At 42.7% G+C, this 71,738-nt stretch overlaps 4 protein-coding genes across 8 annotated transcripts in view; 2 read left to right on the top strand and 2 right to left on the bottom strand.

The window, feature by feature from the left end:
• Positions 1 to 25,550: 25,550 nt before the first annotated feature.
• On the bottom strand, positions 25,551 to 37,676 carry coq8b (coenzyme Q8B). 3 transcript variants are annotated; one of them, XM_053423515.1, is made up of 16 exons: positions 37,558 to 37,676; positions 36,795 to 36,976; positions 36,478 to 36,634; positions 35,892 to 36,091; positions 35,405 to 35,471; positions 33,419 to 33,493; positions 32,891 to 33,010; positions 32,705 to 32,790; positions 31,939 to 32,079; positions 31,762 to 31,843; positions 30,134 to 30,227; positions 29,582 to 29,723; positions 28,185 to 28,292; positions 27,990 to 28,055; positions 27,424 to 27,510; positions 25,551 to 26,183 (listed from the first exon to the last, which is right to left on the bottom strand). In XM_053423515.1, coding segments are annotated over exons 1-16 (1,914 nt in total). In that variant the 5' UTR covers positions 37,559 to 37,676; the 3' UTR covers positions 25,551 to 25,877. The 3 variants fall into 3 exon arrangements, with proteins under 3 accessions (XP_053279490.1, XP_053279491.1, XP_053279492.1); XM_053423516.1 differs by having other exon boundaries at positions 35,892 to 36,088; XM_053423517.1 differs by having other exon boundaries at positions 36,478 to 36,631.
• Positions 37,677 to 40,731: 3,055 nt separating this feature from the next.
• Positions 40,732 to 53,900, top strand: fbxo46 (F-box protein 46). The gene is made up of 3 exons (XM_053423074.1): positions 40,732 to 41,139; positions 49,570 to 50,190; positions 50,275 to 53,900. Exons 2-3 carry the CDS (start codon positions 49,717 to 49,719, stop codon positions 52,084 to 52,086), a joined length of 2,286 nt encoding a protein of 761 aa, XP_053279049.1. The 5' UTR covers positions 40,732 to 41,139; positions 49,570 to 49,716; the 3' UTR covers positions 52,087 to 53,900.
• Positions 53,901 to 58,896: 4,996 nt separating this feature from the next.
• si:dkey-260j18.2 (uncharacterized protein LOC325231 homolog) lies at positions 58,897 to 70,139 on the bottom strand. Of its 2 annotated transcripts, XM_053423069.1 has the most exons (5): positions 69,900 to 70,139; positions 69,338 to 69,491; positions 69,122 to 69,200; positions 66,248 to 66,475; positions 58,897 to 64,884 (listed from the first exon to the last, which is right to left on the bottom strand). In XM_053423069.1, exons 2-5 carry the CDS (start codon positions 69,489 to 69,491, stop codon positions 63,387 to 63,389), a joined length of 1,959 nt encoding a protein of 652 aa, XP_053279044.1. In that variant the 5' UTR covers positions 69,900 to 70,139; the 3' UTR covers positions 58,897 to 63,386. The 2 variants fall into 2 exon arrangements, with proteins under 2 accessions (XP_053279044.1, XP_053279045.1); XM_053423070.1 differs by lacking the exon at positions 66,248 to 66,475 and having other exon boundaries at positions 69,900 to 70,138.
• Positions 70,140 to 70,993: 854 nt separating this feature from the next.
• sars2 (seryl-tRNA synthetase 2, mitochondrial) overlaps positions 70,994 to 71,738 on the top strand; it is a 7,525-nt gene continuing 6,780 nt past the window's right edge. The window contains exon 1 of one of the 2 annotated variants that reach the window (XM_053423071.1): positions 70,994 to 71,269. In XM_053423071.1, the coding sequence (XP_053279046.1) occupies positions 70,994 to 71,269 (276 nt within the window). Of the gene's footprint in view, positions 71,270 to 71,291 lie in introns of those variants that run through there. The other variant, XM_053423073.1, reaches the window with a different exon arrangement.

The following is a 71,738-nucleotide window of genomic DNA, read 5'->3' as shown; positions in this document are numbered from 1 at the left end:
CCCAGCAAACACCCTCTTTTTATCCAGTCACATTCCGTAAGACTGCACACAGTCGGACACGCTGACCAATCGTGAGGCAGATCAGTCAAATCCTCCAGCCTCATCCTGACAGGCTGCTCATCGATTTCTGCCTCAGGTCAATACCACTTGTTTTTTCTTCTTTCTCTCCCTCCTGTCATCCCTTTCTCCTCTCTGTGACTCTCCATCATCATACGTCTCCATTATCCCCGACTTATCTTTCTCCACACGCACACAAAGCCTGTGGTTACAGACAAAGCCTCATTGACCAACTGTGAGATGATGGAGGAGTGTGTGACTGTCCCCTCAAGTGGCTTTGGACACAAACACACACAGACTGAGAGTGTGTGTGTACATGTATGAATGAGTCAGACATGCAGGGCCAAAGAGATGACAGCAGCTAGTTTTTTTTTTTTTTTTTTAAAGGCCTTGCATCCTCTCTCCCTCTTCCCATCAACTTGGCATCCAAACTCCGTCATACCACAGTACACACGCACACATGCCAGGGCAATGTGAAGACCTCACTGCTGCATGGCAACCGGATTCCATGGCAACCGATGGTATGGGGCCGAGAGAGAGAGATAGACAGAGAGAGAGGAGGGCAACGAAAAGGATAACTCTGGAAAAGAACAAAAATAGAAAGAAAGATAAAAAGAAAGAAAGAAGAAGGCAGAGGAAGTAGGGAACTGACACACACACACACACACACACACACACACACACACACACACACACACACACACACACACACACACACACACACACACACACACACACACACACACACACACACACACACACACACACACACACACACACACACACACACACACACACACACCCTTCAGATGGGGGTGAGGAGACAGAGACAGTGACAACATTGTGGGTGAAAGTAGACCTCCCTCTGGGCCGATTACAGTGAGGTCTTCCGGTTGAGGGCCAGGAAAACAAGATAGAGGAAAAGAAACAAACAGAGAAGGAGCTACATAGATGGAAACTTCCCCAAAATATTTTTGGAGAGGTTTTAGATTATAGCCGGCAAACAACAATGTAAATATGTTAGACATATGATGGTATAAGGAAAATACTTAGCAGGTGGTAAGACAGTCAGAAGCAATCAATAATTAAATTATAACAATACATTATATTATTATTATCATTATTATCACATTTAAAGTTTTGTGAACAATGGAACATTTATTATTACTGTCCACATTGCCAACACTTACACTGTAAAAAAGGGAAAGGTCAGAAGAAAACTGACATATATAGGTTTTAAGTAAATAACATGATGCCTAATATTATTTAATTTTTTTAAGGAAATTGTAATAAATGAATGAATCAAAGTTGTTGGTCTCTCATTCCTGTGGGTCTTCCTGTTTTGGATTTTACTGATGCTCCATATATGCTGTAATTACAGGATTACTGCTTTTACATGTATAAAGGGAACACACTGATAGGACAGGAGAGGAGAGGAGAGGAGAGGAGAGGAAAGGAGAGGAAAGGAGAGGAGAGGAGAGAAGAGGAGAGGAGAGGAGAGGAGGCAAGACAAAGTGCCTCGTTGCCTGTGTAACAGCGCCCCTACTGGATTGAGGGAGCACATCACACTGACAGCAGCCTGTGCTCATGCTGTGTATTTGTGTGTGTGAGTCATTATCCAGGTCATTTTGTGGCCTGTGACCTCTGACCTCATGTCAAATCTGTCCAGAAAGGCACAGTTTTTTCACTTCCTTTTGCTGACCCATGTCTGCATGCACTGAATGCAAATCCCACTGTATGAATGTAAAGGTCATGTCAAATAATGTTGCATTGTTTTAGCAGATTTCAAGTGTTGACAGACAACACAATGCATTCATGTCTAAGGCATGTTTATGCTAGTATAGCAACTAAATACAAGGCAAGAGCTTCAAAATCAATGAGGCTTTTAAAGCTTTTAACATCTGCTCCATCAATCAGTCTGACTGCTTGTCTGTCTCTCTCTACATTCCGGGACAGGAAACATTTGGAAGATGTCTTAATGTTAAAACAATGGCCTCCATACATGGATTATAAAATTAATGTATATATTTATTTTAACCTTTATTTAAGCAGCAAAAGTCCTTTTGAGAATAAAAATCTCCTTTACAAGGGCCAAAGCAGGCAGTAACACAAAGTTAAACAGGTAAAAACAAGAATTATGGTGCAAAACTGAACAAACATCCGAGAACACCAGTCAGAAACATTCACATCCCAGAGACTCCATTTCCTAGTCTTTTAAATTAGATTTAAAAGCATTTGCTAAAATCAAATTTTGTAACTTTTTGTCACATATTCCAGTCTGATGGGGCTAGGTACCTAGACGTCCTTATCCCAATCTCTGTGCACACCCTCGGTACAGACGTAAAAGTCTGTTTTACAGTCCATCACAAGGAATTACAGTACAGCTGTTTTCTGTCCCAGATATGAATCAATATTTTGCTATTCTTATCTTGAACTTGACCACCTCCTACACACAGCAGACAGTCTAATGCTGGCTCTATGAGTACTACGCATCTGTTATTTGTCAGTCTGTTTATCCATCTGTATGTCAATCTATCTCTTTGCATTTGTGTCATCCACCGTCTGTCTCCCTGCCCTGAAGTCTGTCCTCGGAGGGGGACTCTTGCAGCGTTTTCTGGGCCACAAGAAAGCGGCCCTGTCCTCCTCTATTTGCCCACATCAGCAATCCTCCTTACGGCCACATCTGGTGACACAGAAACTTACTAAACAAAATAACAATACCTCTGAGGCACAATTGTTTTCATGTACTGAGCGGCAGAGGGCCATGAGGAAGATTTTTTTTTAATTAAAGTCAGTCTGTATTATCATCGCCAACAAGAGCAGTGGCCGACTTTTTCAGTGGTTTGGGAGATTTTGTGGCTGCGAGGCGAGACTGAATGACCTTCATGGGATGGTCGTGCCTTATCGACCGGCACTAAAAGCCCAGGCTGGTCACGCAGAAACACACACACAGGGGAAGTAGCAGACATGCACCGTGGTGACGCTGAATCACTCTGCGTGTATTGGTATCTCTGTTAGCTGAAATCTTAAGTGAATATAGAAATAATAACCCATGTGTGGATATTCAGGACCTTTCTGAACGATATGTTTCCTCACTCTCTAGGATACATCGCACAGCAGAGGAAATTAATGTCTAGATTATCTCCAATAAATATGAATGAGGTGACTTCAGTGAGTTATTTTAGGAAAATTTACCAAATAGGACTTTAACACAAACCACTGGAGTGGTGTTTTGATGATCTTTTCTAAATGAATAACATTGAAAACATTTAAAAGTGCACAAGATGGCTATTCATCTTCATGATTGGACATGCCCTCGTTGCCCCTGTGGTATTCTACAAATGCATTGTATGGTGTGTGAAAGAATAAAAGAGAAAAGAAGAAAAGACGGACTCAGTGAATATTTAGAGGAAAGGAAAGGAGGGCAATCGTGGAAACAAATAGGGAGCAGAGAATGAAGAAAGACTACAAAGATGGAAGGAAACTAGAAGGAATTAGAGACATACAGATTGGAAGAGAACGGAGAATGAAGGGAAGGAGAACACAATAACGAGGAAGTAGAATGGTTGAAAAGGAATTGAACAAAGGAAAGAAAGAAGGGAGAAGGAAAGGAGACATCCCCAGGTCATATCGCATTTGAGCTCGGTTAAAACATCCAACTTTGAGTTCCAGAAAACACGGCCATGTTAGACTTCTCAGAACATCAGTGTGTCTCCAGGAGAGAGGAAGTGGAGTGGGACCGTGAAGAAGCAGAGTAAACACAGCAGAGGTGAAGACCTGCAACCTGATCCGAGGCCAGAGAAGGAGACCGGGTAAGTAAACCACAAGTGGACACGATGTTTAAAGGACTGTTGCTAGAAAACAGACACTCAGCTAAAGTCACTGTGACACGTAGACGAGAGGAGAGGATATACAACAGTCATGTGTCGGTTCACTTCAACCATATCGGCCTCTGTGACCCACACACACTCTCTCCCCCCCGTTCTCTTTCAGCACCGCACCAGAACAAACATCCATCAAAAGCGAAGGCAAGACACCTCAATAGGCATCATGCCACTAGAGAAGCGTGGCGAGACAAAAGAGAGGGATTCTTTTAGAAACCAAGAAGTGTGTGTATGTTTGCATGCATGTTTGTGTGTGTGTGCGTGTGCAGTCCCCCCCCCAGTCACTACAGATTACAGACACACATCACAGATGGCCAGCGCGTCTCGTCTTTTCACCACCACCACCACCACCGCCGCAGAGAATAATGGCCAGTGGTGGTGGCCCCTCCTTGCCCCCCCCCCCAACCCATTGCCTTTCTCTTTTGTCAGCACGTGTGTCCGTCAAATGGAAGCGTGTGACTGGGACAATGGCGGCCAGACAAAGAGCCCGCCTACCCCCTACCAGGATGCTGAATAGTGGGGCACGTGGGCCTTATCATCCAGGGAACAATAGCACGGGGGGGAGACAGGGTGTGGCACCCCCAGCACCCACTGCAACAGGGGATGGTGAGGTGCATTATGGGTGGCCCTGGGTTTAGTTGAACTTGGAAGATTTATTTATTTTATTGGAGGGCATATAACAACAAAAATTTAATATTCAGCACCAGTGTTTCCTCTGAGGTGTGTACATCTGGTGAGACTCATTATTTACTTTTTAATTCATCAAATCTTCAGTCACTTTTTCACTTCCTCTCCAGATGCAAATACTTGCCTTTTTATCTTTCTGCCCATCGGCTACACATTTGTTTAAGTAGCACGAGCTCTGACTGTTAATCAAAGCGTTCCATATGTCTGCAGACAGACTGCCTCCCTTCCAGACAGCTACAGGATTTCATTAATATCTAATCGGTTTGATGATGAACTTGAACGGACATAAAACCTCTGCTTCAAGTCACAAATCCATCATCATTAAATCCAGGGTTTTGTTGTTATGTGTCTCAGTGCAGTTAGAGTGAAGACTCTAACCTCGACCTGTTGGAATTTGAGAGTCACTTCATGAACAGCCACTAGGAGTCGCTTTGTGTAGGAGACCACTTCCTGCTCTTATTCTGCATTGTGTTGTGATGTTCGGCTACTTCCATACTACTCATAACATCCTGTCTATAAGAACACACCTGAAATATCTTGCACAGGAATTGTTTTGAATAGCTCGTATCCTGTAGGCTAAGCAGTGAATCATTATAAAGTGCAGAAGATAACTGCACAACCGCTGTTAGCAAAGATAACAGGGTCAGTGACACTTGTAATTGATTATTGTGTGCTACACTGGGAGCCTGTAGTCATGTAAAAAGGACCTGACGAATCAGCGAAGGCTACGCTGTGAGTGAGAAGATCCAATCAGCAAGCGGTTGAGAGTCTATGTCATCGTGTCCAAACATCTCTTTCTGCCGGTCCAGACTAAAACACAGGGCCGGAGTTTTCAAACGAGTCTAACAGCATTTCTAAACTTCTCTGTTTTCCGAGTAGTGTGGACTTTCATAGGAAAAGAAACACATGGACATGGAAGGGGAACACTGAAATAGAAACCCAAGGGAAACAACCAGGTTTGCTACAGGAAACTAGGGTAGGAACCTATTTAGAAACTTATTTTGAGGGAGGTTTATAAAAATAATACAAAAGAATTACCCTCATTGGAAAATATAAAATAAAGAAAACTGCCCAGCTACACAGAATAAGCTGAATGCACAGACTAAAATATGGACTTGCTTTTCATACAAGGACAATCTTGAATCTTGCTTCAAGTTGTGGCGAGTTGATTTTCAAACAGCAACAGGGTAAAAATTAAACTAATCACTTCCAGAGAAAAGGTCATCGGTGACGCACAGTATTCTGAATTTGCAGTTTTAAGGGCAAGACAAACAATTAGCATTGCTCTGGCATTTCATATCAAAGACAAGTGTTTGTCATTTGATGGCCACAACCAAACCCTCAGCTGAGACAAGTCCACTGAGGAGGGCGAGACCCGGCTGGTGGATTTACTCCAGCCTCAGGCCTCTACTTGCTCCAGAGGCTTTACACCATCTCTCCTGGGACATCTTTGATGTAACTAACTGGATACCTGCCTGAACAGGGCAAGGTTATGAGTGTTGGTGAGTATGTGCCCTCAAGAGCATGCATGCTTGTTTGTAAATGCAGGACGAGGTTTTTCTTTTTTGTCTGAGGAGGTCAGGGTGCAGAGTGTAAGGGGAGGAGAGTAGAAAGTTTAGAACAGCTGGGCTGAAGCTGCAGGGGCACAAGACAGAGGGCGGGGCAGTGACATGCAGGCAGGCCGGCTGCTGACAGGCTCTTTTCAGGCAGCAGCTGGTTGGAGTGGGGGTCTTACCAGCTGTGCCTCCGCTGACCTCTCCACCTCCTCTTCCTCCCCGAAACCCCTCTTACCCTCCCCCACGGGCAAAAAAACTCACCCAAATGTCAGCAGGAGCAGGCAGACACACCACACACAAAACCATCTGTCGGTAGGAGGAGAGTTGTCTCTCTGATTGCTCCATAACACAGTGATGGTGACAGTTGTGGTAAAAAACACAGCACCACGCCCCAAACAAAAGCCTTGGAGATATGGAAATATTCTTAACCAGACATCTACCAGCAAGCCTCCTCTGACATCTCCAACCCAGATACAGCTTCCCTGGGTAGGGGTATCAGTGTGGCTCAAAAGCTGTGACTCTCACACACACACACACACACACACACACACACACACACACACACACACACACACACACACACACACACACACACACACACACACACACACACACACACACACACACACACACACACACACACACACACACACACACACACACACACACACACACACACACACACACACACACACACACACACAAAAACACAAAAACTCTCACACACACAAGATTTTGAAGCAATACCGGGAAGCAAAATAATCCTCACAGGCGCTGGAAATGGATCAATAGTAAACTGTTTTGTAATATGCGTTTTGTAAATAGTTCTGTGAATTAACTTCTGCAAGCTTTTCATTATACAGCATGTTGATGATCGCTGAGTACAGGGGATGTTTCTGCTTTGTAATGTGTCTATTAGAAAAACTAAACCATTTACGCCAAATTAAACAGCACAAACATATCAATTTAGAAAAAGCATCATTAATTCTTGTGTGCTTCTATCATTCTGTAACACGGCATCTGATATTTCTTAATCCACGCATTTTGGAAAGAGAAGATGACTCACGGAGCTTCAACAGCTCCCTTCATTATGATCTGCATCCGTGCTGACAGCAGATCAGCATAGATCAGACATCATTTATATAAATTCAGAACACTTCAGAAGTGCTAATCCAGAGCATCACTAAATAAATGCATCCACAAAGTAATTGATTCAAGTTACATTCTTGTTTTTCACTTCGTTGGGTGTGCCTGGCGAGTGGAATTTGCTGTATCTAAGCAGAACTATATTTGAAAAAGAAAAGCCAAAGAGAAGGAGGGAGAAAAAGAGTGATTAAAGGCCAAAAGTCTGGGGGATTAAGAGAAAAAGAAAATATAATACTTACAATATCAAGTAAGTATAATTAGCCCAAGCTCAGGCAGTTGGGCATAAAGGAATTAAGAGGAGTCACTTGGGAGCTACAGTCGGTCTCTCCTGAATTTGATATTGCTGTTTTAATTAGAAAAACTCTACTTTACTTAAATATTGAATCAATTTTCCTTAACTCCATCGCCCATAGCCTACCTTACTGGCTTGTGATTTGTGCAGGGACAAACTGCCTCCTCAACAACACACACCAACCTTCCTTAGTTCCAAGTGAAATATGACGATGTTACAGCACAGTTCAAAACAGATAATATAGAGATATTCCTCTGTGCTTCACCACACTGCTATAATCAAATGTTAGAATGATCTGAAAACATTAGTGTTTCTCTGAATAAGGAGAACGTGTGTGTGTGTGTGTGTGTGTGTGTGTGTGTGTGTGTGTGTGTGTGTGTGTGTGTGTGTGTGTGTGTGACCTTTTAGTCACTGGCAGGCAGCAGGACTTGTAACTTGTGTACTAATCCACCCATGACTGAGGGGTCTGGATACTCACTAACTGAGCGGAATAGCATTTGCAACTCTGTGCGTGTGTTTATTAAATCTGTTCTGTGTTTGTTTCCTTCTAAAAGTCAAACAGGTTCCAGGATGATATGTATTGGTAATATAGGGTATTTGTGATATAGGGAAACCCTCCTCTTCCTCTCCTCTCCCCGGTCTCTTTACCCTCAAGGCTTAACAGTTTGAATATTACATATGGACAGATTGTATTAGATAACACAGACCTACATAGAGCCATGCAGACACACACGAGATGCTCTATGAATTGCAAATGCACTTATGGTATCAAGAGTATACTTAAAGGAACATTTTGCAAAGTCAATATTTTGTATCTCATCAAAGTTCAGTATTAAACATACGAAAAGTAATTTCTTTCAAGAAAAAGTGGGATTTTAAGGCTGAATATGAGACAAAGTGACTTGTACATACTTCATAGTACAACACTGTGTTGTTTCCTCATTTGAATTTTTTATTTAAAAATTATATTTCTCCTTCATATCTTGTGAGACACATATACAATGGTGTACAGATACAAAGGGGAGGGAGTAGCCTTCACAGCACATTGAGCCAAATCTCTCTAGCTTTGCTTTGTGAACCTGGGGCCTGAGGCAAACTAGATTAGATTAGATTATTCTCTTTGCATGTTAGGCAAGTTGTAAATACTGTAGATGTGCACTGGGGAATTGGTTAAGAAAGTCACGAGTGAAAGGAAAGTAGTGTAGAGCAACGCGGAATGCAGCCCAATGGGGAAATGAATGTGCATGCATGATGTGTGACCAGGATGGTTGTCTGTACAAGCCTCATCTGACCTCTGACTATTTTATCTCATTCACAAAATAAAATACAGAAGCACACACATTCTGTAAAAGAAGGAGCCACAATAATCCATCCATCATCCATACCACTTCTCCTTTGTGGATCATCTGGGGTGCTGAGGCCAATCCCCGCTCACACTGGGCGAGAGGTGGGGTAGACTCTGGACAGGTTGCCAGCAAATCGCAGGAGCAAAAATACGGAGACAAACAACCATTCACACTCACATTGAGACCAACAGTGAATTTATGAGTGCTCAGAGAAAACCCACACAGACACGGGAAGCGCATGCAAACTCCACATAGAGTGTGGTTGTGATGCAGCAGCCATCATCATACACCTACATAGAAATAGACAGCATGCATAAACAGTCCCTCCACTTCACAGGCAGCGAGGCCTCATGCAACTGCTCTGCAGGCTCAGGATCTGTCCATCACAACATGTCTCAAAAAGGAAAAGGAAAAGAAGGGATACGAAACCAGTAGCTGTCTTACCTCCCTGTGCTAACAACCAGCCAGTCTCAAAAATCTTTCAAAATGCGTTTGTGTCAAAAATAGGGCATTCACTTTATAGCCAAATCATCATCTGCTGCAAATACAGTTTGACTGTGTGCACTTCAGCAAGAAGTCTGTCTTCCATACAGCCTGTGTCACAGCCACGTACTGTGGGAGGTGGCTGCCAGGATGTAAACAAATCCATGTGAGGAAAGAAGCTGTGCTGAGTTCGTAAGTGTGTGTGTGTGTGTGTGTGTGTGTGTGTGTGTGTGTGTGTGTGTGTGTGTATGTGTGTGTGTGTGTGTGTGTGTGTGTGTGTGTGTGTGTATGTGTGTGTGTGTGTGTGTTTGTGTGTGTGTGTGTGTGTGTATGTGTGAGTAAGAGAGAGGAGGGAAGAGAGAAAAAAGCTTCAAAGATGGTCTACAGCTGAGAACGGGGTTATAAGAGGTTGAGAGTCTCCTCTGGTTCTCAAGAATGCAAAGCAAGAGCAATAACACATTCCCTATGTGGAGCACAGTGGGCAACACTGGACAGATAGGATGTAAACACACACACACACACACACACACAGACACAGAGAGTGTGGTGTGTCCCGGGCTTGTTCCCCTCACAAGTATATCAAGCAGCCATCTGGTGAATCAGACGATCCAGATACAGGATGTGAATGAGTGAGACTGGTGTCAAGCCATATCTTTTTATTCTTCTCTCACAAACCCGTTATCGCCTCTGTCATCCTTCTTTACTCCTCCACCTCTACCACCCCTCTTTAAAGACAGAGAGACGAGGGGTGATGTCAAAGGACGGGAGGCTTAAAGAGAATGGCTAATGCGTGCTCACCTCCCCGGACATATCGACTTCACAGAGACCGGAGTGGTAGTACGGGGCGAGAGATGAATGAGGAGCTGCTCCACTGTAATCAGACCATAGTGTTCCCATTACATCAAATCATTTCCACGCCGGTTGCGTCACCTTGGTGTCTGTCTCCCGAATATTCCTCTGGGATCCGAGCTGTGAGCTGACACAGCCTGTGTGAGGACAGTCTGTAAACTTTCTATCGATCTCCTTGTTAAGGCTTGTTTAGGCCTGAGGTGCCTAGAGCCCCATCCAATAAAGAAAAATAGAATAAGAACCCCAGCTGTAACTTAGATTTCATCATGCCTGTAGTCAAAGCAGTGGAAATTACATCAGAAGGATGGCGTTGAGTGGAATGATGTGAAGTAGTTTCAGCTATGAAATACAATAAAAAAATCAATGTTACTGGATGTTTTTTTGGTTTCCTATTCCAAAAGGGCGTAGGTGTGATGTGGTTCGGCAAAGAAGTTGGTGCAGACAGGAGTGTGGTTAAACGAGCTTGCACAGACCATGCAAACTGCTGCATCCAACCTTTTCTTGTGTTTTCATTACTTCTCTGTGCTTCTTTCTTGTAATGAGATCAGGGTCAATTTAGAGTGTGACCAGGAATCTTTACTGAAGCAGATACAGACTGCCTCATTATTTCAGTGAAACTAGGAGTAACCACAGAACACCTGAAGATACCGGACATTTTCCTGTTGCTGTGAACACGTCTGACCCCCAAAAATGTCCTCCGTCATTCTTCATATGAGAAAGGCAAACTGAAGTTTTCCATATCATCTGGACATTTGAGTTAATGTCTGAGAACAGCTAATGACAACTGCGATATGTACACTTGCCTCACCTCTCACCAGACAAAGAAGATGCAGAAGTCTGGTCTCTTCTATTAAGGATTTGCCGAAGGAGTCGAGTCTGTAATGTCACTGAATTGGCAACACTCTGCATTTGATGCAGTCCGCTCTGGCAGCTCTCATAGCGTTTATTGCAGAAAGTGATAAATTGGGCTTTAATAATTTCACATTTGGAAATGAGCGCAAGTGAGTGGGAGAGTTTATTTGCTGCTCGGGTTTCAAAGTCACTGTGCATTTTGGTTATGCTTGGAAAACGTTGAACCTAGGTCTGCGGCCCCTGTGCCCCATGCTTTCTCATCCATGCTTCCTCACAGTCACGAGAGCCTAACATAATACCTGACTGTCTGACTGCTAGCTGTACACAGTCCAGGAAGGCCCTGGCTTGATTGGCTATCTGATTTACAGGCATTCTGGTTGGTTAGCTTGCCACAGACAAATCCTGAATCCCTACTGGGCTTGCTGGGCTTGCTGGGCGGACGTGCTACTCATCTTCCGACAGTTCAAATAGACAAAGGCCGCTCTGTTCCTCTGGGAGCCTCCCGGCAGAGACTGCCACTTCCTCTGACCGACAGAGGCAGACACAGGGGGAAAGTGAGGTGGATGAAGAAATGGATCTTTTGAAGGAAAGGGAGATGACCTAGAAGGATAGAAAGCAGGAGGAGCTTTTAAGTAAGCAAGGACTGAAAGGAAATTGGAAAAAGGACCGGAAGGATTACATAAAAAATGTATGAGGGAAAAGAGAGGTATAGAAAAGGTGTGGAGGTCAGTCACTGACCATTAGCTACAGTCAGACATGGTTGTTGTGTAATGAGCTGCAATCAGTCAAAATGTTACTCTCCATTGCCCTTTTCACGAAGTATTTGCCTCACGGTCCCTGGGCAGTCACAACGGGAACAATCCACTCTAAATGCTAACACCATCAACAATTTCCATCTCCAGAATGCTTTTCTTTCTTTCACAGAGGCTGTGACATTTTACAGCAGAACCAGCCTGCAAAACAAGACATCTCCCCCTCCTCCATCTTGCCCTCATTTCATCTTTCTGTCCCTGTGCTCTGTCCATCTCCCCAGCACCTACGATGGCTCCTCAAGTCTTTCCTCTTGGCTCGGGGCCCCATCCATCTGCACCAGCAAATGCGGAGCTGTCGTGTGATAACCAGTCTGATTTGTATCCCAGATTTGTCCCCTGTTAAAAAGCTGTTCTTTCTTTCGTTCTCAGTCTCGCATTTCATTTGAAATTCTCTTTCCACGGCTGATTTTTCTTTCCCACAGAATTTGAAGCCAATACTATTTCACAAAATCAACAACCTGAGATGATCTTGTGGGCTGTGTAGGATTATGAGAGCCATAAAACAGGAAATCCTGTGTCGTAAACACATCTTACATAATGGGTAAATTGGCCAGCTACTTTCAGACAAAAATAAAATACACACAGCATGTCTTTACACTAATATTTGAGACCTATATATATCATGCTGCAACACATTTCTGAAGTATAACACGTGTAAGTATTCAATGTAAACAGAGGAGAAGAGACAGATGATTAGCTTAGCTCGTCACAAAGACTGGAGGAAGGAGAACAGCTAGCCTGGCTCAAAATCTGAATTTAAATTCGAACTGATACCAGCAGGAAAATTACTTTGTTACAATTTCTCAACACTCAGTTTGGGAAGACTAAGTAAATAAACTAGAATGGTACTCAGAGAGTGTATATCTCCTCCAAGGTCCAAAGGTGATGAATTTTTCTTTTAGAAATCAATGAAATTGTTGAAAAGATCTCACAATGTTAAATAGATCTGCCCACTGATCAGCACCAATATTCACTGGGCTGAGTGGGCTCTTTCCTGACTCATACTGCATCATTCCACCAAGTTATGTGGAATTCCTTCCAGTCTTTTTGCATAATCCTGCTAACTAGAAGAGAGACAGACAAACGCTGAAGGGAAGAAATAAAAATGTAACAATTAACGTAAAACCCACTTAAAAATTATAATCGTAATGCAGTATGTGACCAAAGGGCAAAAATGATTAACCTTAATTTAACGGCAAATTAACTAATGTGTAACTATCAAGCGAATGAAAAATGTAATGTGGGTCAACAGTAAATTAGCAGTAATTTAGCAGCAGAGTACCGGTGAATGTGTGCAGAGAGGGGAGGGAGGGTATAACTGGAAGATGTTAATTAGTGAGAGTAGGAACCACACTAGCTGTGTCCCCCTTCTAAAATGTTGGCTGTGGGGTAAAGTGAGACAAATGATGTGGGGTAAAGTGAGACATGAAGCACAAGTTAAGTTTAGTCTTAAACATATTTTAGTGTAATATTACATTACATAAGTTTTATTTTTTAATATCATAAACATTGTAGAAAAGCCATCATGCCAAGAAACTACACCAGGAAGACAACCTGGGGCCAAACACCCCTCGCAGAGATGGAGAGTGCAGCCGCTGAGGTCATGCAAGGAAAGAAGTCCTTAAGAAAAGCCTGAAGGGATAGAAATATTGATAAGACAACCCTCAAAAGATTCATAAAGAAAAAAGAGAAAGGGAAAGTAAAATCAGTAGCCTGGGGTGCAGTACTTGAGCTAAAGAGAATTTTCACAGATGAGATGGAGGAGGAGCTTGCCAAACACTTGAATCAACTAGCTGACCAGTTCCATGGCCTTGCTCCAGTTAAGTGCCGTGAACTGGCGTTTGAATACGCAGAGAAAAACAATATCCCTGTCTCTGCCAATTGGACAGAGAAACAATGTGCAGGTAAGCTAGGGTGTGCAAGAGATCACATGAATCATAATAATCATATATCTGCTTAATTGACCAATCCCCATGATTCTGTTACTAGTCTGATATTAGTTTTGAAATGTGTGGTTGTCAATCTAGCTGTCAGGATTTTAACTATTACATTATTACAAAAATGTGTTGCTATGGTAGTTTTAAAGTGGAAAAGGTAAGTGGATCACTTTACCCCCACTTTACCCCTTAGCTGGGCTAAAGTGAGACACAAGACCACTTTTTAAAAACAATCATATTTTCACTGCCCCTTGTCCTGAAGACATTCTGATCATTTCCATTGCTAGGAAACATCCTGAATTAATGGGAAATGTGTACATTTTACTAATATATCATTTTAGCTTGCCTAGAGGGGAGCAAATGTAAAAAATGTCTCACATTACCCTGCTCTCCCCTAAATGCTAAGATAACCGGATATATGTTGTTAAAATACAGAGACCAGAATCAAATATCTGATCTTTCCTAGATAAATTACAGGAGCATATTTCCCTGAATGTAAAAGTATGTCATATCAGGAATATTTCAAACAGCAGTGACCCTCCTCCTCGACTCTACTCTTCACACCTCTAAGCATTTCTGTTATGGGGTTTTTAATGGAAACAAGCCTCCAATCTCATAATAGGGATTTACAGTCAAATCTGTCTGCTTTCAAAAAGGGTCCTTACTCTATTTTATAGCATATTTATCCACTAGTAGCATCATCAGATGGTCCTCTCAGGATTTACAGTGCGTCTGTAGTACTCAGTGTTTATGATCGGCTTCAATTAGATCTCATAAAACATTCCCGTACTAGACTGTAATTAATAGTACTGTTGGTATTTTGTTTACCTTCCTTCTTGTTTTTTTGTATATTTATCCTTCTCACATATTTTACAGGGATTACTTTAATCCTTTCAATTGTATTCATGATGATCATGATGCCAACAGCTGGGAGAGTGAGGCACATCTGGTGCACAGCTGGCCCCCCAATGAAAGACAGGCAGACGCAAGGGACTGAGAGGGGGATAGGAGAAAAGGGGAGAGGAGCAGTGAGGGGCTACGGTGTGAAAAGAAAACCTATGTGAGGTTTATTAAAGGCTGGTGAGTGCTGCGGAGCTAAAGCGAGGGATGAAAAGAGCAGCGCAATGGAAGGGAGGAAAGGATCTGAGGATCGAGGGAGGTGTGTCAGAAAAAACGAATGAAAGTCTGCGAACACAAAGATAGCAAGGCCGAAAGGAAAGAAAAGAGGACTCAAAAGCAATGGACTGATGGAGGCCCAGACAGAGATGAAGGGAGGACAGTCATGTGGAGTCAGATGCTCTCGATTAGCGGCATTGCAGTCAGAGCCTCTCGCCATGACAACCATGAGTCATCGCATGGTAAACAGAGAGTCTCTCTTGGTTGATACAACTCCTTAGCCGGGGATTCTGGGCAAGATGAAAAGACAACTTCAATGTACGTCAACTTAATCAAATCAGCGTTATCGTATGTATAATTATACAAGCGACAGAATAACTCATATAGTACACACTGAAAACTAAAATTAAGCAGCTGTTGAAGTTTCAAGCAGCAGGATTTGTTTCATATAATGACCATTTATGTGTAAACATAATTACAGTGATTGAATTCTTGTCATTTAAATGTATTTAAAAAAAATAATCATAATAACACAAACAGAAATCCCCATGGACCCCCTGCGATTATGCCAACTAATATGTCATTCAACACCGTGCTGCTCGCCTCCCCCTGCAGCTGAGACTGTAAGGCTGCTGCATTGGTTGGGCTGGGGGGGATAAGGGAGACAGGGCTGCTCAGCCTGAAGACGGTGACTCCTGCACCAGGCAGGGGCAGGGACAACTGTTTGAACAGCTTGTTAAAGTTTGCTTTGGTTAAATGTCGGCTAAATGAGGAACGAAATGTAAACAAAATTTTCTTAGGGAAAAAAACGATTTCACTGTGGACTAATACCAAATACCAAGACTGATATCAGAAAAAAATGTATTCATATATGACAATAACAGAAAATAATCAATAAAACTGAATTCCTATTGTCCTTTTCACAAAATACAATTGTGTCATAGGGTTAAACAAGGTGTGACATCCTCTGTCCTCTGTCCTTAACCTCTTAACAAAAGTAAGTAAAAACTACCCAAAGAAACACAATACATTATTTAAAAAATATTCTATAACTACCGAGCGTAACTAGCTCTTTTTGAAAAGTGACCTTTTAAATATTCCTCAAATGTAAAATAAACTGCAACTTACTGAGCAAGACGTTTCACGATAAATAAATAAGCTTAGCAGAGCTCATTAGTGCCTTTATCATGGAGATGATATATCATCCTGGCTGATTCATCAGTCAAGCCCTAATAAGCCCTGCTAAGTATAGTATTTCATTAGAAAGTCATACAGGGTAATGTGAGAGCCACCATTACCTCCAGTGTGTCATTCCTGCACCCCCTGTGAAGAGTTTTCAAACAGCCTCGCTCGACACTCACGTTGCTTGACATTTATTTTGTCAGCCCATGTAATTTCTTGTCAAATACACACACCACTGAGCTACTAGTCTAACAGTACATGCACACACACATGCACTATACTGTACATATACTCCAGTGACTCATTTGTGTGGAGGGGAGTTATGGCTGCTCATAAACTCAAACTTGCCCCCTCTCTCTCCCTCAATCACACAGCACACACACACATGTACAGAGCTTTGTTTCTTTGTGTGTCCTCTATCATGTGGCGTGCTATCAGCTGTCCTCCATCCTTCACCCCGTCTCTGAGTCTCCAACTGCTTCAGCCAGGCCGGTGGAGCGATGCAACACACTCACACCCTGACAGATGCACGCCATCAACCTTAAAAAAAAAAAAACGTTTTAAACGTCACCCCGCTCCTGTCCCACCCCCACCTCACTCGCTGCAACCTCTATCTCTCTCTCCCTCTCTCCACTCTTCACATAGAACAGTGAATGGCCCCCTCTGTGCTCTGGGAGATTTAACTTGGGTTCTTCGGTCTATTGCTAACAATCTCTCTCCCCCGGCGTCACACTGGAATAGTACAGCGGAGGAGCCACTGTTGAATTAAAGGCTGTGAACCCCTCAGCTACACACACACTCACACTCACACAGTACAGGATTTTAATTAAAACCGACACGTGCAGGGAGAAAGTCCTCGTACATGAGCTGTAGGTACTGTAAATAACAGGAGATTAGACAATGCCAGGGTTTCTCCCGTGCATTACGGTGCAGAAAGACCATCTGCGCTCATTTACCTTCTCATATAGATCTAATGGAGAATCCTGATTATGCAATCGTATTTATTTTTAATCCAGGGAAAATTTGAAAGCATGTGCACTGTTTTATAGCTACATACTGTCACAGATGTATGCCATTGAACTTCAGATAGGAGATGGGCTCCAGGGTTTCTCCTGCCAGCCCCAAAGCATGTGAGAACACAGCAGGAGATCCTCCAGAGGATTCTTTATGAGTGATGACGTTTCTAACACACGACGGATGAAAAACTGGATCAAATTTCACAAGGCAAATAAGGTTTTTCTACCTCAATTCATCCTTGAGTTGCAGTGAATGTTTGTGCCAAATGTAAGGAATAACATGATCAAGTCATGAGATCACAGTGACCTTCAAGAACTATAATATAAATCGGTTCATCTCTGATTCCAAGTGAATGTTTGTACCAAATTTTACTTAAGGTGCTCCTGAGAGTTTGTGTTCCACAGAGAAAAAAAATGCACTGTGACCTTGACCTTTGACCTTTGAAAAGCAAGATCTGGTCAATTTATGATTGAGTCCAAGTGAATATTTACACATAATTTGTACAAAAATTTATTTGCAGTGTTCTTGAGATATCGTATTTACAAGGAAAAACATTTGTTTTCTTTTGAAAATGTCCAGATTCCATTGTGTGAACATTCTCCGGTGTTCAGGTATGAAAACAGCTTTGGTCCTTCTGTAGTTCTCCCATGAATCTTACTGGGACTGAGCCTCCTCCTCATTTATGCCAGTCATCACTCTGTGTAGAAATGGTGCAAAGGCAGCACAACACTGTGTTCACACAGCATCAGGAGGTTTGGGGTTAAAACCGTTCTGTGGTATAGGTTCGCAGTAGGTGCTAAGTGTAATTTGGGACAAACCATGTGAAAACAATCGAAAAAGCAGCAAGCAAAGCAGCTGCTAAAAGCTTGTGAAAGCATATAGATCAAATCAGACCCTGAGGGAGGGATGTGGTGTGCAAGAGGCTGAAGTTGATACTGAAGCTTTTTTAGCATTTTGGATTTTCTGTTTCAAAGGCACTTCTTTCATCGAGATGTTGCGTCCGATCTCCACAGCTAAATAAGCTAAATAATTCAAACTCAAAGTGACAGTTCTTTGTGGCGATGAGCGCCCCATTCGGAGTTGCGACTGAGAAAGACCCATTTCCACTTTTCTTGATATCTGCAGAGAAAAAACCACTGAAGCATAGAAATAAACTGCTGATCACTATAGAAACAGGCACACACACACAGACATGTACACACAAGCCAGTGAGCATCGCTCTACACACACGCATGGTCAAACACGTAGCACAACACAAATCATTACCTTCACACGTAAGACATGGCTTTCAAATCCATTGTTACAATCATTTATCAATCCACATAAGCATAATGCACACAAATAAGGGCGTGCAGCAAATGTACACACACACACAGGTAAAACAACAGGCCCATGTCTCTGCACTGTGAGTATGCCATTAATGTGTGCACTAATGGAACCTACTATAAGTAGGAGGAGAGGAGTGGTTGGTTCTAACTAGCCAGCAAAAATCTGATAACTCCACTCAGCACATACCGAAGGCACTTAGGCATCAGACGGCAAAGATGGAAGTGTGTGCGTGTGTTATGTGTGCGTGTTTTGTCTGTGTGTGTGTGAGTAAGAAAGGGAGAGGGAGGATGACATGGATGTAAATGTTAGAGGACAATCTCCTCTGAGACAGAACTTCTGCGCAAACTGGTAAGATCACGTCCAAACGAGGAGAGGAGTCTCTGCCACCAATCAAAAGACAGCAAGCAGGGATGGGGAACTAAAGACTCCCGCAGTTTCCCTGGTGGCAAATTCTCTCCCAGTCCATCTTTTCCTCTTCTTCTTTTACATTATCACTCGCCCATTCTTCGTCTTTCTGCAGAGTCACTTTCTCTCTCTTCCAATTTCCCTTATCTTGTCTTTCTCTCTACTCCTCAGCACCCTGCTCCAATTCTACACGACTTCCTCTTCCTCCACTTATGTCTTTGCATCCTTCCTCTCCTCACCATCTTTCTAGTGCTTCAAATCATATTATCTTCTTGTATTTAATTTTTGTTAATTAGCTTATCCCACTGCTATAAATATATTATTCCGTAATAAATTTAAGGGCTTTTGTTGGTTTAATTTATTAATACACACACACACAATCTAAAAATGTACATGCAAGCACAGCAAAAACAAGTAGCCACTGTGAATAATGGCAGTAATCAAACCTCAGTGCAGTTGTATTTTAATGTTTTATAGTTAAAATCATAATATTATTTGATTGTAATCCTTCTCAGTGAAGGCTCAACAACTTAAGTTCAGATCCAGCTGATTTAAAACTATTGTCAACCAGAAATCTTGTCGTAAATCCTTACAGAAGTTCCTCTGAGCTGCACAGGCCCCTGACCTGCAGCAGTCCGGCGCTGTGAGGGCCTCGGAGGAAGCACAGCAAGCCGCTGGCAGTAGCTGGGCCGTGGCTGGAAGTAGAGCTACTTGTTTAGCAGACCCACCCTGACCAGCACAAAAGGGGGGGGCAACGCCCTCCTCCGCCACTAGCCATTGGCCAGCTTGATGACCTTTGATCCCCGTTGTATTGTGGTCTCAGCTGGGCCGGCTCTCCCCCTTGCCCGTGTGTGTGTGTGTGTGTGTGCGGACAACAAAAGAAAGACATGTCCTAATGCAGCAATCAGAGCTGTGGAAGAGGGGAAGTGGTCTAAGGGGATATGGAGTGAGTGTGTGTGTGTGTGTGTGTTTGTGTGTGTGTGCGTGTGTGTGTGTGCTGCAGTGTGGATGGGGGTTGTGTAATTATGTTCTTGTTGTGATGACTGAGTTGCAGCGTTGATTAACCACACCGAAGCTAATTTCCGGCAACCCCTCGGATTTGACTTCTAAAACCTCGACCTCTCTTCCTTCTTTTCTTCTTGCCTCAGCCCAATAGACCACATCATCCCTTCCTCTAGTCTTATTTCTGGACCAAATGTAGCCCTCCTCAGTCAGAGCCCTAGACCACACCTAGACTTCCACTAATCCCAGCTCCAGAATAAATCTCTGTCAGGTCCTCCTCATTCAGGTTTTGGACCAAACCTAGTCTTTGCTAGTGCTGGTTCTGAGCTTGGTCAACTTGCATATCTTGTGAGAACCAGTTTGCTTTTCCATGAGCTAGAGCCCCGGTAGAGACACATCATTACGTCACTTTATAAGTCTTCCACTGAGCAGCTGACCTCAAGCCCAACATCAACAATGGTGAACTATAGCGTCTGTTTTCAAGTGTTCCACCGGGCTTCGCAGAGCTAAATTGGCATCCAAACACTGCAAGAGACCATAAACCTAGCTCCTCTCTATCCTTGGCTTCGGAGCAAAGATAGCAGTATCTTACTCCAGCTCCAAAACAAACCTAATCTTAATGTAGCTGGTGCTCCAAACCAAACTCACCATACTCTAGTCTGGTCCAATTTAGAACTCTACGAAACTGAAGAGGGGCCAAAACTCTCCACACTGGTCTGGGTCCAGCAGCATCTCCAAACTTCTACGTTTTAGCATCTTTAAAACTCCAGAGTAGTATGAATGCCCAGAGTATAAAGCAGAATTGATGTTCAAAAGAAAATAATAGTGTCAGTCATAGGCCTTGACTTCCTCTCATCCCAGCTCCAGACCCAATTTAAACCTTCTCCAGCCGCCTCATCCAGGTTTTGGACCTTACCTCACCTTTAGTGACTACAACAGACCATACTCAGCTCCTCTCTCACTCTGCCTTTGGTTCAAACATAGCATCCTCCTACTCAAGCTCCAAAACAAGTCCAGTCCGAACATAACTCGTGCTCTAAACCAAACTCACCATCCTCTAGTCTAGTCTCGGGCTCAATTTAGAGACCCTGAGCCCTGCACCTCCTCTCTTAATAAATCCCATGTGACACACTCTCTCTCTCTCTCTCTCTTTCTGAGGCAGTGGGTCAGGGTGAGCCCCCCCCCCTCCCCTAACAGCATGACTGGCTGTCTGAGGAATGCCATGTCACGGAACAGATGGAGCTTCACAGACAATGGAGCAGCAAGCATTTACCAGGTCCATATACGAAGGCATGTGCCAAGTGCATAAGTGTGTGTGTATGTGTGTGTGCATTATGACTCCTGTCTGAAAGCCATACTTTGGCACTTTTGCTCTGGTTCCCTACCAGCCTCCTATTTACATCAGTGAGCAGGGATGGATCGTGGAAAGCAGCAGCAGAAGAAGAAGCTCTGAGTAACTCTGAAAATTATGTAATCATACCTAAAAAAGAACAGCTCATCACCGAGCATGGTGCATGGGGGGGGGGGGGGGGGGGGGGGGGGGGGGGGGGTAGAAGTATTCAAAAACTCTTATTTGAGAGGCCGTGCACGCTGTCCAGGAGAAAAAAATTCATAGAAAGACCCACAAAACTATGTGCCAACCACTACCCAATAATCAAGGTGACTCTTTACAGCTCCATCGATGCCACATTATTCCATTCCCACGCCAATAATGATGCAATGATGGGTGTCATTTGGTCAAAATATGATCAATATTTCAACAGCAGAGCCTGAAAGTTCAATATGGCTTCACTGAGATATTCCTACAGGACAATAATCATGTTAGGTTGATCTGTGAGTCTACAGTTTTGAGTCATGTATTGTTTTTGTTTCGTTAAAGATAAAAACCATCATCATAGACATTTCATTCATTTCACACATATGGGCCCAATAGCAGCTGATGTGAAACCCAACCAAATCAACCACTACTTGTGGTTTTGAATGGATCGCTCACTTCTCCATTACGCACTCATCCATCCCTTCAGTCATTGATTATAAAGACATAAGCCTGGAAGTGTCAGGACATGGGGGGATGACGAGAGGGGACGAGCAGAAAAAAAATCCAGTGAACTCACCCAAGAGATCGACGGCTGATCTGCTCCCCGCTCCTCCCCTGTGCGGATCCAGGACCCCGGACTGAAACCACTGCAGCTCACCACAGGAAAGATGAGGATCTGTAAATATTTCACCGAATCTTCTTCATCCGCACTGGGAGGGCGACGGATCGAGGCGAGGCGGAGCCGTGGATCAACCTGGTTCCGATGCGCACACACGCGCACGCTCGCATTCAAACAGAGAAAAGGTTCACCACAGCGATCCAGTCTCGCTCCTGCGATCAAAACTAAAAAAAACGCACGGACACAGGGTTTGAGGATCTCGCTGTGTGAGTAGTCACCTCGGATGCTTTGCGTGTAGACTGTGCACTAACCGGGTTGCTTCCCCCGGCTCCACCCGCTAACCCAGCCTTTCCTGTGCGCCCATTGGCACAGGCGGCCGGACATGCAAATCCACTCTTCCCATTGATGTTTTCCAGGAAGAAGTGGAGAAAAAAAACGCATGGATTCGTGTCAGGAGCTCCACTGCGCCACCGTGTGGTGACCAAGCTGCTGTGTCCCTCTAAGCAGCAGCAGGAGGAGCAGGGAGCCTCTGGGAGTAGGTGTCTCTTGCAAAAGGGCGCATGGTCAGGTCAAGTGCTCTGCAGGTTGATCTCAGTGAACAGGGATGTATTCATCGTGAGTCAGTGCACTCTATCTATGAGAACAGGTCGAAGATGTATTCACTTTAGACTTGAAACAGTATCCTGGGTTGATATCACTTCACATTGATGGTACATACTAATCAATTAAATATCAGGTTCAAGTTCAAGTTTGAAGTTTTATTGTCATATGCAAGTTAACACAGGGTCGACAGTATCAATCGATCAAATCTTATTTTTAAAGCTCATATTCACAATTTGTCTCATATGGGCTTAACAAGGTGCGACATCCTCTGTCCTTAACCCTCAACAAGACTGAGGAAAAACTAGCAAAAAACGTCACATGAGAGGGATCCCTGTCCTAAGACCGACAGCTCAGGAGATGCCATGTTTAACAGAGCAGATCAGTAAGATAACAATATTTATAAACATTCATGAGAAAAGAAAGCATCTAACATAGCTGGAGAGGTGTATCAATGTTTAAAGTATTAATACACAATTAAAAAACGAGCGGATGTCTTTTCACCAGAAGGTCAGCTGGTTGAATTTGTGAAATGTGTGAGAAGTGCTATGACTGGTCATCAGGACTAGAAAATAGCTATGTGAATAATATTACTAATATATTAAACAATATAGTTGTAATCATATTCTACAATCAGCTGTCAACTCGATTTACGATGTGGCCACAGCAGCGATCCTCCATCTGCAATGAAAAGTACAAAGACTCCGGGAAAGTAGTCAGTAAAAAAAAGAGAAGCTCCAGGTGTCATGTGTTCCCAGACAGTCTAGGCCTATAGCAGCATAAAAGCAATTCCAAGACAGACCTGAGCCAGTTCCAATTATAAGCTTTATCATAAAGGAAGGTTTTAAGCAAACTCTTAAACATAGACAGGGTGTCTGCCTCCTGAATGAAAACTGGGAGATGACTCCACAGGAGAGGAGCTGAAGGCTCTGGCTACTACTCTAATATTTAAGACTTAGGTACGTAAAAGTAAATCTGAAGTCTGTGGTGTTAAGATGGATACATAGCCAGGATTAGAAAAATACAGATGCCACATGCCACTGTGCCTCTCAATAATTCGGCACTATGACCACAATAAAAAAAAAATCATATTTAAATGTTGTACATTTATGAGTGTTTTTCAAATGAGGGTCTGTAGCATACTGACAGGGGGTCCCTGAAAAGATTTGTCCGTTAAAAGTGCCATTATATGGGTATATGTTGACATGGTGAAAAGGATTTCAATACATTTTAGATAAGTCTAATATCTTAGACTTATCTAAAACTTTTTTCTCTTTTGTTGTTCTTTCACTAGTCGAAGGGTAAAAAATATCAAATTATTCAGGGACATAATGAGGATTGGGGGTCCTTGGCTGAGAAAAAATGTGTGTCTTTCAGAGAATTGATACAGGATTCATGGCTCTGATCAATCAGAGCATTGTTTTAGTTTTATATTTGTATGTGCTTAGTGGGCATAAGATTTAAACATGGATGAAAAAGAACGATGGAGCAGTGGGGCAGCAAAACAAAACTGTTGGATATCGTAGTCTGACTTTCTTGACACGTCTTTCCACAAACAACATGTTAACACTCAGAGAAAGCTCTCACATGTTTTAGACTTCATTCATGACCTGGCCACAGGTAGAAATCATCCCTCCGCAGTCCAGTGTGAGCCCCAATGAAAGAGCCAATTCTCCTCCAATAAAGTGAAGCCAGCTGCTGCTTACATGCAGAGAAACGCTCCAACTTTCCATTGTGTAACACTACAAAAGAAGAATGTGATTTTTTTCCTCTCAACATGTGCTGCAGTCATTAACTGAGGACTAATTCCAAAACTCTGAAAAAAATTAAGTTTGTGGATCAAAAGACATGAACCTCAACCAGCAAAGGAACACTGACAGAGATGTGATAAAGGCTCCATCGTATTCCATCAGTTTGTTTACGTCTCAGATCCTGCATTGTGGACTAAAGTGTTTTGTGGGCAGCTCGCAGACAGTCCTGTTGTGCTGGAAAGGCTTGATCGAAGACTAAATAAGGCAGCACAGCCTTGAAACTAAAATAGCCCCTGAAAATAAACAGAACCATCTATTAGCTGGAGGCTTGTATTATTAAGAGCCAAATCTGTTGCACCATTGGTCAGATGGTCAATAGGAGAACAGTGTAGGAGGAGAATAAGATCCTCCATAAAAACATGGCCTTCAGTCAATGACATTTCCCAAACGTCTGAAACTGAAATGGAAAGATCAATACAGAGTGGAGGGAGTCCTTGGCTTATAGCATCTTCTTGACACTTGCCAGTAAATGTCAATTTGTGAGGCATACAAAACTTTTTTTATATTTTATTCAATACAAAATACACAGTCCACTGTCTTGTTTTGTTACAGTGCACATAATGAAGAGTTTAAAGGACTCTGGGTGTTTTGCATTATGGAGTTTTCTGACAAATATAATCCCACAATTACTCTGTGGGATTCCATCAAACCACCTTCCCTAATTCCTCTGATAATCTGCTCACTTAGTCTCCCGGTTGAGAAGAAAGCTTCATTCGCCAACTCATCAGGCAGTGCACAGAGCCCTCCTAACAAAGGAGAGCACTTGGCAGCATCGGCTTGATGAGGCAGGGGCTTATTATTTCTCCTTAAACACGGAAGATAACACTTTTCTTGCCAACAAGGTGGACCTTGCTGTCACAGATTTCAGGAGGTTAGAGTGAATGAGTTTTAACAATGGGAGCATATACGCGTCTCTTTATGAAAAGTAGAAGCTGAGGGTAATTTACAGCAGCTTTGTTTTGTGTGTTAACTGTGACAGAGATGTAGGCAGTATAATTACAAACACACAAATAGTCACACTGAATTAAATATTCCTTTCTTCAATTAACAGATATTTAATAGATGATAAAGACATTTTGGCTTCAGCAAATATTTGTTATGACAGATTTATCACCATTATTTTTACAGTATTTTAATTCCTTGTCATAGTGTGACAGGTATTTAAAGTCAAACACACTCAAAGTTCTCATGATAGGATTCTGTCAGTCAGTTACATCTTGATGGTGTAGGGTCTTAAGTACGTCTGATCCAGTGTCTCCACCTGCGAAATCAAGACTCCATCCTTCTGTCCCTCGACTCAGAAGGCCACTCTGAAATAGTCCTTTGCATATTTAGGCACTAATCTTGTCCCAGAGCGTCTATGTGTTGACTCGCGCCGCCTGCTCGACCTGCCTCCTCTGGTTGTAGTTGTTGTACACGTCAAGGAACATGTCCTTGCACGATATGCTTGCATTCAGCTTGGAGCAGATGAGGAAGGAGCCGGCCATCTTGCGGTGGAGGGAGTAGGTCTCCTCGGGTGGAGGGGCGAGGCGGTGGCGCAGCATGACGGGGATGAGGCTCTGGATGCGCTGGGTGGTGCTCTGGTTGCCGAAGTCAAAGGGCTCTGCAGACGCAAAGGCTTCGCCGAGGATCATCACGGCCTCTACGTGGGCATCCTCGAAGGCCTGAAGGGGAGCAGGGAGAGGCGTTAAGGCTCATGTAGGCACCCTTTTTTATTAGTAGTACAAAAAAATGACAATCGTCACAAATGCTTTAAAATTAAGAAAAACATACATGTCATGGAAATCAAAATGTAATACACATACACAAAACAAACACATATGTACGCATTCATCCATACAGTAAAGAAACAAGTCATATATAGGGGAGGCAGGGGTAAGTTGAGTCAGTGGATAAGATTAGTCCTCCCTGTGTTTAGACAACCATAATGAAATTAAGAAAGTTTAGTTGACATTACTCATTCCATCTTTGACTCAAGCACATGGAGAGAGTGGTGAGCGAACCAGAGCAAAGAAAACTGATTGTTATCATGCAAAGTAAATCTGTCAAGTTACTAAAGTCAGTCTTGTATCTTAATTCAAATAGAAATGTTATTGACATTAATACATGTTAATTAAAGTAAATGAAAGCTACAAAACAAGGTAATAAAATTAACATAACTGGTGACCTGAGCTACTGTGTGAAACAGCTTTGTCAAAATGGTGGTTGTGGGTTAAAACGAGCCAGTGATGTGGGGTTGAACTGAGCCAATGGTAAAACATTGTTCAATGCATACACACGCATGCACGCCATTTATTCTGCCTTTGAGTCCAAACAAAGATACGTCTGTTTCAAAAAGTATAACCATCACTTCAAACATACTTCCATGTGTCCTTTACATTAGCATGGTTGCTAAGCAATACAACCACTAGAGTTGAGTGTTCAGAAGGCTCCATCAATTTCCTGTACTTGTTTAACGTTGAAAATAAATTTGCCTTTACAATGAAATTACTACCTGTTTTATAAGAACCAACACAGAGGCACATAGCTGTACAGCAGTTAATGCTGAAATTTCGGTGTGCTCACTCTGAGCCAGCAACGAGAAATATTAACTAGAATTGTTATAACCATAAGTGTACACAGAATCTTAGGTATATTATCCATAGAGCTGTGTTGTTTATGGATACATCTTTATTTCTACAACTTTACTTAGAACAAACTGTGATTGTTCAAACTAAATCACACCGACACGGGGGGAAATGTACGATTGAACTGGTCTATAAATCACAGGTGTGAAATCACCCTGAGCGAAGAGAAACGGCATCGGCACAGGGAGAGAAACTGAGACATGGAGAGGCACATATAAAGAGGGTAAAACAATAATAAAAATAAATGAGCACAGCAGCAGAGACCAAAATATATTACCTTGGTCTCAAAGCCTGTCAGGAACTTCAGGTCTTTCGATTTGGAAAGAACAGTTGCTCGATCGCCCACGGAAGCTGCGTGCACCACCTGAACATGTAACACAGACAAAACAATTGTTTGGATATGGTAATGATGATCTGGTTTCTTTATTTATTCCCTTAAGAGTACCAGTAGACTGAAGTAGCTGAAAGCAGAGGGATGTGTGTGTATGTTTGTGATTGTATATGGGTGTTTTTCCTCTGGTGTTGTAAAATCTATCCAATGATGCTCAATCATTTAGATTTCTGGTGTTTATTTAGTCTCGCAACTGCTCAAAACTGCCGGACAGTCACTCCCTCGTCAAGTTGAATTGTGTGCTGAGCAGTTTGTTTGCAAGTGTCAGCCCTGTGTAGGCCTTGAGTGTACATTTGCGGTCGTAGATACAGTAGAAATGCACTCTCGCGAGTATGCTTTTGTGCTCACATGCACATATTTTGAGACTTAAATACCATAAACCTTGTCACACAAATTATATTCTGTGGTTCACTGGTAGGTCCTAAGTAATTTTATAATTTATATGATTTTACCTCTACGTAGTCATCTGTGAATGATTCTGGGTAACTCCTACACGCGCCAAAGTCCAACAGAACAACCTGAGGGAAAGAAGAGTGCGTTATATACCTTCTGCATGTAATGGTTGCGATTGTTAAAATCTAAATTCGGATAAAATCCATGTCTGCATTAGACGATACATTTATGATCTCTAAACCGGATCCCCTCACCTTGTCTGTTTCTGAGTTGTAGAAGAAGTTGGACCAGTTCGGATCCGTCTGCATGAACCTGAACTCAAACAGCTCCCTGAGACACAACTGGAGGATGTTGTAAGAGATCTGGAGAGGAGAGAGGAGAGTGTTGTGTTTACTGTCATGCTGCTGTTATCAATTTGGTAGGTTCATACTGCAGCTCTTATTACAGTCTGATGTGTGAAACCCATTTTGTACATCTTGCTCTTTTCACTGTGGCTATCTCATATAACTCTGGTTCAGTTGACTGCCACACACTAACCATGACAAAAGATGATGTTGTACTGATGTCATGCCCACTTTCACTGCTGCTCTCCTTTACACGCCGTTTTTCAGGTCCTATCTTATAATTTGCCAGCACATACTATGGCATATGTCACAAACTGAAAATGTAAGTATACATCAATAAAAATCAGCGTTGCCTTGCTACAAACAGAAACTGCACGAGCTACTGAAGGTTGATGTGGTGGCACTCCTTAACCTGAACGCCTCACCTGACAGAGGCAGCAAAGAATAATTTAGCTTTCACCTGCAGAAGGATTTCAACTGCAGGCTCTCCTCAGCCACAACCAACTTGAGCTGGTCTCTCCCCTGAAGCTTTTTTCAGTTGTTTGGGTTTCAAACTAATCTCCTGCAGAAAATAGCACACTGATGTTGTTAGGAAGCCCCGGCAGCAGACCTTGACAGGGAATAAGGCTGCATGCCATCCTTTGGTCTTGGTGCCATGCTCTCTTCTATCGGTGGGAAATGGCTAGCCTATCTTCCCAGGGCACTGAGTTTGACAACCATTGTGCCTCTGTACAAAAGCACCAAGTCTGGTTGGAGCAATCTCATTATCACCTACTCTGGAAACACGAGTCTCCTCTTAAGGTCCACTTGCCTCTCCCAAACAGAAGCACGATGCAAAATGGAGGATGGCTTCTTGGCTATTGTTCTTACTTCCTGGAGCATTGTCTCTTTCCTTCTGGACGCTAGTAAATTTGGGTGTTGAAACCTGGTGTTTGTTGGCTTTGATCCCCTGCAGGTCTGGCCATTTGGCCATTTTATCAAGGAACTTCTACCAGTGCTGAGGGACAGCCGGTGTCCTTTCCTTTGTTTTCACATCAACGAATCGCTTTAACAAGGACATTTAAATACAGGCATACAATGCATTAAAGGTCAATAAGTAAACAGGATAAGCAGACAGATTTATCCAGTCTGTCCATCTACTTGTCACAGGGTTTCAGCTCTAACTGGTTTCCTTAATTAAGCTGAGATGGACAATATAATATTAGCCAGAGAACCAACTATAGTCATAGCTTTTCCCCATTTCAAATGCTCCATTGGAGATTTTGTGACACTGACGAGTTCCATGTGCCTGTTGACTCAACGCATACCCGGTTCCTGGTCTCCTGGTCCAGGTCTACGCAGCGGTCCAGTGGGACTCCCTGTACCAGCTCCATAGCCAGAACCCTCGCTCCTGACAGCTCGTCGATCACCTCCGGGACTTGGAAGAGCTCAGATCCTTCCAGCAAGGACCTGGTGGCAAAGCAATAAAGAAATTGTGATTCATTTGTAGAATATGTAGAGAATATAAAAACTCAGTCAAGATAATTAAATATATTGTGTAGTACCTACAAAAAGTCTCAGAAAATACAGTTTTTCCCAATCAAATAGATCTTGTGATACATAACCTGCCACCATTTTATATTGATATTACATAAGTAGAAGGCAGGATGTACAAAGCTTCTACAAGGACCCAACATCAAACAAACATACTGTTAAATCTCCAGAGTCCTACACAGGGATAGAATTCAAATGAAAGAAATGAGTATCACATACAGTTTGTAGCAGCAGCAAACTATTCACCTAAATGTTTAGACAAAATCCTGAAACCAACAAAGCTGGAGCCACTATGGGTCAATGCGTCACATAAACACCTCACATACCTGAACTTGTTGGCAGACTGTGCTTCCCTCTTGTAGTCACACTCCCATGCCAGCTCCCTCTGGAGAACCTCCAAGCTGCTGTCTGGAAACAGACCTGCGGAAAATAAACAACCCAAAACTCAGGAGCAAAACCAAAGAAAGCGAATCAACGCTGTCAACTTCAAACTTATAACATTGGTGGCATAAAAACAATTCTAATGATACATGGAAGTCTGTAATGAGGATTGAATAAAATTATTAACAGTTAACAATGTATTACAAAGACCTTTAAAAATACAATTAACATAACCTTATTGTGGTCTGACGGTGACTGCAGGTTTGCGGCTACTCTTTATTTTAATTTAAGAAATGCACTGAACTCCAGATAATCTCCTGACATTATCAGGAGGGGCTGTATGTGTGAATCTGGAGTTTCTCTAGCCAGTCACCTAGTAAAGGCTCAGGATAGTGTCTGATTGAGCTGATCACAGCAGGAGATCCTCCACAGGATTCACCATAAGTGATAACATTTCTAACACAACACAGGCGCAAAAATGAAAAACAAAACAAATATTGCCAAACATCCCGACAAGGACGCCGTCAAAGACCTGAAGAGACCTTTTGACAATAAGGGTAGACACCGGTGTCGATGTGCTGTAGCAAAAACACCTGATCTCAACATCAGAATTAATAAATTACATCCTGTCTCTTCATACTGCACCATCCCTCACCTGTACACTACAGACAGCGACCGGCTGCGTTGTTCAAGCATGAAAGGCAAACGCCACAGGTAATCTGGAATTGTATGGACATCCACCGGAGTTCATGGCTGAAAACCGCTCTAGTTCCTTTGGAATAATTCTGAAAGATTTTCTTTGTTTGCCACTGCCTTTAATTTAATCAGATAATTACTAATTTCTTTCACTGCTCCTTTATTTCTTAGTTTAAAAAAAAGAGAATTCTAAGAAAATAGATATTATTGAATATAAAGTGAAATTCAGTATAGTAATCATTTTTTGTAATAATTACTTACAATAAATATATTCAATAAATATCATATCTCTCTTTATCTCGATCATGAATAGGTTAAGAACATGTTTCACATCAATAATCAGTTTACAATTTTAAATAAACAAAATTAAGAAATGTCACCGAAGCATCAATATAATATTATACAATTAAATAATGCTGTCAGGGTGTGTGTATCGCCTCAATTTCATTTAATGTTCATCTTGGCACCTGTATCACTACCTCCGATGGTCTGTAAGGCTTAAATGATTACACTGCAATGCTTTCTTTTAAGTTAGTTAGGCTTTACGTTTGTAAATATGATTGGTAGGGTTAGGGTTAGTGTTGGGTTGGACTGGGCTGTTCCACTTACATTGAGAAATCTGCCTAAAGTACTGCAGCACCACCCAGTGGTCAAAGCGTTAATAGTGAAATTACTACTCAACCTGAAACAATAAAATACGACAAGGCCAAGCCTGCCATAAATATCATATATTTATATATATGTATATATATATATATATATATATATATATATATGTATATATATATATATATATATATATATATATGCATCTTTTGGACTTAAAATACTGTCCTTATATGCAGTAATTATTTAATTACAGTGATGTAATTTTTACCTTCAGGCAGAGCCACACTCAGTTTTAGTACAGACATCAGGTTGTTTATGTCACTCTGGATGCTCTCTGCAACTCCAGGATACTAAGCAGAAAATGAGAATCAGACAAAAAAAAAGTAAAGTCAGAGAACGACGGACACCGTGAGTGAGATGGAAGTGTGTATGAGTACCGTCATACCTGGATCTTCATGGCTATTTCTCTGCCGTCTTTTAACACCCCATGATGCACCTGGCCAATGGAAGCTGCGGCAAACGGTTTGTCTTCAAAGGAGGATAGTTTCTCTCGCCAGCCTGGCCCCAGGTCCTCCTCTAAAACTTTCTACACACACATACAAACACAAAAGAGATCTTTCTCTGAACAAAGTCTGAAAACAAACATTCTATATTAACTCGGGTTGAGTATTATTACGTTTTTTCTGATATCAGTGCTAAATAGATGCTTTTAAAATGGTTTAAGTGCCTAAATGGTGCCAGAACTGAAACTCTTTTCTTTAAAAAAAATACAAAACAGTGATTAATAATGAGAACTGCTTTTATATTGCTAAGGCAATTCAAGGTATTAACTTTTTAACAGCTTAAAGAATACTAAACTTAAACATAAAAATGTAAATAAGTGCCCGTCTCTGAATTCGTTCACGTGAAATACAGCCTCATTCTCAAACGTTTCTTTTATGCATTTATACCGACTAGAGATTAGGGTACTTACTAGCTAACTGTCGGCTAACGTTAAGTGCTGCAAGAGCCATGTTAAGAGTTTGTTGCCACCAGCTTTAAGTGTAACTGTTACCTAAACATAAGGGGTGATGTTTATGTTGCCTTTTTAGAATAACAATTTCAGTGCATAACTGCTGGAGCCGCAGCCAATCAGGCACTGACCCTTAACAACCCTAATATGGAATGAATAGACCACAGGACACACAAACAAGATCCTAAGCCTGACTTACAGTCATCTGCCAGGTGGGCATGAAGTCTGCGCTCTGCCGGACCCTCTCAAAGATCTTCTGCAGCTGGGGGTTGATGAAGGAGTTGTCTGAGGAGAAAAATTAAATAAATTAAAAAAAATTCATTACCTAGAAATCCTCTGTGATTGAAATCATCAGAACAGCATTGCACAGCCATGCAGTCCCTACCTTGAATGCTGAGCATCTGTCCTATTTTAAGTGCAGCGCCGCGAACCTTACACAGCGTGTTGACTATTCTCTCAGCATTGGCCTCTGACAGGAAAGGAGAGTCGAGCAGCGCACTCATGTCTGTAACAACAACAGTGCACAGAGAGTTGAAGAGGGATTATTAGCAGTGATATTAGGCACAGTGTATTAAAAGTACAGCAGCGAAAACATAGGTAATTAGTCTTAGCAATTATCTTCAAACTGCTGCAGCTCCAGCCCCTAAACTGGGCCACGTGTAGGAAGCAGAGTGTAAAATCCAGGGCAGTGGTACGTCATTAAACCAACACTGAGACTTTTGTTAATTATCTTGTAAAACCTGGTTTAAAAGCTGTCCATGGCTGGCAGGTGCTGACACATTAGAAAGTTCTTCAGGGCCGAGCAGCTGTCCATGTGTCTGTGGTGAGCTAGACGGACAGCTGTTTTACTGGATTAGTGGAAAGAACAGCAGGAAAAAGAAGAGGAAAATAGAGACAGGGCGATTTTTTTTACCTCCTTTTTGTTTGCCTCCCAGTGACTGTTTCGCCACTTCTGCAATGGCACCGATCCCGAGGCCAACAGCCAGGCCTGCAGCAAATAGACAGAGACACAATGCTTTCAAATACAGGACCACTAAACGGATGCTGGAAGGAGACACTGATCTGCCACAGCAGCTGCTGCTTCTGCTAGTTGAAGAATTCAATCACATCTTTTGCTTAATGTGTGTTAAACATACTACTAACATCCATCCATCTACACCGCTTTGGCATTCGAGGGTTGAGGGGGGGTGGCTGGAGCCAATTCCAACAGACAGTGGTCAAGATGAGGGGTACATCCTGGACGGGTCATCAGTGTATTGCAAGGCCAACTTAAGCCCCTTAAGTGGTTAAAAAACCACTGACACCCAATAACATCTGGCTTTTGTGTACAATGGGAATGGATTAAATCCACATTCACCTCTGGGTCCAGTAGAGGCAGGTTTTAATCGGCACTGAAATAAACATGACATCTGGGTGAACCGGCTAATTTGACATGACAGTGAGATGAGAGAGCCCCACAGATTTCAGTGCATTTGTGACATTGAACCTGGCACACTAGGAATTTTAAAAAGTGAGGCAAACTCCTCCACTGGAAATGGTAGTCAGTAGTCATTTGCCATTTTAGTGGGTTTACCCACTTTTCAATACCCCAAATAAACCTTCTAATTTCGGTTTAAAAGAGATATAACAGACAAATTCACACCTACGGTCGATTAAAAGTTTACAATTATCCCCAGTCTGTATGTTTTTGGACAGTGAGGGGAAGCTAAAGTACCAAGAGAAAACCTACGCAGACACGGGGAGAGCATGCAAACTGTGAAGAGACTGTGCTAACTTTACTACTATTAACATACCCAATGAATATAAATACTTTCAATTAAAAGGATGTTGTTAAGAAAGTGTAATAGAATTCCCTTTGCATTGGAAACATGGACAGCCTTTGACCAACAGTGAGAACATATACATTTCAAATACACTGCAAGAATATTCAGAGAACAGTGAATGAGGCAAAATTCATAGTTCTGTTGTTATCAATATAGTTTTGCTGATAAATTTGTATTGACGGGACCTTTCAAACTAAATATAAAAATTTAGAGCAACTTTGAACAGCCAGGTTTATAGGTGTTTTTACACTATTTAATACCGTAATTCACTTCACATTTTGATATTTTACATAAAGGTTGGGAGGGCTGGTATAATAAACAATGTATTGTAGATGTGTCCATTGATGCAGAGTCAATCAATGCTACACTGTAATTCAACTATGCTCTGTAGTTAGAGCAGTTTGTAAAGCCGTTTTCAGACATGACCTCCGGGGGTACAGTCTTTCTCTGGAGTTTTCCTTCCCCGCCAGGACAATGCAGCAGCAGATTCTCCGCTCTGATGCTTCACAACAACAAAGAAATCTCTAGAGTGTTCAAGGGAGGGCTGCTGCAGCATACAGAGCCAGGATGTAATGTATATAAAGTACGCTGTTAGTTTGCAGCACATCGACACCAGCCTCAGCCCTTATCAGCAAAAGCTCTCTGGACATCTTTGTTGGTGTCTTCTACGTGTATGGCTGATCTTTTTTCTTCGAGATTTATAAAGAAAATGCGTCTGCCACATTTTACGGCTGATTGCCGTGAATCCTGCAGATGATCTCCTGCTGTGTTCTAACATTGACTCCTTAGGACAATGTGTGGACTCAACACTAGAGGGATGTCCGGAGACAGACAGCAGGAGGTCTGGATGCTCTCACTCAGACACACAGCCCCACTGGACAATGTCCTGAGGATCTCCGGAGTTCAGTGCACGTCAGAAGACCGCTAAAGATTTGGTATTTCACAAGATAGATATTTTGTTTATACAACTTGAGGCAGAATGTATTAATTTCCACCAAGGCCCCAGGTATGTGAACATCATAAAACTGATGTCCACTCAGTTACAATGAATAACAGAAAAAGTGAATTGCTCTTACCTCCAAAGTTAAACAGTCTGCTGATTCTAGTGGCAGGCACTTTCCTCTCTCTGGCACGCTCACTCAGCTGAAGAAGGACATACCAGATCAGAAAACAATCAACCACAGAAACCTTTTATTTGAAATCCCTTCCAAAGCTGTGTCTGATCATAGCTATTACCAAATCTTAACTTTAAATTAATCTTAAAATAACACACTGTGCAGGTAACATATAACAAAACAAGAGTCGATCTCAAAAAGCAGTGTGACAATATGACATATTCATACATTTTTATAATGATGGAAAAACTCAGAGCTTCATATTCTAATCCAAGTTAGGTATATTGTTGCAATTCAGGTATAATCCACCTCACTTTCCTTCTGTACTATCACTCAGATGTCAACATAAAATGAACAGCATTGCTTAGAATCTACAGTCTGCAATAAGTTTTTGTAACAATATGTTTTTTTTCCGATTGCAGTCTATAGATTGAACCTTTGTACCAACCTTCTGTCTGACAGGTTTGACCAGGGCCTGCTTGGCCTCCCGGGCTTTCTTGATGTCCTCTGGTGTGAGTCTGGCCACCACAGTGTCGTGCAAAGACCTGGTCTGAGAGTAGTACCGGTGGAGGCCAGGAGCGGTGTGGAGGAAGCGAGCACCCTGCCCAGGCCAGCCAGCCCCTCCTGCCCCTGGAGGAGGATGTACTTCTTTGGTAGAGAGAGGAAAGGATAGTTTATTATCGAATACATGACGCTAACAGGAGTGAACAATGTTGTTACTCTTTGAAAGTGTATTTAAACAACAATAAATTGAGCAAGCTTTTTATATGCACCCTTAAAGCAAAGCCTGCTCTTGCTAGCTTTTACAAATATTAACAACCCTAGCTTCAAGTTAGGTTATAACTGTATAGTTTAAACATTTGAACACTGAAAAATTCAGTGCTAAAAGGGAAAATAATAATGATACATTAACACTCAATACATAATATTCAATTATTCACCTTCTTATCCAATCCACAAAGATGCTCTTTTGGTGCCATATACTTAATGTGTGCCACCTCCTCTACATGCTAACAAGTGGAACTTCAGTATACCTGTTGCCATATGTGCTGCTGCTCCAGCTTCTGTCTGGCTTTGCTGCATTGCATCAGAGGAGAACTCTGAACCAACAGCCCATTTGGCTGCTTCATCGGGGTTCATATTCTCCCAGCCCTCCGCGTCCGGAAACACATCCTCCTTTACTGCCTGCTGCTACAGACACGGCAGAGATGGAGGAACATTTCGACAAAAAAATCTTTAAATGTGCCTATAACACGGGTTCCAACGCTTATTATTTTAGATATAAAATATCTAAAATAATCGAGTTCCCTGAGTTCAAAGTGATGGACTGAAGTGAATTACAAAGCCTCACCGTGTTACTGCCTCCCATAAAGGTGCCAGCGAGTCCTTCCATCATGTCCTGAGCAGCTTTGACTCCTGCTCCCAGGGAGCAGTTGCAGGCCATGAGTCGGAGGTGCTCTCCCTGTGTGGACACTAGGGCAGAGCCCACTTTACCTGCCCCCCGCAGCACCTGCGCGAGCTCTGACAGCATCACTGCAAAAACAGAGAGGGGGGGGGGCAGAGGAGGGAGTCAGGTTTCATGGGGGGAGAGGGTGAGGTACAACTAAGGAAAATGGCAGAAGTGCACACAGTACCAGACACACCCCTCCACAATATCTACACTAAATGATCCAGTGTTTGTGAGTTCAAACATCTATGAAGATATTTGTGAGAGCTCCATTACTGGGACCTAATGGTTGTATGCTTGTATGTTCTTCACCCTGCTACATGCTTTAACCTTGGATGTAATTGGCCGCCCATGTTTCCAGACATGCCACTGTGGCGTGGACACGCGTGGATTGCGTCACAAATAGCTGGAAACACAAACCCACTAAGCATGTACAATACTAAATAACAACGACAATAAGATGCCGGTATCGGCTCCGTTAACTGGCTCATTAGCTAGCTCCTGTCTCACTCTCATAGTGTCACAATGTTGTGTTGCGTCGGTAGCTGCTGACTGAAGCATGAAGTCACACACATGCAAACACTCGGAGCCACATTGGATTCTTCCACGTAGAAAAACAGCCTATGATAAAAGAAGCCTGCTGCTGTTCGCAAGTCAAACCACTCACTTCTCTTTAGGATGAGTTCTCCAGTGATTCTCAGTGACTGTCCTCCTCCTCCACGGAACTGCAAGATGTTCTGTTTTGCAACGACCCCATACCCGGAAGTTGAAATCTGACTTGGTTGTTGGAGCTCCAATCACAACCCCAGGGGCGGAACCCGGATGTCGATTTTGGAGGAGGTGTATCTCCTAAACCAATGGCAGTGCAAAAAGTCAATGATGGACGGCTGAGTAGCACTCTTTATCCAATCAACGTCTACCAAAGGCGGGTCTAAAATGGAACCGCGTCGAATGAGAACGAAGAGGGACGTATCCAACACGCACGTGCAGCAGGGGACAGTTACCAAAGTAGAACAGAGAAATACTGTACAGTGTGTCTTTTATGTGGTTGTAAAGAAAAATACTCACTTCAACCACAAAATGTTATTTCTGTTGTCTTCATGTTCCTGTCAGTAAGTTATATAGACTGGTAAACAGTGCAGATTTGACCAGTATACCGTATATTTACTGTATTTGCCATTAAAAGAGTAGAAAATATAAGCATGAAAACTGAAATAAATGTTTTTTTCTGGTAATAATTATCATCTGGTGACACAGATCTGCAGATCGGTGACACAAGACAAAAAAGATGGAAATATCATCGGCAACATATAATCCCATTCAGGAATGTTATGCTTAAAACATGTATTAAAATTGAAAATAATGTAATAACTATAAATTTCAAAATGATCAATGAGAGTGAAGAGCGTGATTCAGTTAAACATCCTCAATTTGATAGTAAGATTACAACTTTATGTTTAAATTGCAGAAGTTACCGTAAAGCAACAGTATGCAGTCACTGCACAGTATAGTAATGCAACAATAATCACTATGCCATTTAGGAGTTGTGACTAATAGACTAATTCATTTCTAAATATCAGCAGACCAGAATAGAAAGTTATTTGATAACAAATCCTAAAAGAGTAAAAAAAAATACTTGTTTTGATTATAACTCCCTCGGAGTAAAATATTTGGACAGAAAACATACATTTCTAAAACAATAAAATGAAATAGTCACATAATCTGAATGTTATTTCAAAAGAAATTGAGAAACAGCCCAGTCCTGCAGACTGATGCTGTCCTGCATGAAACAGAATGACAGTCTTTTAAGGAAGACTGCATTTCTTTGCCTCATTATTATCTGTAATAGTTCATCCATCTTTTTTTACCACTATGTTACTAACTCCAGATCTCCATCATGATCATCTATTTGTGAGTGTCATTTAGTCGAGAACATTATCTAGAGAGAAAAGAAGGACATTGATGTTGACTTGTGTAGTGATTGTCAGCACTGTCTACACACTGTTTCCAGGATGGACACACTCACATACAGGGAAGTCTGGCCCTCTGCTGGACGCGGAGGGGGCTACTCTAATCTTCTGCTTTCCCACAGCCTAATTGAAATGCAAGCACAGAGACCACTATGACACATTATAGAGCTGGGCGAGACGGTCAGAAATGCAAAAATTAAATCAACTTTCATATCGTTCATTATAAAAATAATAGTTACACGACTATTTATTGGCGGTTTAAAGAGTGGTTTTAAACTCTTTATTGGAAGAGAATGACAAAAACTTAATTAACAGCTAAATATTTTACAAATCTGAGGCAGACGAATTATGTGATACATCCTCATTGTGTTTACACAATACATTATATAGATATATTTTTTGACTTTTGTTATATTGCTATCAATGAAAATTAAATGATCAGAAATGTCACATGTACGTTATGTTATATTAAGGTTATCTCTATGTTATGTTCTAACTACTGATTCCACAAACATCTCTATGTCTGTTTGTTTATGGAACGCATATCTCCCACTTTCTATGTGTATTGTAATTGCCAGAGAAAGTGAAGTGTCGAGTTTGGTGTGATGTGGATACGTGGTACTCAGTCTGTGGACTGTGTTGAACATTTATTCTTCTGTTCCCTCTGATTAACCACAGCAGTGGCAAATGACTCAAATCACGGATCCATATCAAATCCATATCAATTTGAAAATTTGATAATTTTTTCCCAATATATTGGACTGACACAGACATCCAAGAGGTCACAAGGGCTGAGCTCCATCGTGACAACAACATCCATAGAATCCCGTATCTTCAGCCTCATCTACAAAGTAAAAAAAGAGTCTACAAAAACTCTCATGGGTAAACAGCAGGAGTTTAAACAGGTTGAAATTCGCGAGAACTGCAGAAGTAACTATAGAAGGAGAATATCACAGGACATTTAGGTTAAAAACATGGTGTAAATGACGCCCGTTCGAGGCGAATTTGAATGTCTTGGCTTACAGACACTTGGATGACACAGGCGCAGTATGAAGGCATGTCATATTTTTTCTGTTGTTTCTCTAAATTTGAATAAGTGGTTGCCATTTAATTACATTTTATTGGATTTGGCTGCAACACTGTTTATCCCTGGAACTCCAAAAGTTTTTTGCGGATTCAACACTTCACCCACCCCTCTATCCACATAGGGGTGAGTAGATATTGAGTGAATTTTCATTTTTTCAGTGAACTATCCCTTTAAAATATTTATGGGCTATAAATCAGGTAGGATGAACACAAAGTTTTCTAACTTCACTCTGCACCATAAATCTCTGCACTAAATGTCCATCACACAAGCAATAAAAAGTGACAGTATATTGTAGAACTGTTTAAGATGTGATTAAGATTTAATTCATTCGTCCTGCATCAATCATGGACACACAATCATGCTCAGCAATTTGTAGGTGGACACAGCACACGGAACACAACACACACAAGGGCAGTGACCACACAGAGCAGTTGGCAGCTATGTGTGCTATGTCTATGTCTCCCTATGCCGACAGTGGCCGGCATAGGGAGAGGAGACTCACTAATGAGAAGGAATATTTCTGAAGTAGCTCTGGAGCTTTAACACAGACCGAACGGTTTACAACGGACGCTGCACAAGTCCAATGCGAAGTTTGTCAGTCAGTAACAATGCCCATCATCAGTGTGTTGCTGTCCACACCTGTCCGGGCCGCAGTGACCTTTGAGATGTGACAGTGGGGCTTGCGGAGCGAGGCTGGGGGCAGAGGGCAGCAGAGGGAGGGAGCAGTGCGGACGCCATATATGGGCACACCATCGTTTCTGCCTCGCTATTGGCTGCGGGCCTTATGCAGCTGCTTGTCAACAAGATGGCCTTCCTCCCTTCGCCGTCCTGACACTGATTATTTTGGTATCCCCGAGAACATACCGTGAAGGCTTGTGTCGCTTCCAAATAGATAGCTTAGAGACCTACTGCCGGCGGCCCCAAGTAGGCGCGGAGTCAGCCGCACTGGGTTTAGAGGAGTGACAGGCACAGCGAGCCTCGACAGCAGCCACCACCGGACAAGGTTGATAATAGACAGTTAGCTGCTGGCTAATGTCGACGCTAGCCAGCGAGTGAGCTAGCTTAGCTACGTGGATAGTTGGATACTCGTGTCACCTGCATTTCCCCAGTCAAACTGCTTTGGTCAGAGCCAAACACAGCGACTTGTCATCGACAGTCAAGAGGGTCGTCGGCGGGGACTGACATTGCTTAGGTAAGTTAGCTTGTACAAAATGATGTTCAGCTTTTTTGATCCTGTTAGCCTGTTAGCAAACGTTGTCATGTTATTGTGCAGGTAAGTTGTGCTACCGAGTTAGCAAGCTCGTTAGCTAGCGACGAGTGTATTTAAACTGCAAATACCCATTAATAAGCCAGATCACGTATTACAGTTCCTAGAAACCTAGGAGGTTTAGACTCGGTTATTGTTAACCATGGGATGACGGGAGGAAACATTCGAGGTGTCAAACAGACAGTGGGCATTTTACTACGACGCTAGGAAAGCTGTTTGCTAATGGAGCAACCAGCTAATGGTTTATCAAAGGTGATTGCTTCAGTTCAAATTGACAACCAGATTAATGTTGTTGTTGTTTGTTGTTAGTTTTCTGAAGCAATAGTTGTTTGTCACCGGAGAAGTTGGCTCAATATTCTCAAATGCTGTGATGTAATGTCATTTAAAATACAACCAGGAAAAGTCACAGTGATGCGACCTGTAGGCCTTCGCTTTAGAAAGAGCAGTGACGCTCAAACCAAACTGGGTGATGTAAACAAACACATTGGTGCATTGTGCTGCACAACACAGTTCGTGTAAGAAGACCGGTACTATCTGATAAGACGAGACGACCCGGAGTGAATCTTTCTCGTGGACTGTGAAAATCTCCTGCTGTCATTGATTTAAAACCAGCTGTTTGGTTGAGTTTGAAGTCCCCCAACTTGTGATACAGATACAGGAAGTATGATATGCCCTCATCCACTGACTCAACAAGGATAATGCACTGTGTTGACACAGAGCCATTGTGATTGGAGTATCAGGGTTGGCACTATAGTTTTGACGATGTTACAGCACGCAGGAAAGACGGCCAGTCTTCTTAGGTGTCCTGGCTGAAAGACTGCTCTCCATATAATGTTCCTGGACAGACTGCTGCTGCTGGAGTGATGCACTAAGCTCTATTGTTCTGGTGACAGTTTGCAGCAAAGCTGGCCGGCTGGCCATGCCTCTATTGCATTGTCTTCACAGGCCCACATGCAGGGTTGGAGATTGAGCTAAGACTTTTTGGCATGCTTCATTATTATCATTTTTCAGCTTTTTGGCCATCTGGCTAAAATGCTGTTGTTTTTAAGTGTGGGAGAGCTGCAGGATAGCACAGGGGCTGAGTCAGAGTGACTGTTTGTCTTTATTTGGCTTTTGCAAGGTTGCGTTTTACCAATAAGATGATGGATTTAAGGGGAAAACTACACAGTAACAAGTTGCCATTGCACCATTTTCTAATCCAACTTCTAATGGGAATGTACTATGGTGTATTCAGACCAAATGCAAAATACATTTGTCCAGTGGTGTGATTACATACAACATCAACCAAAGACGCAGATAGATGTGACATGAATGGATGCACATACACTTTCACACAATAAACAAATGTCCCAGCTTAAACACAAGATATACGTGCCACAAAAGTCATCATAATTGAGCTTCTTCGGCCATTACTGACAACCAGAAACGAAATACAAATTTATTGTGAGTATCTGTGGGTATAATACAATTTCTGCAGTTTGTACAGACAACCCAAAAAGAGAGGACTGGAAGAAAAGTCAGTGAAACTATAGTACTACCAAGTAATTTCAACTGTCGGTTGTATTTAACTATTAACTAAGTTAGCACAGTTGACTTAATCGGTTACTTCAAAAACAGTATAGCAGCCGCATGAGAAATGCGAGGTAAAGTTTGCTTTCCAATCCAGCAGAAATTCAGTTTTTATGTAATGAGACAAACCTCTCAGTCTGTCACTATGTAAGCAGTCATATTGTAATATTTGAACATATCAGTAGCCTCATTCATAGGAGTTTGTATGATAGGCAAAGTGTAACTCTTCCCAAAAGCCATAAATGGCTTGCGCCAAAACATCTTATTTATGAAACTGTGTAAGCACACCTGTAGTCAGTGTTCCCCTATACATCTCTATCAACTTGAAAATGTGCAAGCCTCATGCCAATGTTTCAAACAAGCATTAGCTGTTGGCTGGATGAAATTAAGACATTACCTTTTTGTAAACTCATAGCAATAATCTTTAATTGCATGAAGGATTGTAGTCATCAGATGATTTGCTTTATGCTATCAGAGAAACGAGCTGAGCAATCAGCTCTTCTCACATCCTAAAATGATGTCCTGACTCAGAGCAATAGCATCTGAGAAACACTCGTTTATGAACCTGCTTTATTCACTGTTCCACAAAAGGAAACCTGACCTAAAATGTTGAATGTTGCAGTTAACACAATCTAAATAGGATAAAAAATCTTACCATCTTTATATTAAAAAAATAAGAGAAGCCTCTGAACTGTGTGGTGAGTCTTAATTTAAATTCATGTTGTTGGGGCAGCAGCAGCCAACCCCCCACCTTTGTTATATTGTGAAGCAGCAGGGTGTACCCCCTTTTGAGGTGTGAGCGATGGCTAATATATTTTACAATTAAGAGGTGCTCATGGAATACATATGGCCACTAGCATAACCACAAACACCACTGTTGGTTTGCATCTAAATCTTAAAGTGGCTCTAAAAGTGACATGCTATGAAGTGAAAATAAATGTCTGAGAGGCATCATTATACAATATGATACCTGACATTTAATTTCCACAATTTGGTTTCAATTTACTGCCTCATCTTCCCCACTGGCAGTTTTTCAGAAATGTTTGCATGCATAGGTCAAGTTTTGCGAACAGGTGTTCACTCATATGCTCCGTTCAAATTTGTTATAGATCCTAACTTTGCACCAGATGTGTCATAGACCTCCCTCAGGCCCCTTTTTGTGCATATGCAGTTTAAATAAGGCCTCTGCACCTTGTCAACATCTAAGTAAGCAGTGTGTGTAGCTGTATAATCAGTGCTATGAAGATTTCCACATCATGAATGCAGCAGTAATTCTCAAGCATTTGACAGAACGGCAACTACGCCATTTGTTTATCTAGATACGTTTCACAGTGTTAGAAAAACTTCTCTTTCAGACAGAGGAGGAGCGATTTACTCTGGATTATTAACAAAATGTACATACGACATACGTGTAGGTTAAATGACACAACTTCTGTCTGGTCAACTCAACCCCTCCTTTCAATTTTGGGGAGTCTAACTTGTACTATGTGGATGTCATCCAGGGTGATATGTCATACCTAAGGCCTATATAAGCTATACAGTTGTGTATAGGTGCAGTCATAGTTAGTGAAGTTAAATAACACGTACTGAAAACACAATTTTTTTTTTTACTGTAATTTGTCAAACGGCTTGGATACCTAACGATGCGGTCTCCAGCACAGTAGTGTTGCTGTTGTGTCGCTAGCTGCAACTATACTTTGGTGGGATTTGAAGGATTAGGTTGATGCAGAAAGCTTAAAACCAGACCCAAGCCTTCATTTGCACGAGCTCCCTCAAATGAAGAGGGAAAAAAATCTAAGTATGTCAGTACTGACTTGGACTGTGGAGTGGTAATGTTGAGTACTGTAAACTGAATGACAGATGACTCCCGACTGTGTGTGGTTGTGATTTGCTGATAGGACAGTGTCTTCTCGGTGTCCCAAAAATATGTATTTTACAGGCAGGCATTTGACATTTTGACTACACATTCATTGGTACATTTTTCTGGAATTGTTTATATGGACTAGTAACTCATTACATTAAGTCCCTAGTTTTTACACCCAAAGTGAATATCTGAACATGTTTTTGTGCGCAACCCAGCTGAAGTGATGGGTTCACCCTCTAAGGTACATCTAAGGTGAAAACTCCTGGCGTGCTGAAAAGTTCTCCCTTGCTGCTGATATTGGTAAAGACTGGTGTTTTGGTGGGCCATCAAGAAGGTGTAATTTCCTCCCACCCTGTAGATCACCTGTTTAGCTGTGACAGACAAGTCTGTCAATATGTTTTGTGTGAGAGGGAGACAGCGGGGCAAAGAGCATGGCACAGAGCTCTATAATGAAGCAACTGCACGATACAATAAGCAAGAAATATTTTGTGTTATTATGAGAAGTTGAAAACAAGTTTAAGTTAATTATGAAACTGTAGCAGAAGAAATAAGACCTTGGTAGACAGTCACTGTCATATCAGGGAAACACTGCACTTCTGGTGAGGTTAGATTTACAAAATTACAATGTGGACACAGAGAAAAAATATTTTTCATTAAGGTGAAGCCCAGGTGCTGCGCAGCAGTCAATATTCTAATGCCACTAAATGTCTGATCGGTCATGTAAATGCCACTTTAGCCAGTAATGCAATGGAATCCTTTTCATTTGTATATAAATGATTATGTTGTCAGATGTCATCTCAAGCATGAAACAGTGATTTAATGCACAGTCTCGGTGCAGCAGCCCAGAAGTTACTGTTCTCCTTGTTAACTAATGCACTGTTTCATACTTGGTTTAGTCATCTGACAACATGAACAGACAAAATAATGAAATGACCACGGTTAAATTGTGTGTAAAGCTGAATTGAAGAATGATATCAGTGAGCAGGAGGTGACAGACAGGAGTTTACACCTGCTGAGACCAACAGGAGTAATCTGGCTGTCCTGATCCTTGCCACAATTGCTGGTGGCACAGTATAGTATTCGCATTGGAGTCCTGCAGTGGGCAGTTTCTTGTAAGCTCCTCTCACAATGCCTCCCAATCTGCTCTGAAAGATGGATTGCGTGACGCAATGAGAGGGAGGGGGAAGAGGAGTTGATGGAAAGGATGTAGAGATAAAAGTGGTTAAAGAGACTCATAAAGGGTCATGGAGAGCGGGGACAATAAAATGGGTTCTCTAGCTTTTTTTCCTCACAACATTATAATCTGGCTGCTCTTAGCAGAGTTATTGCTGTGTGATTACAGAGGAAGCATTTGAATTGGTTCACCACAGCGTGGGCGGTGTTTGCTTTTTGCACTTCTCTGAGCCATTCCATTAGTTCAAATGTACAAAACATCACCCATTCATTTTGTACGGGGCACAACAATGACCTGTTTTCAAGCCTATGGAGCATGGTGGAATAATTAAGTGCTATAATACTACGTTTTTATTGAAGACATTGTTTTCATTTTGAGAAATTTTGTATATGCTATGGCAGTGGTCTGATATAAAGCAGAATACTGTGGGCTGTAACACCTTATCCAGCTTTCTGAACAGTGTTTGTTCGTGATCGAGACCCTAATGTACTTGGATACAGTTTGAATCACTCAATCATATTTATATTCAGGTTTCTTATTCTCTTTACAAATATTGGGTATATAATTAGGGCTGAACGATTAATTGCATTTGCGATAAAATCGCGATATGATAAAACGCGATTTTCTAATCGCAACGTGCGCGATTAAAACGTGCGAAAGAGAGTAGGGCATTGGGCTGCTGTCCTCACCCGCAGCAAGAATGCCGCGGGACCACAAAACTCCTCTGATCAAGAAGATAGTGAAGCAAGCCTGCATCACCTACAGGGTCCTAAAGTCTTCGGCTGACGTGGCGGACTCACAGAGCGAGCTCATCCCGCTGCTGACCGCGTTGCGGGCGGCGGACCAGAAAATCACTCCCTGGAAAAGCAAGCCGTGCTCCGGGGCGACAGGGCTCCAGAGCCCCCCGGTCACCTACATGCACATCTGCGAGACGCTGGTGTTCAGCATGGGGGTGTTCCTGCTGAGGCCCGGCGCCTCCATACCGCTGCACGACCACCCGGACATGAATGGGAATCTACGGAGCTGCTGATCCGCAAGCTGCCCTTCCAGCGCATCCAGCTGGCCCGCCGCATCCGCGGACACAGAGCTTAAACTGCTGCTGCGCCACTTACTATAACAACGCCGCATTCCAACACTTATACAATACAATTCAATGTGGAAGTAATCCAAGTATTCAGAATACGTATATAGAATATAGTATCCTTCCCAACACTGGAAATGTTACTGACTTGGGAGCAGTAAGACTATAATTTAAAAAATGTTTTTCTCAAGACGGTAAATTTTGCACACAGGTGCATGCCTTGTGTTTATACTTACAATGACTTTGATTAAATTACTTAAATGCACACTGATTTGTTGTTCTTGTTTCTGTAATGAGCCGTTAAATTAAAATGTGGGAAAGAATATTGTACAGTAAATGTATCTAATATTGTGTTGGTCATATTTAAATCATTCATTATGGTTTTTTTTGGGGGGAAAAGAAGATAAAATAAAAAAAATCGCATATTAAATCGCAATCGCAATATTTGGGGGGAAAAATCACAATTAGATTATTTTCCCAAATCGTTCAGCCCTATATATAATACAAATCAAACTATAAAGATTTAAGGAAGTTAATGGAGATTCTCTTTGAAATTTGTCTTACAAGCGTTACATCTGTGAGTGTAGTTTACACCATTGGTCCGCTGAGTGCTGCGTGACTGAATCAAGTTTCATCATTGGTCATCTGGTCATGTTCTGGGAGTTCTCCCATAGGCTGTTGTCCCTTCAAAATAAACTGGAACAAACCGCTTCTATTATCAGACCATTTTTGGCGACATTTTTTGTTAGAAGTATCTAAGTTGTTGTTTTGACAAACCATAGCAACTTTACATAGAAGAGATTCATCAGTACTGCCGTGTGAGCAAGAGGCACCTCTGTGTGTCAACTGTGGGGTATGTTCAGCTCCAACAAAATGCAGCAAAATGTTTATTTGGTACCTTGAACACCCTGTTGCGTTTGGCTTGCACACTGCCATTTTCCTCCAAGAGTTACTCTACATGTCACTGCTGACTGACCTTTGCCTTTTCTGAGTTGTGCGCAGGGACTCATTTTGTTGTTATAGTTAAATTGTACCTTGAATCTTGGATGGGAAACACCTCTGACACACCCATGAAATGAGAGAAACCTGCCTGAAGCTTGTTGCACACCTTTTTAACACTATTTCAAGGAAACAAGTTATTCAACCCGGCAACTCCATCCAAACACAGCACACTAGTGATGAGACTGAAATGTCCTGGTTCCTTGAGAGGCAGAGAGGTAGAGCATTGGTTTATGAAATATGTGGAGGCTACTCACTGTGAATGACAAAAAAGCGGCATTCAGACATGCACGGAAAACCTGAACTCTTCTAGGTATTACCTGGAGCAGCTGTATGTGAGAACAAAAATGTCTTAAATAGCATATAGCTGTTCGACAAATTTTCAAATATGTCCTAAATCTCACACATTTACCATGTTTCTGCCAAATACTATGTTTTGACTTAGTCCTGTTTATTTTAACAGGACTAACTGAAAGAAATTAAGGGGTCGAAGTGGTTTTATTGTCTATGATTATAATCAATATTAATATTATATAAAATTCTCACCTTTTAGCACATTATCTGTTCCTTTTTGATGTTGTATTTTTTAAACATTGTAATGTTAGCAGTAGATACCAGATTGTGTAGTGCCATGACGAACTTTGCATTGACCAATCGTCCCCTGTTACATTCTATATAATCTGGAAATTGGCAAAAGATGCTCAAATTGTCTTAGGCTGTTGCAACTTATCTGAAATGATGTTTGAGTTTAATCCTATTATACAGTTTTAGCATGTTATGTATAAAGCCTAACCTGAAAAGGGGCAGTTCAGGACTGACAGATTAAGTGTAATTGTTGGTTCAAGCTGTTACAGATACAGACCAGGCCTTCAGTTCAGCAGCAAGTCAAATGTGTTGTTCCATTGCCACATACTCGTCTCCTTAAGCACAAATGCACGTTCCTGGCAGCCCCGGCAGCTGGCATAGCTGCAGAAGCAAAGCACGCTGGGTGGACTAAAGGCTTTCGCCCCTACCCTGTAGGATACACTCTTTGGCAGGGAGTAAGGGGTGAGAAAAGGGAGGACACTACAGCAGTTTCATTACTACTACCCCACCCCCTCATGCAGCTTGCTAAAAATAGGTCCAGCATATGCCTGTTTGCTCCTCCCTGCGTTGCCTCTTATTAAGCAAGTCCTCTTTGAAGCACTGAGATGCAGGAGAGGAGAAGAGGGAGAAAGAGGAGGGCCCATATGGAGCTTTTGTTTTCCATCCTTCTTCCCTTTCATCGGCCGGCCTCAGACACCAAACCTGAAATGGAATCCCTCTAATTTGATTTAGAGGCTCTGAAGCAGGGGAGATTATCATGACACACAGAAGCGAATGTAAGTGCTAATTGAGTTTGGCCAAAGTAGGAGGCAGGCAATTGTGAAAGTTCAGAGAGCAGTATAATGATAGTTCTGTCCAGTCTAGTGGCTCAGCTGCTGAAGTAATGGGCTAACATTAACATTCGGTCTGAATTGTACCTCAAGGCAACTATTCAACACAGCCATGATTAGTCAATGATTGTCTGAATTGATCCATGCACCAAAGATTGTTCTAGTGACATTGTTCTAGTGACAATGAACTCTCTTTTCAGAGATTGAACGTTTTTGTTAGTAATAATTTCTCTCTTCTCTCATTCGTCCGCAGGTTATATGCCCAGGGTTGCAGGCTGGCTTGTTGGCAGACAGTGCCCATCAGGTTGGCACTGGGATAGGGAGCCAACAATGAGAGCCCTGGCTCTGGGTGTTTGCTGGCCAGCATAGATGCAGATATGCCCCAGTGGTCCGCATCCTGATGGACCGAGACACCTTCTCCCACATCCGCCTTTGGTGCCCGCGCCCCTTTGGCACCTACTCCCAGAACAAAGCTAGGAGTCCAGGCTCAGGGGGCAGCAGTGGAGGTGGGGCAGGGTCCCCCTCCCTCTGTAAGGCTGAGCCCTCTTCAGGGGCCATTAAGACAGGGAGTGGAAGTGAAGATGGTGTGTTGATAGTGGGGGTGCAAGAAGAAAATGGCGACGAGGAGGATGTGGGCTCAGAGAACACACCACCTGAACCTGAGCTTGAATCCAGCTCCGCAACACAGAGCCAGGCCCCTCCACCCTCTTCAACTTCTCCCTCGCCACCCTCTCCTGGGTCGCAGATGGAAGATGGCCGTGTGCTGTTAGACACCTGGTATGTCATTAAGCCGGGCAACACCAAGGAGAAGATAGCCTTCTTTGTTGCACACCAGTTCAGTGGAGCAGGCCAGCCCAGGCCCAGTGCAATGAAGGTAAGGAACTGAAACAATAAGTATCAAAAAGAAAATCTAAATTAGATTTTTTTTAATTTGAATTTAAATAATTTTGTTTTACAGGTAAAGGGTAATTGGGCGACTGACTGCAGTAAAGCCAAAAGACGAAGACGATGCTCCTCTTACGACCCTCCTTCACGCTCCCAAGTCACAGAGCTAAATCTCAGCCATGACTCACTCCTTGCACCTTCCAGCCCCGATGAGCCTTCTCTAGGAGGTGTGAGTGAAACAGACCTCTTGTCAGTGGCAGAGATGGTTGCCTTGGTGGAACAGAGGACGGCTATGGCCCTCCAGGGGATTGTAGCTGTTCATGGGAACCAACATCAGCAACCCCCTACAACCACTCACAATCTGGATCTTGCCTCCCACCAGCACACTCTACTCCGGGGAACAGTATCAGACCCCACACCTATGGTATTTGTGTCAGACAGTTCAAATGGCCAGCCCTCCAAAGAGGCCGAAGAGTCATCGTCTCCCTTCCAGACAGACCAGGAGCTGGAGGAGCAGCAGGAGTCCTTACGGGTGGCTCAGGCCATCGCACACTTTGAGTCCCAGAACCTAGAGAATCGGCTCTCTCTGGGCACTGGTTCTGGAGTAAACTCCTCTAATCAGGACAAGGAGTGTAGGAAAGGAGAGGAGTCTGGCATTGTAGCTCCTCCTCCGCCACCCAGCCGCAGTCACGGTGAGGTTAGGATAGCTTTCAGAGTGTCGAATCTGGACCCGCGGTCTCAGTTGGAGACATCTGGCAGGTCCCGCTGTATGTTTATGAGCTGTGGTGGTGGGAGCAACCAGGCAGCAGCCAGGGCAAAAGAGAAGATCACATGTGACCTCTACCAGCTCGTCAGCCCCTCATCAAGAGACCCCAGTAGTCTCCTGCTTGCTGCCACAACTGCTGCCCCAAAACAAGATGGAGACCATCATCTTCCAGACAGGCTGGTCTGTGGCAGCCCTGACCCAACCCAAGAGCTTTCCTCTGGCGAGAAGAAAATTGCTGGTATGGGGAGGGAGCGAGTGACAGGCTTCCATGTGGAGGTTGTGGTGACAGGTGCTGTGGACCAATGTGTGTTTTATGGCAAGGACAGTACAGAGAATGTGCAGGAGGAGACTGTATGTTTCGCTATGACTAATGGGGGAGGGAGTGGTGGGGGTTCCACTGACCCTTCATCAGATGATCCTCCTCCTGGACAGCTCTTCTTCCTTCAGCCGCCCCGGGGCCCTGAGGAAGATGCAAAAGGAATTAGCCCTGTTAGTGGGTCAGGAATCTGCTCTTTGGACTGTGCCAACAACAACGGCCATGGGGCAGGGGTGGCAGTGGGTTCTGGGGAGCGGGCAACTCGACCAGACTCTCCGAGCGTTGTGGACGACTGTTCGGACCCTTCGCTGTGCCGCCTCTACCGCCATGTGTCCCATGACTTCCTGGAGATCCGCTTTCAGATTCAGAGGCTCCTCGAACCGCGCCAGTACATGCTGCTGCTGCCCGACCATATCATGGTCAACATCTTCAGCTATTTGCCGACACGCTCCTTGGCAGCCCTCAAGTGCACATGCCATTACTTCAAAATGCTGATAGAGGCGTATGGAGTGCGAGCAGTGGATTCACGCTGGAATCAAGACCCACTATACAGGGACGACCCCTGCAAACAGTGTAAGCGGCAATATGAGCGCGGAGATGTTTCCTTGTGCCGTTGGCACCCCAAACCTTACCACCATGACCTGCCTTATGGACGTTCCTACTGGATGTGCTGCCGGCGTACAGACAAGGACACACCAGGCTGCCGTGTTGGGCTCCATGACAACAACTGGGTCCAGCAGCCTTCGGATGGCTCTCAGCCCATCCGCACTAAGAGAGAGGACAGAAGGGAGGAGGCCAGGTAGAAAGGACATAGTAAAGCTCACACAAACCAACTCTCATCTCCGCTTGTGTATCACCTGTTTTCTCCGTCTCACCTCTCTCCAGAGGACGATCAGGGGAAGAGGGGTATGAGGAGAATTTAGCACTCCACGAATGCTTCTGTTTTACTTTGCTCCAGGAGTCCTTTCTCATACTTGCCCTCAGTGGAGGGAGTTTGAGAGGTAAAGAAGGAAGAGAGATGTGTCACTCTCCTTGCCTTGTTTTTTTTTTTTCAAAGCCCTCCAGTGTCCCTCTCTCCCCCCCACTGTGTCCAGAGTGGCACCTTTAAAAGATTGCATACCAGGGTTGGGGTCCCCTCCTGCTGCTGTCAGTAAGCCCTCTTTCTGCCTCTTAATCATCTGGGTTCCTGTCTAACTCCATACATGGTTGTTAGGTTATTCACGGGAAAACTCTGCAGTGTATTTGACTGAGATTAGCATTCATAAAGTGACGCATTGAAATGTAATGCCCTAGAGCCTGCTTACTGTTCCCAATACCTGTTCTGTGTTATCACACACTTCCATGTTAGCTGTACAATGGTGCTTCAAGGAATGAGATGTACAACAGATGTAAAACTTCAGTGGTGGAATGTTCAGAGTTGCTCTAGAAATGTGATTGTATAAAGCAAACTTGATTTTCCGTTATATAAGATTGCCATTTGTACCTGTTCTGCACCACGACTCTCTATTTTTTCTGAATGTGCTGTAAAGTACTGTGTTGATCAGTCCCCTGATAATGCTGCTGAAATCATTGCCTGTCACTTATGTAAATACTGAAATAGCCATACCATTGGTTAATGACGGGCACATTCTCCATATTAGACCCGTTCCTGTCATTGTTTCAGAGAGGACCCTAACCTTGCTGACCAGCCATATAGAGGAGCCACTGAGGATTTCTGGTTTACAGAGAATTGTGGGAGATAGACTTTATTGATCAAGACATGTGGGATTGAATGGGATTAAAAAGAGAAACTTGATGTCACTTTGAAAAGGCCTGATGTCACTTTGTATGGTTTGATTGACTTGCTTGTTTGCCTTTTTTTTGTTTGGCTGTTTTTATTGGTGTGTGTGTGTCAGAGAATGTTTGCTGTTGTTTGCTTTTATTCTTGAGGACTGTGTTCTCCCTGTATTAGTCTGAGGGCCTACTCATCCAGCAAAGATGTATTTTTGTTTTAAATACTCCATCTTTGTTCTAACCCCCAGCTCTCTTCCTTTCCTCCTCCCCTCCGTCCTCCCGATTGGGCAGAGGGCAGTGTTCACCAAAGCCATCATTCATGCTTAAAAACGAGTGAAACCAACAACCACAGACTGCAGAAACTCTCTACACCAGCTTCCAGCCTTAATAGCCCCCTACCTCTTTCCCATCCTGCAGGATACTGAGGCGTTGGATACCTCACAGATTATCAAGAGTATTGGGAATTGCACAGGACCCTGCAAGTGGCAAGATTTCAGGAGCTCGATGGACTCAATTGAGCTCTACTGGATCCACCCATAACTCTGTTGGAGTGTAAGATGAACAGTGCCTGATGACGGCTCTGACTCTTCACTGGGGAATTAAAAATTAAACTCTGTCCTCCCCCTTTCCCCTTTGCTTTTCCACTTTCTCTACCTGCAAGCTGACAGACTGGACATTGAAGATCTGAATGTGATGAATGATGCTGAAAACGCTGCATGGAGAAGGGAAGATGGTTGGGTAGTCATGGGAGAATTCTGTAGGTTCCAGACATGTACAATGCTAATGGAAATATCTGCTTAAATAAAAACAGAAGTGATGATTAAAAACTGGAAATCTGAATCAATACATGGTTGTGTTGTGTGTGACGAGCAAATAATGGCCTTAAAAATTATCTGTAGGGATTGATTTAGTCATTTGTACTTTAGAGTTACCCAGTGCATCTTATCAGAGCTCTACTTAATGTGGCCAACCCAGCTTTCAAGAGTGTAATATGGAATATGTAGGCATGTGCTACTATTTGTTATTCTACAATCACTGAATTGTTCTAGATAACTTCTAATAATCTATGATAAATATTTCAAATCAAATAACTAAAAGCTTGTTAGTAACAGAAATGAGCAGACTTGCACATTTACAGATTTTTGGTTTTTGAGTCCCGTTTTTAAGAGAAGTACAAAATAATGCTACCCGTTGAGCTATTTGAGACTTTATTGAGTTTACAACTTACCTTACTTCCAAGTTAAAAACTTCTCTAACACCTTTTATTTCAGTGCTGCTATCGGGTGAAGCCTGACCTGTGATAGAATAAGCATGTAACAGTATACAGTAATGGTACTTTAACCCGATAACATATTTTTAGACACTGCATTACGAATGCCTCTTAAAAGCAGAGAAATCCAATGAAGGACTATTATGCTCTATGGAGAAGACTGTTTTCTGCATGAGCAACATCTCAGTTTAGAATGTGTTTAGGTAGTATCTGCAGTGTAATGACAGTGTAGTGACAATTCATCGCCAACAGGTGGCAACACTGCTTTATTCGTCTGTGAGTGTATCATCAAACAAGGTTACATGAAAACTGCTACAGCCATCATGATGAAAGGATTAGCAACAGCAGTGTACTTCCACACTGATGTGTGGCATCTGCTCAGTCTGCTCTGGTGCTTCTTGCTGCAGGTCAGGGGAGCCGCTGGCGCTTCCACAGAGATGAGCAATCAGGTGACAGATACCTGACCACTCTACCTCCTCAGTCCCTGAATTAGAAGAAGAGTTGGTATATGTGTTGTCATGTTTGTTCAATTTGTCTCTTTCTTTCCTGTACCTGCACCACTATTGATATTCTCCCTCATCCTATCCTCAGCCTCTCGTCGGGCTCTTCTCCCTCTCTCCTCTGGCTCCCAGTCCAGGTCTTTCCTCTCCTCTTTGGAATGCCGAAGACTGAACACCAGGCGATGAAGCTGGAAGAAGAGAGAGAGACCTCAGACTTTCACAGACTTTTGAGACCTCTGCCAAATGTCCTTCCTCTATCAGAAGACACAGATCAAACCACATGAGATACATCAGATCTTCATGATTCGTGTGAGTAAGAAACCACTTACATGTTGGTCCTCAATAGGCTCAGTGCAGCAGCTGACCAGCAGCACCAGTGCAAATGTGCAGAAGAAGAGTAAGATTGCAAAATGCAGGTAATGGATCCCACACACCAAGAATGGGCAGAGGGGAAAATACAGCTGCCAGTACCGAACCAGAACTCAGGCAACATCTGACACAGAGCCATCACCAGATCACCAGTCAGGCCCCAGAAAGCTGCAGTGGAGGACGGACAGAAAGAAGGATTTCACTAGGTGGTCCATTTTTTATCTTTGATGCACAGGCACTTTGATGATCAGTAGTTATATAATGTCATATATATATATGTGTTGTCATGAATGCAGAAACCATCTCACAGTTTCATTCACCATCTTAACTAACACAGCCAGAAGGAACACTGCGGCAATAGGTGGGGCCAGATATTCTGAGGCTGACTGGATGTAATCACACAGCTGACCACTCTGAGCCGCCTCCAACAGAGGCTGACAGCTACAATGCACAACACCCAGACTCTACAGGAGAGGCATGGGAGGCTGGTGAGGAGGCCACACTATATGAAGTCCCTGCATTATCATTTATAGCCTCAACAAATAATGAGCTTTGTTTTAATAGATATTCAGTGTATTTGGTCAAAACTGCACAGTTTTCTTCAATGGAACCCACGAAAATGTTCTATTGTGAAATATTCTGTGTAATTTTTGTGTTTTTATGTTGACTATACTTTACCTATAAAACCTTAGTTGTTTGCTCTGAGTTTGTCTATATTAAATGGGTTAGTTATAATGTGTTTTGATCACCAAATAGCTAAACATCTAATGGCACAGCTATTGGCAACCTAAAGCAAACTCCAAAAACTTTATTTGAAAGGAGAGCATCTTACTGACACACTTTTTTCATCTATTGTAAAAAACATATATGCAAAACATTGTTACTTATTTAAAATAATGTCTATACAATAATACAAAATAATACATTAATTAAAAATAATGTATCTCATTTTTATTGTAGTTGTTTTACAGATGTTTTTTACTTGCATAGTAACTAGTCAGGGGGATAACAGATGTTTCTTGTACGATGTGACCTGGATGTTTCTTCGATGAAGACCTTGTGGGTCACAACGAGGAGTCGTGAAATGTTTTATTCCTTGTAAAAGTTTTTTGTGGACTCCTTTCCAGGAGTGAAAGCAATGCAGTTACATATGTGCAAAAGGTTTTCAAAAGAGACAGGTAGCTCAATGTCAGAGGAGAGTTAAAGCAGCCAGTCCAGCAGCAGCACAATGAAAAGAGCCACACACATTAATGAAACAACAGAACAGGAACTCTGATGAACCATGCCTCCATTCAGTCCAATGAAATGGAGGCACACAAACATACAGTTGCAATCAGAAATATTCAACCCCCTCACCTCAAAATACATTGTAGTGATATGGATGACAGATAGTGACATAAATGAAAAAAAACCTCATTAAACAACAAAAGATATGCATTGATACCTATTTGAGCAACAGAAGTTGACTTAACTTTGAAGTTCAAATGAAAAATGTAACTCTTTTAACAAATGTGCATGTTCAGTATTATTCAACCCCCAGCTTCAGTACCTTGTGGCGCATCCTCTAGCTTTTATAACTTCTAACAAACGTTTTCGGTAAGTGCGAACAAGCTTCTTACACCTCTCGATCGGAATCTTTGCCCATTTTTCACGTTCAAAAGCCTCAAGCTCAGTGATGTTTGATGGCTACCGTGCTACAACTGCCTTCTTTAAATCCAACCAAAGATTTTCAATCAGATTTAAATCTGGTGACTGAGAAAGCCACTCCAGGACGTTCCAGGATCTTTTTCTCAACCAAGCTTTGCCTGACTTGGAGGTGGGCTTTGGATCATTGTCTTTCTCGAAAGTCCAATGATCACAAGGTTTAATTTGTCAACAGAAGGCATTACATTCCTCCTTAGAATGGCCTGGTATTTCTGAAAAAACATGATGCCAGGTACATGATCAAGATTGCCAGTTCCTGCCAAACATCATCAATGACCCACCATCAGGCTTGACCTTGAGGATGGTATTCTTATGGTCATAAGCCTGGCCTTTTGCATGCCAGAAATACTGCTGGTCCATATGTCCAAATAGTTCCAGTTTGGTTTTATCAGTCCATAGAACTGTCACCCAAAACTCAGTCATCTTATCCAAATTCCTCCTGGCATATTCTAGTCGACTTTTGATGTTCCTTGTGGTCAAGAGCTGAGTGTGTCTTGAAGCCGGCCATGAAGTCCTTTTTTATTCAGTGCACGTCTTATAGTTGCCACTGAAGCACTTGTACCAGCCTTCATCAGGTCATCCTGTAGGTGTCTTGCAGTCATACAGGGATCTCTCTTAGTTGTTCTGACTAAGTTGCTGAGGGTCCTTGATGAAATGTTGGGCTTTCTTCCACGGCCTGGCAGGTTTGAAGCTGCTCCATCAGTTTTAAACTTCCTTGTAATGCTCCTAATGGTGTCTCTTGGAATATACATTTTTGGGAAATCTTCTTATACCCGAGGCCCTTCAGGTTTGATGAAATAATCTCCTCTCTCAGCTTTGTGGAAGCTCCTTTGTCTTTCCCATGGTTGCAACTCACCTTGAATACCCTTAATGGGTGGGGTTTATATATGCATCACAGCTGAAGTAATTGAAGGATCATTATAGAGTTCCTAAGGCTTAATTATGTTTCAACTCCACTTTAGGCCATAAAAACTGTCAGACAGCTTTAAAAACCACACTATTATATAGGGGTTGAAAAATTGTGCCATGGTTATCTTAACAAAATATACTGCTACACACAAATACTACATCATGCATTTTCTGTGTTGATTTTATGTATCACTCAACTCATAAAGACGTCATACAAAGCAGAATCTTGCTCTTTGAAAAAACTGTAATTGATAAATCCTTAAAATCTTTGGGGGATTGAATATTTCTGATTGCAACTATACATACATACTTACATTCCACTCAAACCCTCCCACTGCTATGCCACTAGCTGCCCCAGTGCCTCTGTCACCCGAGGTCCGATAGTGAGGAAGTTGGGGGTGTTACAGCATATATATGAATATATATACACAATATATAATTATTTATTTATGTAATTATGTATTATATTCGAAAGGGACAGTCTACATTCATGAACATTAGTATAAAACACCAATTCTAACCCTAACCCTTATGTGCCTCCAGTGGAAGTGATGAATTTACTACTTAAACTTAACCTAAACTTAACATGAACCTTTAGCAGTTTTAAGGATTTTGGTTTTGGCCTCAAATAAAGCTTTAATACGTGTTTGCATGTGAGGTCTGTCCATTTAGTTTCTCTTCCACTGAAAATGCATTAGGAGAGATCCTTCTCTATCCAGTATGAAATGACAGGGGGATGTTAAAGTGAATATCAGTGTTTGACCCTGGATCTTTTAAAATCCTTTATATATCATGTTATATCATACTGGAACCTGATTTGATTTATTCTGATCAATTCTGACATTGAAATCACATAAGGAAACATTGATAACGATACCTGACCCTTTTTTGTTATAAGAAAATTTAACTTCACTGCCCTCTAGTGGACAATTATGGATTGATGACACTTTCCAAATGATCTACACTAGGTCAAATCCACTTCCGTAAACAATGTGTCCTCTTGCACGCTGTGTAGGTTTATTTCTCAATCTGATCAATGATCAGACAAGTGTGTTCAGATGTTATAAAGTCATCAATACACAACCATGTAAGCAAATAGTCCTTTAATCGTTCCATAGCACTGCTTTCATCAAACAGCCACCTTCCTTTCAGACCACAATCCTCATTAGAATGTACAGATGAGGGCAGATGTACTTCTCTGAATGGACACAATACGCGGTTGTGCTCGTGTCGAACAGATTTAGGCCTCGGAATAGAAAACATGCAAGCGGACACAGTCACTTTTCACACATCTTACAAGCTGTAAGCAAGAAGAAAAGAAAATCAAGTCGTTTAGACATTTCTGGGTGAGAATTCAGAAGATTTGAGTTTTGTGTAATTAAAGAGGCAGTGTGTCAGAGATATTTAGAAAGACAGCATTGCAATTCATGACCAAAATAATTACTTTGACTAGTGAACACTTCTGTCATAAAAAATGATCAGGTATGAAGTGTTACAATGTTAAATGTCTTGAGCCCAAAACAACTTCTTTCCCAGTTGTGAAGACTCTTGCTGAAAATCAGTTAAATGCTCGGGTGTTAATTCTCTCTCTATTCCCAGAACCTTCATTGTACAAGTTACACAAGTGTATGGTCTGAAATGGTTTTGTAAAGAGTTCCACAAGCACACAGTCTTCCCATGGTCCATTTAGTCTGGCCTTAGCTGGGGCTGATACAAGATTATGGAATTTTTGTTAAAGGAGAAAAATTCACATCGTAGAACTAGTGTTTCCAATTTGCTGTGTGGAGATACATAAAATCACAAAGCAAACAAATTCCCTCACAGTCCCTCTTTCAATTCATGGATAAAGTTAATAATTCGTGGTCTCTGTTCAAGAGCATGGGTTGGGTGAGAAAAACGATGTCCTGGAAAAGTGTTTGATGTAATAAATACACAATGGAATTAACTTGAGTATGTCATGTATCATGTAGTGTGTATGAAATCAGACTTAGGTCACAATGTTTTAGTGTGTTAAAGCTCACTGGAAATAACTTTAGTTTACAAATGGGAGGATGGTTTGACTGAAACTGAAGCGTCCGGTTGGTTGGTTGAAAACCGAGTGGAAAGCAGTAAGAAGCAAGAGTTATGAGACAAATGTGATCAGTCTAATTTTAATCTATTACATAAATGTAGCTTCTTTTTTTTTCAAACCAACTAAATCATTGATTTTCAACTATTTCAGACTATCAGTGATTTACTGCTTTAGTAAACTTGAAATAAAAAAGCGTTGTAGGTCCAAGATCTTGCACAGTCACACTTTGATTGAAAATCCAATCTTGCAATTGCAGAGGCACATTCTGTATCCACCTTGTAGCCAATGGTCTCTAATCTAAAGTCACGTCTGAAACAAGTATGTGGCCCAATGATGAAGTCCTTTTTAATGGATTTGAGATCTACACACGTGCTCCTGTGTGACAGGTTTATCTAAACACATGGCCTAGTAATCAGACACCACAACGGAGCCATCTACACTGCAGTCAGAGCTAAAGTCCACATTCAAAAAGCAACAACAAAATAAAATAAAAACAACTTTACATACATTTCAATAAATAATGTGCAAATGATGGTGTTTAGATTAGTCTTAATCTTAGTGCCAAATGCATTCCCAAATCATATGGCTGGAGCAGCTGAAAGGAACAGGTCAGTTTGATTTGACTGGCGGTCATAGTTTCATGTTTCAGAAAGACACTGGAAGAGCGATAGTTCAGACACAAACATCACGTTTCATTTTGACTAATGGCCACATGAAAAATCTCAGATACATATGTCCAGTGGAATTGTTAAATACTGTGAATGTGCCTTCATTTGCCGTCAAAACTATAAATACAGCTACCATTTCTATCTGGTGTCAACATTTTTTCACACCTTTGCATTTCCATCAAGCTCACATCCACACATGATTCTCCATCTTTACATTTTTATGTTGATGGTGGAAGACGGTGTTCCATTTATCCTGTGATTCATCCAGCCATATCTGCACATTTCTCACAAATGCTACGTTTCACTTCTTTAAACTTGAAACCGGTGTTGGACCTGTGCTGAGCATTCAGGGGTTAGACTGAGCCTACAGTGCCTTGCATAAGTATTCACCCCCTTTGGACTTTTCTACATTTTGTCATGGTATAACCACAGATCAAAATTTATTTCATCGTGAGTTTATGTAATGGACCAACACAAAATAGTGCATCATTTGGAAGTGGGGGGAAATATTACATGGATTTCACAATTATTTACAAATAAAAATCTGAAAAGTGTTGAGTGCATATGTATTCACCCCCTTTACTGTGAAACCCCTAACAAAGATCTGGTGCGACCAATTGCATTCACAAGTCACATTTGCAAGTCACATAATTAGTAAATAGGGTCCACCTGTCTGCAATTTAATCTCAGTATAAATACACCTGTTCTGTGACGGACTCAGAGTTTGTTGGAGATCATTACTGAACAAACAGCATCATGAAGACCAAGGAGCTCACCAAACAGGTCAGGGATAAAGTTGTGGAGAAATATGAAGCAGGGTTAGGTTATAAAAAAATATCCAGAGCTTTGAACATCTCTCTGAGCACCATAAAATCCATCATAAGAAAATGGAAAGAATATGGCACAACCGCAAACCTACCAAGAGGAGGCCGTCCACCCAAACTGAAGAGTCGGACAAGGAGAAAATTAATCAGAGAAGCAACCAGGAGGCCCATGGTTACTCTGGAGGAGTTGCAGAGATCCACAGCTGAGGTGGGAGAATCTGTCCACAGGACAACTATTAGTCGTCTACTCCACAAATCTGGCCTTTATGGAAGAGTGGCAAGAAGAAAGCCATTGTTGAAAGGGATCCATAAAAAATCCCGTTTGGAGTTTGCCAGAAGCCATGTGGGAGACACAGCAAACATGTGGAAGAAGGTGCTCTGGTCAGATGAGACCAAAATTGAACTTTTTGGCCTCAATGCAAAACGCTATGTGTGGCGAAAACCCAACACTGCCCATCACCCTGAGCACACCATCCCAACAGTGAAACATGGTGGTGGTAGCATCATGCTATGGGGATGCTTCTCTTCAGCAGGTACAGGGAAACTGGTCAGAATAGAGGGAAAGATGGATGGAGCCAAATACAGGGAAATCCTTGAAGAAAATCTGATGCAGTCTGCAAAAGACTTGCGACTGGGGCGGAGGTTCATCTTCCAGCAGGACAATGACCCTAAACATACAGCCAGAGCTACAAAGGAATGGTTTGGATTAAAGAATGTTAATGTCTTAAAATGGCCCAGTCAAAGCCCAGACCTCAATCCAATAGAGAATCTATGGCAAGACTTGAAGATTGCGGTTCACATACGGTCTCCATCCAATCTGACTGAGCTTCATCTTTTTTGCCAAGAAGAATGGACAAACCTTTCCATCTCTAGATGTGCAAAGCTGGTAGAGACATACCCCAAAAGACTTGCTGTAATTGCAGCGAAAGGGGGTTCTACCAAGTATTGACACAGGGGGGTGAAGACTTATGCACCCAACAGATGTCAACTTTTTTGTTCTCATTATTGTTTGTGTCACAATAAAATTTATTTTGCACCTCCAAAGTACTATGCATGTTTTGTTGATCAAACGGGAAAAAGTTTATTTAAGTCTATTTGAATTCCAGTTAGTAACAGTACATAATGGGAAAAAGTCCAAGGGGGGTGAATACTTATGCAAGGCACTGTACTAAGATGAGTAGCTCAGTCTTCTTTAATGTGATGCGTTTCTCTCAAGTTAGCTTTTTGTGTAGCCCTTGATTGTAGTAAAAAAAAGGGGGGCTTTACCAGCTCATGTTAGAGGGAAAGGTCAAACAAGTTATTAAAGTTTATAAAGGATTATAAGGGAGGGGAAATGATTCGGGGAGAAAAACCTAGGAGACTAAACAGCAGACGTCTTTAGTTCATACACTGAAGCTGCTTCCATCAGTGCTTTGCAACATGATTTTCAGTGCAGCCCCGGTTCCATTTCTCAAGCCCAAGTTCAGCCCAGCTGAGCTGCAAATAAGCAGAATGGAGGGTGCCTAGGTTTTTGTTTAGGGCACTACATTTTTTAGTTGAAGTTTAGGAGAATCAGTGAAACGTAACCTTGTCTGAAATGTGCAGGTATCCTTGTGCATGTCTGAACAGCTGAATAAAAAAACCGCATTGAAATTCTCGGACAAAAAACATTAAACTGTGAATGTACAAATAAAAGGCCCTATTCTCTCTCAGAGGACTTGACTGTTCTGACAGCGAGTGGTTTAGGTTACATTCAGGTGCTTGTTGTCTGTTCTTTAAAACCTGGTTCTGGCTCTACTAGCTCTCTGCCTGTACATTTGACGATCCATATTAAATTTCAAAAGATCTGTCTGCATCCACTCAATTTATACCCAGCTCTGTGGCTGCATGCCAACTGTATAAAATGGTCTCTTCCTCATGACTTATCTCAACATGTCATGGGGTCAAGGAGGAGCTCATTCAGAACTCAGCCTGAACCTCATCTCTGTGTCACATGAATGGCTGCCTCCACTTCAGTCAGAATGGGCCCAGTCAAGCTAGTCAGCAGCCTTCTTGCAGTTTTCTTTGGCTAGTCTCAGTCTTGACAGGATGTGTTTCTTAGGGAATTTTAGAGTGGTGCACCCGAACTGGCTCACTCCTCCAGTATCCCCAGGAAGCTTTTCACGTCTCTGGACCCAGCTGCGCCAACCAGGCTTCCAGCAGTACACACTGTCATAGAACCGTGAGCCGTTTTCCCCACCCAGTACATAAATCCTCCTTTTCCACCTGGCCACACCCCCGGCTGCTATCCGGCGAGGGAGCCCGGGAAATACCACAGGGCTTGGGGCTCGGTCGCTTCCACCACCTGCAGCCCCGCGCTGCTCTGCAGTCACCATCACCCCTCCCCCTGTCACCTCCCTCTCTACACCAGACCCCCTGCCCTCTCTGAAAAACAGAACACGCCCAGTGGCGTCTAAAGTCTCCAAGTTAGTGTAGTTCCCATCAAGGAACTTTGTGGTATCCCTCATGTATCCCCCAATAGCACAGACCCCTCCTCGCACGGCTACTCCTCCAGCAAGGCAGGTGGCACCAGAGTCCAGCGCCACACGTGTCCAGCAGTCGGTTAGGGTGTGATAAATGAGCACGCCAGAGTGGACCACAGCTCTGTTCTGTTCGAGTGTGGTTCCACCCAGGAGGTACAGTCGTCCACGTAGAGCTGCGCAGGCAAAGGCACGCAGGGGGAGCGGGAGCCGGGGCCCCGGAGTCCACTGTAGTGTTGACAGCTCCAGGGTCTCGCTGGAGTCGAGCAGGGCCGAGCGGTTACTGCCCCCTAAGGCATAGAGTGACTCACCACAGCCCAGCAGACCGAGCATGGCCCTGGGCTGGACCATCGAAGGCCGCTCTATCCAGTGGTCCAATACTGCATCATATTCATGCACTGCTGCAGACACAGAACCTGTCCGCAGGATCCCACCAGCCACAAACAGCCTGTCACCTACAGCAGTGCAGCCAGGACTGACGAGAGATCCCAGCGCTGCTAACTTTTCCCACTTTCCTGTCCGAGGATCAAAGCAGTCCACTGTGTAGTCTCGTGTAGCTAAATTCTCGTCCTCCCGAGGTGTCAGGTCCACACAGACAATCTTCTTTTCAAACATTCCCTCCCTCGGTCTCAGAGGCCCGCCGAGGCCTTCACCAGCTGCAGCAGGCCCTAACTCCTGGCTCAGTCTTCGGCTCTCTTCCTGGGAAAGCAGCCCAGGCCGCAGGTGGTGAAGTAGGGCAGGCATGTGAGCATACCTGTCCAAGGGCTGGTGCTCTGCCCATCGGCGCGCCGCATCGTAGACCTCGGCCTCGGAGTCAACTCCCAAACGGTCTGAGCTCAGTAGGCTGCCTAAGGTGCCGTGGTCAAGTAGCAGGAAGTCTTTCTGCCGGGCCACCCGGGGAAAGTGCTGGGCTACCAGCCGCAGGGAGGCCCGCAGCAGCAGCTGGTCGTGGTGAGAGCGAGCCAGAGAGTACATACCCAGACAGTTATCTACTGAGAGGTGCTCAAATAGAAACCTGGAGAGAGAAGAGTGGAAAGAAATGACAGGAGAGAAAGACAGAAGAGGGGGGAAAAGGGGAGGGCAAATACAAAAGGAAAGTTAAAATAAACATTAGGGCTATCAAACAATTAAAATTGTAATCTGATGAACCACAGGGTAGCTGTGATTAATCACGATTAATCTACATTTCTAAATGCCTGAAAAATTCCCATTTTCTATGTATATTGTTGCTGGAATGGAAAGATAAATGACAGAAGGCAGATATATACATTAACATTGGTCTTTTTATTGATGAAAAGTCCAAATAATAGAAATTAATATTGAAAAATAAAATCAAACTTAAACATACCACACCATAATTAAATGTGGATGTTTATTTGCTATGCCTCTGAGCAAACATAGGATGTTATTTAGAATTTTTTTTTTCTTTTTAAATCAAACTCAAAGAAACCTTTATCATAAACAATTGGGGCATCTTAGCCTTGCTAAAGCCACTTATAGGATGGTTGAATAGGAACTTATAGGATGGTTGAATAATACTTTTATCTTTTCTTTTTTTAAATCAAACAAGAACCAAACCTTTACAGAATAAAATGTGAATGTGAAATCTGAATTTGAGCACATCTGTAGAAGCAGAGTTGAGCCAGTTCACACTTAAAAAGAACAAGTTCCAAGTTCAGTCATGCAGATGAAAATGAACTAGTTCATGTTCATAGTTCATTTTGTATGATTTAGGTGACAAACGTACAGTCATGTGTTTGGTTATGAATCAATAGTGTCGGATCATGTCTGAGTGTCGCTCCGCTCATTTTAACACTGAGTCCTGACTGTGAGCATCTCGTGTTGTACTGAGACCAAAATTTATCAACGAGTCATTTTCATGGTGTTTAAATGCCGCCTCATAAACTCTGGAGCGAATCAAACAAACACCAAGTGACTTCATGTACTGATCAGGTCCTGATAACTAGTGATGAGTATTTATTAGTTCCAGTGAGAGCAGAGTGGAGGAGGATACAGAAACTCCAGCTCGGTACAAACCAGCTGCAGCTTCTGCTCTGATCATAATGCAGCTGATCACTGAGCAGCTGAGACCAGAGAAACTCTGTGTTTCACTGTTCTACAAAGTCACTGACCGGCTGCTTCAAGTGAACGAGCTCTGATCTCACTTCCTGTGTCGCTCGGAGCGAGTGGGGGCAGGTATGGGTAAATGGAGCGGCTCATTCTGCGCATGCATTTAATGTGTTAAAAAAATGAATGCCTTAATTCCAAAAATCATCCCGCGTTAACGCGTTAATTTTAACAGCCCTAGTAAATGTATAACTGATTGATCTGTAAAGTCTCAATCAATGTAAACTTCATCTGTCACACCGCGACTTCACCTGGAGCACAGGTCCTGAAGAGGCATGACCTGCAGCCGGTTGGCGGCCACAAACAGATCCTCAGCTGTGTCCAGAGAGAGCCCCGCCTCCCCAGTGTACACAAACTGGATGACTGTCTCCATGACAGACGGTGTCACTTCCTCCAGACGTATCTCTGTGAGGCGAGACTCCACCAGGGGACTGGTGAACATGGCCCTGAAGTAGGGGCTCACAGCTGCTAAGAGGACTCTGAGCAGAGAGAAAGTTGGAAGGAAAGAGAGAGGAATACAGAGGATAAAGAAGATAGACGTTTCTGTGTAAGACAGAACACAGGTCTAAAGAATCTACTGTGCTGTTTGGGTAAAGGAGAAGCAGCTAACTTCAAACCAGTAAACTTCTGTCATGTTCCCTCTTTGATATCTTCCCTCTTTCGAAAAGCCCACATGGATTTCCTAAAGAGCAGAACTGGCCTGTATCATAGCATCTTTATCTGAAGTTAGATTTTCATATTGTCTCCGACGCTCTTGTCGGCAAGCAGAGAGAAGGTGGAAAAAGGACTAACTCAGAGTATCATATGAAATCTTACAGAGCCGTCTATCTGACTACCAGGAAGCAGTAAAACTAAGTTTATATCTAACCTTGTCTCCAATAACTATCACAGACCTCAGGTTCTTTTTAATATTTTTAATAACATCATAAACCCTGGTAGTCGTACTCCTATTCTGCCTACACCTGTCCCCCTGTGATTACTTTCTTAAATGTTTTGTTGTAAAAATGTCCCTTCTTAGATCGTCCTTAACTATGTCCACTGACCATCAACTCCCTATCCCTCCCATGCTCCCAGCTGTCTTTGGTCAATTCGAGCCCATATCAATATCCTTCCTATCTGAGGTGGTTCACCATCTGCGACCCACAAATTGCCCTTCCGACAGCATCTCTTCTTAAAGAAGTCTTCGACACTGTTGGCCAATGTATTATGTCATTGATTAATACGTGTCTTGTCTCTGGTAGTGTCCCAGCTGCCTTCAACATGCTGTTGTACAGCCCTTGTTAAAGAAAGTAAAAGTCTTGATCCCTCTATTCTCAGGCCCCTTTCTAAGCTGCCCTTCCTGTCCAAAATCCTAGAGAAGGCAGCTCTCACCCAGTTGCAGACATTTCTTATCAACAATAATGTATATGAAAAGTTCCAGTCAGGTTTTAAACCGCATCACAGTACCGAAACAGCTCTTTTAAGAGTTTTTAACGATTTGATTTTAACTGATTAAAATCCTACTCTCCTGAATAGATTCAGGAGTCAGCTGTCCTAGTGCTCCTAGACCTGGAGACCGCTTTCGACACGGTCGATCAGGCAATCCTAATATCACGCCTGGAAAACTTTGTAGGGATTAAAGGTCCAGCTCTCAGGTGGTTTGACTCTTACTTAACAGATAGCAGTTTCTATGTCCACCTGGGTGACTACTCCTCTTGGAAGGCCCCACTTACATGTGGGGTACCTCAAGGATCCGTTCTAGGCCCCGTCCTTTTCTCCCTATATATGCTACCCCTAGCATCAATTTAAAATCAGCAATGTCTCCTTTCACTGCTTTGCAGACGACATTCAAATTGCCCCTGAACAATAAAATAGGTAGCTTTTTCAACTGCGAGAAAATAGCCAAGGTAAAGGAATACCTCCCACAAAAAGATCTAGAGAGTTATCCATACATTCATAACCTCCTGTCTTGATTATTGTAACTCCCTGTATGTAGGCTTATACAAATCCTCCATTAAACGCCTGCAGCTAGTCCAAAATGCTGCTGCTCGCATGCTGACTTGGAAAAAAAAGAGAGACCATATCACACCCATGTTGTGCCTCCTACACTGGCTTCCTTGTCACAGGATCGTTTTTTTTAAAATCGTACTTTTAAATCTCTTAACGGACTGGCACCGTCTTACTTATCCTGACTTCTCTTTATGCACACTCCAGTTAGGGAACTGAGATCAGCCACTCAACTGCTCCTTGACAAACTTCAGACAAGGCTAATAACCAGAGGTGATCAGGCCTTCACAGTAGCCGCCCCAAACCTGTGGAACAACCTACCACTTCACATGAGATCTGCCCCGTCTTTAACACACAATAAATCACTACTTAAAAACACATGTGTTTTTAAGTGTGAGTATGTTTCATCGCAGCTGATTTTATTTCTTATTGTATATCTTTTTATTTTTTTATTTTACATTAATAATTTTATTTTATTTGTATTACTTGCACTGTGATGTATTACGCTTTCCCTGTCCTTTTGTTGTACCATTACACCTGTAAAGCACTTTGGTCAACCAAGTTGTTTTAAATTAGCTATATAAATAAAATTGACAATGACATTGACTTTGATTATTTAACTTCTCCCTCTCCTTAAGTCCCTGATTATGAAGAAACTGAGGATTCTGATCAAGGATTTTTTTTTAACTTTATTTAAATTGGCAAGAAATGGTGTTTTTTTTACTTTTGCACTAATTTCCAAGGAAATTATGTATGGATCTTGAATAATGAAAAATATGACCATTTAGGGCACTGGTATGTTCCAGTTTGTGATATTTAATGCAGCTTGATTGACTTTAAGGAGACCTTGGCAGAGGTATATGCTCTATTGAAATAAAGTTCTTTGGACTGCACATAGATCAAAAACATGACAGCTCCAGCTACTTGAATTCAGTATCCATCATTATTTGTTCATCTTACAATCCTTTTTTTATCCCACACTAATAATCTATGAATTCTATATTAGTGCAAAAATATACGCGTTTGAATCTGCTCGCTATCATCAGCAAGGGGATCTCTGACCCGGTCACCTTTAAACTACCAGAACTACATTGACTGCCTTCGGGGAGTTTACAAATGTAATGTTTTAATAACAATACCTGTGACACATAAACTTCTTCCCCTCAACAAGCAGAGTAACATCACACAGCTGCTGAGCGTCCAGGAGCTGCTTCAGTCCTAAAATCACCAGAGATGAGGGGAAGGACAGGAGGGAGGGAAGAAAGATAGACCAAATAAAGGCAGATTATAAATGGTAGGGAGGTCAGGAGAACAGGAATGAGTCATAATAACAGTGCCAACATCTTCTGTCTCACCATGTGTGATGTAGTCGCCCAGCGGGGTGGTGCTGTCATCGGGGAAGTCCTCCTCCTCTGAGTCGCTGTCGGACAGAGGCTCCCCTCCTCCCCCGTCCCCGTCCTGCCACGGCTGGGGACGCCAGGTGACTGTGCCCCCCCGCACAGCATTCATCTGAGAGAGAGACACACACACACACACACACACACACACACACACAGCATACAAGACATATAAATACATGTATGTACATGTACACACAGATCATGTTTTGCACGCTGAGCCTATATCTGCAGCAGACAGGCCTATGTGTGTTATAGATAGAGGCCTGGACCCGTCAGGAGCAGATAATGAGAGAAATGTTGCTTTACAGCTAACCTTCATGCTAGGGTCATGTACAGCTTATTGTTCTGATAAGTTGGAGACATATTTACCACACCCTGGTACCACAATGTTCCCATTTCATTTAAATCACCTGAACAAAGACTGGTGATAATAAACCCATACAAACACACAGCAGGTCGGTGTGGTAGCATCACTTTACCGGATCAGAGTGTGGATTTTGTTTTTAGCTTCCATTACCTTCGCTCTCCTTCTAGTTTCCACCGTGAAAGCTGTGGGTCTCCCTCTCGTCAGGAATCGGTGAGGCAGTGTGGAGGAGTGGACTCTCGCTGTGTCCAAGTGGCCGGTTATTAGGACAAGTTTCTGGGGACTTCCCTGGCTCCCATTCGGTTGGCTTTAACCCCCGGGCTCATTCGGGGGATAGTGCTCGTCCCGGCGGCCTACGGTGGGGACGCGTCAGGCTCCTCGCAGCTGCTGCTTCTGCTGCTGCTTCTGCTGCTTCTGCTGCTGCTCCGGCAGCTCCTTGCCCAACATCACTGCCATCCCAAGGAGCAAACTCGCTCACAAAGGAGCTTCACTTCCCCTCCGACGGTGACGTTTCTCGGCCTCGCAGCTCTCAGTCCACCATGACAGGGGGCACACGGGTCCGGCTCGGCGGTGGGACGGTGCGGGGGGTCGGGTTTAACGGGGCACCGGGAGTTGGGCTCAGCTTCAATCGGCCGCACTTGTCATGTCTGAACCGGATTACCGCAACGTTCAACTTCCGCTCTTCTGATTGGCTGACCTTTGACACGTGACGTCAGCTCGGAGCGGAGATGGTTTGTGTTTGTTACTGGTAAAATTTTAAAGATTTAAAAAGATTTAAATTAATCTCAAATGTGGAATAAAATATAGTTATGATTTTAAAATAATATTCTAAACGTTTTGTCGTATTGTTTTATCTATAAACAAACAACTTCCGCATTTGTGCTGCGTTCAATGAAAATATGGCCGTTTTGTTTGCTCCACACAGTGCTCCCTGCTTTCAGGAGCAAACAAGAAAATAATAGTTGAGTTTAGTTCGAACATCAAAAGGTAAGAGCAAAAATAGTTTTTGGACTAAAATTACAAATTAAAAAGTATTAGTATTGAAAAAACATAAATATACAGTAACCTAGATTCATATTTCTTATTCTGTCCGAAAAGGAGTAGGAAAAAGGAACATGCTTTTCGTGTCCTACCCATATTCTGATAAAAGCCCAAAAATGTGAGGGTTCAATATTCACAACATTTCTTTTTACGTTTAAGCCATTATTCCTACACTCAGTGAATGCAACAGTCACCACCGGACAAACATGGCGACGTGCATCGGCGTTGTAGCGAGAGTCGGAGGCGCCGCACTCAGCGTGCTGAAGCCGGTGTGCAGACAGGGTGCTGGGCGGAGGACACGCCTGTTCCTCCCGCAGCGCCTCTGTCACGGCGGACGGAGCAGCCTGTACGACCATGTCCGTGAAGGCTACAGCGACAAGCCCGAGCTGGACATGAGGGAGGTGTGTGAGGAGACCGACAAAGTCATCGCTAATGTGGAGAGCAGGAAGGGCGACCTGCGGCCGGACGATGTCAGGAAGATTGTAAGTGTTTTTATTCGTGACATGAAACAGCTCCGTCTTTAGTTCGTGTTTGGGGAGATGGCAGCTGGATCTGTTGTACTTAAGTCTTCTTCATGTGCTGAAACAAATGTGCAAGAAAAGTAATCAAGCTAATACTAATGTTATGCTTTTATATGATGTACTCGTGTCACCTTGTTAAACGAAATCCTCAATCAATGAACATGTAAACATTACTGTTGGACACATGATGTCCCCTGAGATTATATGATAAAAAGTCCAACTTTATGTCCTTGCACTTGAGGTTTAGACGCACACTGCTCCAAGAAATGAAGAGAACACTTAATCATAACATTATAAGACTGAGTCAGTGAAACTTCAGGGACACCAATCTATCCAGTTAGGAAGCGCAAGCGATTCTGAATCAATGTCCTCTGCTTTGGTGCAAATTAAGTGACTACAGGTGCGATGGAGATTTTTGATCAGGTTGCAC

This window comes from Pleuronectes platessa, chromosome 5, assembly GCF_947347685.1.
Source record: "Pleuronectes platessa chromosome 5, fPlePla1.1, whole genome shotgun sequence".
Classification (NCBI taxonomy): Eukaryota; Metazoa; Chordata; class Actinopteri; order Pleuronectiformes; family Pleuronectidae; genus Pleuronectes; species Pleuronectes platessa.
This window is presented reverse-complemented; position numbering and strand designations above follow the sequence as displayed.

What these genes read in the sequence shown, in the direction of transcription:
- fbxo46 (XM_053423074.1), top strand. Translation starts at nt 49,717, where the DNA reads ATGGACCGAGACACCTTCTCCCACATCCGCCTTTGGTGCCCGCGCCCC. An exon ending in CCAGGCCCAGTGCAATGAAG is followed by an intron (nt 50,191 to 50,274) that starts GTAAGGAACTGA and finishes TTTGTTTTACAG; the next exon opens with GTAAAGGGTAATTGGGCGAC.
- si:dkey-260j18.2 (XM_053423069.1), bottom strand. Translation starts at nt 69,491, where the DNA reads ATGAATGCTGTGCGGGGGGGCACAGTCACCTGGCGTCCCCAGCCGTGG. An exon ending in GGGCGACTACATCACACATG is followed by an intron (nt 69,201 to 69,337) that starts GTGAGACAGAAG and finishes TGGTGATTTTAG; the next exon opens with GACTGAAGCAGCTCCTGGAC. An exon ending in AAGAAGTTTATGTGTCACAG is followed by an intron (nt 66,476 to 69,121) that starts GTATTGTTATTA and finishes CTCTCTGCTCAG; the next exon opens with AGTCCTCTTAGCAGCTGTGA.
- coq8b (XM_053423515.1), bottom strand. An exon ending in GGGAGGCAAACAAAAAGGAG is followed by an intron (nt 33,011 to 33,418) that starts GTAAAAAAAATC and finishes TTGTTGTTACAG; the next exon opens with ACATGAGTGCGCTGCTCGAC. An exon ending in CAGTCTGCCAACAAGTTCAG is followed by an intron (nt 29,724 to 30,133) that starts GTATGTGAGGTG and finishes CTTTGCCACCAG; the next exon opens with GTCCTTGCTGGAAGGATCTG.